This window comes from Azolla caroliniana, unplaced genomic scaffold, assembly GCF_043228905.1.
Source record: "Azolla caroliniana isolate FFs.n. ecotype wild unplaced genomic scaffold, voAzoCaro1.0.p SCAF_12, whole genome shotgun sequence".
NCBI classification, from domain to species: domain Eukaryota; kingdom Viridiplantae; phylum Streptophyta; class Polypodiopsida; order Salviniales; family Salviniaceae; genus Azolla; species Azolla caroliniana.
The window spans coordinates 19,459,995-19,532,083 of record NW_028230447.1 but is presented as its reverse complement, the minus strand read 5'-3'; the positions used below and the strand labels follow the sequence as shown (position 1 = coordinate 19,532,083).

At 42.9% G+C, this 72,089-nt stretch overlaps 11 non-coding genes across 11 annotated transcripts; all 11 read left to right on the top strand.

Annotated features, from left to right (window-relative positions):
* The first annotated feature begins 31,970 nt into the window (after positions 1–31,970).
* On the top strand, positions 31,971–32,042 carry TRNAP-UGG (transfer RNA proline (anticodon UGG)). The gene has a single exon. It is a non-coding gene; the product is annotated as a tRNA-Pro (tRNA).
* Positions 32,043–32,918: 876 nt separating this feature from the next.
* On the top strand, positions 32,919–32,990 carry TRNAP-AGG (transfer RNA proline (anticodon AGG)). The gene has a single exon. It is a non-coding gene; the product is annotated as a tRNA-Pro (tRNA).
* A 373-nt stretch (positions 32,991–33,363) lies between these two features.
* On the top strand, positions 33,364–33,435 carry TRNAP-AGG (transfer RNA proline (anticodon AGG)). Its single transcript has one exon. It is a non-coding gene; the product is annotated as a tRNA-Pro (tRNA).
* Positions 33,436–34,340: 905 nt separating this feature from the next.
* Positions 34,341–34,412, top strand: TRNAP-AGG (transfer RNA proline (anticodon AGG)). Its single transcript has one exon. It is a non-coding gene; the product is annotated as a tRNA-Pro (tRNA).
* A 150-nt stretch (positions 34,413–34,562) lies between these two features.
* TRNAP-AGG (transfer RNA proline (anticodon AGG)) lies at positions 34,563–34,634 on the top strand. Its single transcript has one exon. It is a non-coding gene; the product is annotated as a tRNA-Pro (tRNA).
* Positions 34,635–35,938: 1,304 nt separating this feature from the next.
* TRNAP-UGG (transfer RNA proline (anticodon UGG)) lies at positions 35,939–36,010 on the top strand. Its single transcript has one exon. It is a non-coding gene; the product is annotated as a tRNA-Pro (tRNA).
* Positions 36,011–37,798: 1,788 nt separating this feature from the next.
* Positions 37,799–37,870, top strand: TRNAP-AGG (transfer RNA proline (anticodon AGG)). The gene has a single exon. It is a non-coding gene; the product is annotated as a tRNA-Pro (tRNA).
* A 371-nt stretch (positions 37,871–38,241) lies between these two features.
* TRNAP-AGG (transfer RNA proline (anticodon AGG)) lies at positions 38,242–38,313 on the top strand. The gene has a single exon. It is a non-coding gene; the product is annotated as a tRNA-Pro (tRNA).
* A 2,577-nt stretch (positions 38,314–40,890) lies between these two features.
* TRNAP-AGG (transfer RNA proline (anticodon AGG)) lies at positions 40,891–40,962 on the top strand. The gene has a single exon. It is a non-coding gene; the product is annotated as a tRNA-Pro (tRNA).
* A 634-nt stretch (positions 40,963–41,596) lies between these two features.
* On the top strand, positions 41,597–41,668 carry TRNAP-AGG (transfer RNA proline (anticodon AGG)). The gene has a single exon. It is a non-coding gene; the product is annotated as a tRNA-Pro (tRNA).
* A 935-nt stretch (positions 41,669–42,603) lies between these two features.
* Positions 42,604–42,675, top strand: TRNAP-AGG (transfer RNA proline (anticodon AGG)). Its single transcript has one exon. It is a non-coding gene; the product is annotated as a tRNA-Pro (tRNA).
* The last annotated feature ends 29,414 nt before the right edge of the window (positions 42,676–72,089 follow it).

Genomic DNA, 72,089 nt, shown 5'->3' with positions numbered 1-72,089 from the left:
ATTTTCCTTGTGGTTTGGAAAAAATCCAAATTATGAAAATCTAAGAATCTTTGGATGTCCATCATATGCACTCGTACCCTTAGAAACTCGATCAAAATTAGATAATCACGCAGTTCGCACAATATTTGTTGGGTATGGCGAACCTCATGGCTATAAGGGTTATCGATTATATGACCCAAAATCCAAAAGATTTATATTTAGTCGACGAGTGATATTTGATGAAGATAAGCTAATATCTAATCCTCACCCACATCATGGCCATGAAAAGATACAAGATGAGACTACCATGTCTAACATTGAATCTAATAAAGAAATAATATCATCACCTACTAATTCTTGGCGGGCTCCACAAATGTCCTCGGAAATTCAACAAGTCACACTTGACCATATGCCAATTAACCCTCCTCCACTAATGCATTCATCTCTAGAGGTTCGCCCAGAAGTCCCAGTTTCAACCAATGACTCCAACTTAATGCCCCTAATAACCAAACAATCACAACAAACTGATGTACATACTCCAATTTTAAATACTAACTCTACGCAAACTAAACAAAGGCTTAATAAACAATTTAGCACTCATAAGGAAAAGCCTTTAGATAGAACACAATTAACTCACATTGATTATTCAGGTTCCCATCCTATTCAAAATCTCTTGATCCCACTACGAAGATCCTCACGCCTTAATGATAAGGGGAAAACCAATGGTCACAATGATGCAAAAGTAATTAAAATAGGATGTAGAAATACCTCATATCCCACTAATAGTCAACATGTAGAAGATAAAAATTGTTGTGACAATGCGAAATCACCTAGTTCACTTAGCCCTACATCGACTCCAAAGAAAGTTCGTACTATTCAAGATCTTTATGATCACACACAAAAAATTGATGCCCTTGTTGCGGACCATCGATTTGAACCTGAGTTTGCTTTTTCGGCTCTTGGTTCCCCGACAACCACATCAGACGTCTCTGATGATCCCTTAACTATCAATGAGGCATTGCAAAGTCCAGATCGTGTAGAATGGCAAGCCGCCATGGCAAAAGAACTTGAATCTCTTGAGGCCAATAAAACATGGACTCTAGTACCACTCCCAATGGGACGCTCACCTATTTCATGCAAATGGGTGTTGAAGAAAAAACTAAACCCTGATGGTACTGTTGCACGTTACAAAGCTCGACTTGTAGCTCGTGGTTTTTCTCAAGTTGAAGGACTTGACTATTCTGAGACTTTTTCACCCGTCCTCCGTATGGCATCTTTTCGGCTCCTAATGGCTCTAGCCACCATTCTTGATCTCAAAGTACATCATTTGGATGTACAAACGGCATTTCTACATGGTGATTTACCTGAGGAAATCTACATGTCCCAACCTCCTGGGTTTGAGTCACAATCTCAACCAAACTATGTGTGTCGATTACATCGATCACTTTATGGACTCAAACAATCTCCTAGGTTATGGTTTCAAAAATTTAACAATTTTATGCTCTCACATGGCTATTCTAGATTGTTATCAGAACCAAATATATACATTAGACATAATCATTCATCTAATCGGTTGTTAGTGGTAGCATTATATGTTGATGACATTCCTATAGTCGGAACACCATCTGAAATTACTCAAGCAAAGCTAGAGCTTTCCAAAGCATTTTCAATAACAGATTTAGGTCCCCTATCTTATTTCCTAGGCATGCAAGTTACGCGTAATCGTAGTATGGGCACCTTGATCATTCATCAAAATAAATTCATTAATGAAATTTTGAAATCCTTCGGAATGCTAAACATTAAACCTTGCACTACTCCCTTATCATTAACATGTAACTTAAGCATATCTGATAGTCCAACCACAAAAAGAGATATTAATTTTATGCAACAATTTCCTTTTAAACAATTAATAGGAAAACTTCGATATTTAGTCACAGGGACTCGTCCTGACCTTTGTTTTGCAATTAACTATCTTTCACGCTTTATGCATAACCCTGGTCTTATGCATTGGAAATCACTTCAATGAGTTATGCGATATTTAAAACACACATCTAACTATGGATTAACATATAAACGATCCCAATCCGAAAGACCAATCAAATCACTTGTTGGTTGGTCTGATTCGGATTGGGGGGGGGACATTGATTCTCGTAGATCTACTGCTGGTTTTTCTTTTATAATGGCAGGAGCAGCAGTGACGTGGCAATCGAAAAAACAAGAATCTGTGACACTCTCATCTGCTGAAGCTGAGTTCGTAGCAGTGGCATTGGCTGCTAAAGAAGGATTATGGTTGCAAACAGTGATAAAAGAACTCCAACTATGTGGACCACTCCAATTGAAAATCTTCTGCGACAATATATCATGCATCTACTTAACGAAGAATCCAAAGCACTCAGAGAAAACAAAACATGTGGATTTAAAATATCACTTTATACGAGAGTTAGCCGAAGAAAACAAGCTTACATTAGAGTTTACATCAACAAATCATATGTGGGCTGATTTTCTAACAAAGGCTCTCCCTCCGGACAAATTTGAAACTTGTTGTGAAAATTTAGGATTACAACGGTTCACAACTAATTAGTTTATGGGGGGGTGTTGTAATAAACTAATTAGTGTAAATAAGTAAATAAGAAAGTAAATACAAAACGTAACCTTATGATATGAAAAGGTGCACCCCAAAAATAGGGTGCACCTATAACCACCACATTCTCTCTCTGTGGTCGGTTGGTTGGTTGTAGAGAGAGAGACAAACACACATTATCATAAAACATTCTTTCTCCCTCTCTTTCTCTCTCTCCCTTTCTCCCTCTCTTTCTATTTCTCGTTTACCATACATACACCTTGAAGTTGGCTTTTCCTCGTGTGAAGGAGAAGAAGACATGGGCAGAGATGTTCTCTCCCACTCACCATTGTCGTCCATCTGAGAGCTTAAGACCTTCCACCGCTACCTGGTTCCTTCTCCTTTTGTCTGCGATGAGGAGAGCCCTCAAGTGACACCCATTTCTCAGATCATATCATCATCATGGAGGGGTATAGATAGATATATTTACGATCAGAGAAACTCATTTTTTCTCTTTCTCTCCGGAGAAACGAGAAAAGCATCCACAAGATCAAAGGAACTCATCTTTTCTCTCTTTCTCTCCATAGAAACGAGAAAAGCATCCACAACATATTCTCAAAACCACACTAAAATCGAGACATACAATCACGTCACACAAAGGGGCATAAAGAGAGACTTCATGTCAAGGGAATAATGTTGATTTCTCCATCATAGGCTGGCTACCACACAAAGAGTCCATGCACAACACAATACTCTCTAGACAAACATTAACAGACACGTACAGAGAGGGAGAGATAAAGATCAGTGATGGAGAGGGAGAGTGAGGGAGGGAAAGAGTGACCTCTTCTCAAGGGAGGTCGGCCGTTCGGGCGTGCCAAAAGTGTTGTTAGGGTGGGGGGTGAAACCTAGAATGGCTTCATCCCCCTCCCGATGGGGTTACGATAGAGAGAGAGGAGAGAGTGAAAATAAGAAATGACACCAAATGAGAGGGAAAAAGTTGTATTCCATAATGCCCCGTGGGTGGGTTTTATATAGTACAAGAGGTAACAGTTACAAATAAAGAATGAGACAAGTAGCGAGTTACATTACTTACCCACTTTCTCACCTTTGTACACATGCACACAAATGTGCGTGTGTTTATACACATACTCATCCTCACACACTCATTCACATTATACATACACATCAACCATATCATTACACATACCCTTATGCCTCCCCGTATATTCTTACGGGTAACAAGTGGCCCTTTTGAGCACTGAGGCTAAATACCGGGGCGCTACCGTTGCCACCTGTGAAGCCATTTGGCTTCGGCGACTGCTGCAAGACCTACGGATCGAGGTGCCGACCCCGATCCTGCTCTACTGCGACAACATAAGAAGCATGCAGCTCGCCAAGAACCTCGTATTCCATGCTCGCACAAAGCACATAGAAGTGCACTACCACTTCGTGCGTGAGCGTGTCCTGAGCGGTGAAGTCGAACTTCGGTATGTTCATACAGATCGGAAAGTTGCCGACATCTTCACCAAACCGCTTGGATCGGACAAGTTGCAACACTTCACCGAAATGCTTGGTGTTCAACATCTCGACGTGCCACACTTGAGGGGGAGAACTGGCAAAGACACCGGAACGGGCAAATGCAAAGAAATTGTCGGTTGCGTCGATAAGGGAAGAACCAAAAAGGGGACAGACAAGAAGAAGAAAGGAGCCGAGTCGACAAAGGAAGTTGACACATCCGAACAAGTCGGAACAAGTGGCAGCGACGGTAGAGTCAAGAAGGACAGAGCCGACCGGAAGAAGAAGGCCAAGACCCGGACATGGTCTGATGTGGTGAAGGGCCTGGAACCGGAAAATGAATCGGGAGCGACCGATTCGGACAAGAGCTGGAACGAATCAGAGACAACCGATTCGGTTCAACAGAAGGATTCAGAAGAACTGGATCAATTCAAGGCCAAGATGACGAGAAGGCAGCGAAAGTCGACGCCAACATGAAGGAATCGGCAAATCAACTAGCACCGAAGTCACAACAATGAGGGAGCTGAATTGGGCCTATTGAACAGACAAGCCGACCGAGGAGGTCGAGGTGCACAGAAACAGAAGGGTCGCGGAAAACGGAACCGAGGCGGAGTGACACTAGATGGAGGCGGATGGAAGGACCGGCTGCCATGGAGACTGACACTACAATCCAACCTCAAGTTGAGCTTGAGGGGGAGTGTTGAGCGGCAAGCTCAATCGGATCTGGATCGGCTGAATAAGCCTGAGCCGGATCGGCATCCGGAAGGATGAACCAGACTGGTGAGCCGGTGAGCAAGTACGCCGGTGAGCTGGGGAGCCGATTAGCCGGATCCATCAGTAACCGGAAGCCTAGTAGCAGCCTACACTACTAGGTAGTTAATGTCTTGTAGTTAGTGTTAGACGCTCATGTGAGCATTGAAGTACACCATACTTCTGTTAGTCCGTATGGACTTGTATAAAAGTGTTCCCTGAACACATACAATGTACAGATTGAGTATTATTTTTTAATAGAGTTTCTGTGTGTTCTCTCTCTCTCTCTCTCTCTCCCGCGTACTATGTATATTCTAAGCTCTCCAATAAACCTGCGTTTCTATGTTCGGTTTTCTATTGCTTCCGCATGCTGTTCTTTTACACACTTTGACTGTCACAATAGAGCCTGAATTATTTCTGTCGGATCCCTAACTCTCCGATCAAGTCCTTCATCTAGATTACCTCTTTACCAGCTTCCATGGCCACCATGTACTCTGCTTCCGTTGTTGATAGTGCAACGGACTTCTACAGCCTCGACTACAACAATATGACACCCCCTACATATGTCATAACATATCTGCAAGTTGACCAACTAGTATCCGCATCAGCCGACATATCCCAATCTGTAAAGCCTTCTAGTAAAGGTTTACCTGAGCCGAATCGGAGGCACATGCTCGAGGTGCCTTTCAGGTATCGGAGTATCCACTTTACCGCAATCCAGTGTTCTCTTCTCGGATTTCTCTTAAACCATTGCGTACATCAGGTGTATGGTATCTTCATCATTTCTAACTTCTCCGCCTTTGTCTTTCGACTTTGCTTTCCAGATAGCTTGCAATTTACCGAGAGTGTCGACCTGACCGGCTTGGCATCCGACGTGTTGAACCGTTGAAGCACCTTTGTCATGTACTTCTCCTGTGACAACCACAATAGCTTCTTCATCCAGTCCCGGACTATGTGCATCCCCAATATTTGTCGCCCGGACCCAAATCTTTCATTGAGAAGGTCGGGTTCAAGGCCTTCTTCAGATTCCCGATTTTGGTTTGGTCCAGACTAACGATAAGCATGTCATTCACATATAACAGGAGTATCAGGAAGTCTCCTCTATCAAACTTCTTCATGAATACGCAGTGGTCGGCCTACGTCTTGTGATATCTGTGATAGGTCATGAAGGAGTTGAACTTCCGGTACCATTGTCAGGGAGCTTGCTTCAGTCCGTATAAGCTCTTCTTCAACTGGCATACCAAGTGCTCCTTCCCTTTCTTGATGAATCCTTCCGGCTATTGCATGTAGATCTCTTCTTCGAGGCTGCCATGTAGGAATGCCGTCTTGACGTCTAGTTGCTCTACCTCGAGGTCCATGCTTGCCACTATGCTCAGCACAGTTCGGATGGACGTCATCTTGACCACCGGGGCAAAGATCTCATCGAAATCCACTCCTTTCTTCTGTTGAAACCCCTTCACCATGATCCGGGCTTTGTACCTTGGTGGATTTCCGATGTCTCCCAATTTCAGCTTGTACACCCACTTGTTCCGGAGCGCTCTATTTCCTTTTGGCAACTCCGTCTGTTCATACGTGTGGTTCTCATGCAGGGAATCCATCTCGTCCTGCATGGCACTTAACCACTTGCGGCCGTGGGTGTCATTCTTTGTTTCTTTGAATCTTTCCGGCTCCTCCTCGTCAGTCAGCAACACATGCTTTGTATCCGGAAATCTCCCAGGGGGGGATATCTATGTCCTTGATTTTCAAACACCGGTTCCTCCAATTGTTCCCCATCTGAATCTGATTCGGGGTCTTGACCGGTTCCGATGTCCGATTCTTCTTCTTCGATCGGTTCGGTCTCTTGTCCGAATCCACCCGGTTCTTCGAGTGTCTGACTTCTAGCCGGATGGATCCTTGCATCTCTTTCTCTCGACTTGGAGTTCACTATATTCTTCTCCGACTCCCAGTCATTGTCCTGTCTTCCATGAAGACTATGTCTCAACTCCGGAAGACCTTCTTGTCTCGACCAAGTCCCACACCCGGTAGCCGAACTCATCGTCGCCATATCCAACGAATATGCATGGGTGGGACTTCACTTCTAGTTTCACTCTCTTGTACTTTGCTACATGCACATAGGCGAGACACCCGAACACCTTCATGTAAGGAATAGGCCCTTCTATCCACCTTCTTATCTCGGCCACAACCGATTAATCGCGGATCAATGGAGCAGAAAATAGGAAACACACGTAGAAACAAAACGAAGAAACGCGAGTACACAAGGATTAACGTGGAAAACCCTAAACGGGGAAAAACCACGGGAGTACAAGACTCCAAACAACACTATACAGAGAAGTATACAATGACGAGCTCCAAGGCGACGACCTTGAGCTCGCTGTCCTCGCCACAGGCGGCGGAAATACACAGAGGCGTCTACCTCTTTCTCTCTCGCGCTCTCTCTCTTTCTCTCTCTCACGGCTGCTCTCTCTTCACTCCTCTAAAGTGGAAAAACAAAAAAAATGAGAAGCAACACAAAAACTGTTTGCCCTAAGTCATATTTATACTTATATGACTTTGGGCTATTTACAACTATAGCCTCAGGGGGCTCGTAGCGAACATATTCACGGATATGTCCCTGCATCCGGATCGCTCTCCGGGTACATTCGTCATCCGGCACCGAAGCCGGGGTCTTCGTCATCCGGATCCGAAACCGAAACCGGGCTTGTCGGCATTCATCTCCGATATCCGACCATCCCATCCGAAAGGGACCGAAATCCCAACAAACTCCCCCTTCACTTCGGCATGGGATGTCTTTCCAATCCGATCCTCTTCCGGCATGCTTCCAGCTTGTCGGGTGTGAGCACCTTGGTCAGCATATCCGACCCGTTCTCGTCGGTGTGGATCTTCGTCAGCACGAACTCCTTGTCTTCTATCCTTTCCCGGATCCAGTGATATCTTCGCTGGATGTGCTTCGTCCGGGAGTGATAGGCTGCGTTCTTCGCAAGGTGGATGGCACTCTGACTGTCGCAGTAGAGTCGGTACTCCTCTTGCCGGATACCGAGCTCTCTAATGAAGTCCTTCATCCATATTATTTCCTTGCCGGCTTCAACAGCTGCCATGTACTCCGCCTCCGTGGTTGACAACGCAACCGTCTTCTGCAGCCTCGACTGCCACGAAACAGCTCCCCCTGCATACGTCATCACATACCCTGATGTGGACCGGCTGGTATCTGCATCAGCCGACATATCCGAATCGGTGAAGCCGTCGAGTTCGGGCTTACCGGAGCCGAATCGGAGGCACACGTTTGCCGTGCCCTTCAGGTATCAGAGTATCCACTTGGCCGCGTTCCAATGCTCTTTGCCGGGATTGCTCATGTACCGGCTCACCACTCCGACTGCATATCCTATGTCCGGTCTCGTACACACCATGGCGTACATCAAGCTCCCGACGGCTGAGGCATACGGCACTTCCATCATATCCTCCTTTTCAGCCTTTGTCTTGGGACTTTGCTTGCTGGTCAGCTTGCAGTTTGCCGGGAGGGTCGATCCGACCGGTCTTGCTTCCGACATGTTGAACCGTTGAAGCACCTTTGTCACGTACTTCTCCTGTGACAGCCACAACTGCTTCTTCTTCCGGTCCCGGATGATGTGCATCCCTAGTATTTGCCTCGCCGGACCCAGGTCCTTCATTGAGAAGGTTCGGTGAAGAGCCTTCTTCAGCATCCGTATCTTGACATGGTCCCGTCCGACGATCAACATGTCGTCCACGTACAGGAGGAGTATTAGGAAGTCTCCTCCTTCAAACTTCTTCACAAACACGCAGTGGTCGGACTGCGTTTTGAGGTACCCTTCGTCGGTCATGAAGGAGTCGAACTTCCGGTACCATTGCCGGGGAGCCTGCTTCAGTCCGTAAAGGCTCTTCTTCAACCGGCATACCAGGTGCTCCTTCCCTTTCTTCTCGAATCCTTCCGGTTGCTGCATGTAGATTTCTTCTTCGAGGTCACCGTGAAGGAATGCTGTCTTCACGTCCATCTGTTCTACCTCGAGGTCCATGCTTGCCGCTATGCTCAGCACCGTCCGGATGGAGGTCATCTTCACTACCGGGGCAAATATCTCGTCGAAGTCGACGCCCTTCTTTTGCTGGAACCCCTTCACCACGATCCTGGCTTTGTATCTCGTGGGGTTTCCGGCCTCTCCCGGTTTCAGCTTGAACACCCACTTGTTTCGAAGTGCCCGCTTTCCTTTCGGCAACTCCACAAGTTCATATGTGTGGTTCTCATGCAGGGAATCCATCTCGTCCTGCATGGCACTCAACCACCTGCGGCTCTGGGTGTCATGCTTTGCTTCTTCAAAGCTCTCCGGCTCCCCTTCGTCGGTTAGCAGCACGTGCTCTGGTTCCGGAAATCTCCGGGGGGCTCTCCTCTCTCTTAGAGGATATCTCCGTTCGGGAGCTTCGGTAACCGGTTCTTCCGATTCTTCTTCTTCATCCGAATCCATTTCGGGATCGGGGCCGGTTCCGGTATCATTTTCATCTTCTTCGGCCGGTTCTGTTTCTTCACCGTCTTCGGCCGGATCCTCGAGTGTTAACCGGTCCCTTGCCGGTCGGGACTGCTCCTCGTAGAGTTGATCCTCACCGATCGACTTGGAGCTCTTCATCTTCTTCTCCGACTCCCAGTCGGCGAGTGTCTTGTCCTCCATGAAGATGATGTCTCGACTCCTGAATATCTTCTTGTCGACCGGGTCCCATACTCGGTAGCCGAACTCGTCGTCGCCGTAACCGAGGAATATGCATGGCCGGGTCTTAGGATCTAGCTTTCCTCTCCGGTCCTTTGCCACATGCACGTATGCGAGACACCCGAACACCTTCAGATGCCGGTAGGACACTTCCTTACCGGTCCACACTCTCTGCGGCGTGTCTCCGTCCAAAGGAACTGAGGGTGATCTGTTTATCACATATGTCGCCGTCGACATTGCCTCAGCCCAAAACCCCTTGGGTAATTTCGCATGCGCCAGCATACTCCGGACCCGCTCCATTATGGTCCGGTTCATCCTCTCGGCCAGCCCGTTCAGTTCCGGCGTCTTCGGCACAGTAAACTCGAGCCGGATTCCCTTCGAGCGACAGTACTCCTGGAACTGCCCCCGGTATTCCCCTCCGTTATCCGCTCGTATCGCTTTCAGCTTCTTGCCGGATTCTCTTTCCACTCTCGCGTGGAGTTCTTTGAAAACGGACAACACTTGGTCCTTTGTCTTCAACGGTGCCGTCCACAGCTTCCGGCTGTGATCATCAATGAATGTCACGAAGTACTGGGCTCCGCCATGTGACTTCGTTTCTACCTGACACACATCAGTGTGCACCAACTCCAATGGTGCGCTACGTCTCGTCGGTGGCCTTGAGTGGAAGGAGGTTCGGTTTTGCTTACCGGCCAGGCAGTCGGTGCACTTCTCCAGGTGCACATGCTTCACTGGAATAAGGTTGTCTTCTGCAAGCCTCTTCATCCCCTTCTCACTCATGTGGCACAGTCGCTTGTGCCACAGCTCACCGGCAGCGACGGCTGCCACGTTCAGCTCTTCCGGACATAACCGGGCATTCATCAGGTACAGTGTGTTGACCTTCCGGGCCCGAACCACTATCAAGCTCCCCTTGCTGAACTTCATGACACCGTTCCGGATGCTACCCGTGTAGCCTTCATCATCTAGCCTCCCGGCCGAAATCAGGTTCAATCGGACCTCCGGAACGTGTCGGACATCTTTCAGCAGCATTTTGCATCCGGTCGGGGTTGTCAACCACACGTCTCCTATGCCGGCAATCCGGCACGTACCTTCATTTCCCATCTGAACACAGCCATGCTCGCCGGCTGTGTAGGATGAGAAGTATCTTCTCTCCGGGGTCAGGTGGAACGATGCTCCGGAATCGACCACCCAGGTCGTCTCATCGCCGGCAACGTTTAGCTCACCTTCTTCGGTGATGAGCATGATTTCTTCCTCACTTGCCGCGAGTGCCGTTGTTCCTTTCCGGTCTTGCCCTCGCCGATCCGAACCTCTCCGGTCCGTGGCTCCCCGGTATGCACCGTTTCTCTCCGGTGACTTCTTCGAGTCGGTGTCGTCGGCTCCGTTGTCTTTTCGGTAATGCCGACAATTCTTTCGGAAGTGCCCCGGCTTCCCACAGTGGAAGCATGTGGGCCTTCCTCTTGACTGCGACCGGGTCCCCGACTTCTCCCGTCTTTGCGGACTCCGGTTCCATTGTCTTCCCCGATCCGATTCGGTAAACAGCATCTTCGGGTCGGAGGCCGGTTCCTTATCTCTCCGACGCGCTTCTTCATTCAGAATACTTGTCTTTACAGTTTGTAAGGACAAGTTATCTTCGGTGCACGAGGTGCTGAGAGTCACCACCAAGTTCTCCCAGCTTTCCGGCAATGTACACATCAGGATGATGGCTTGCATTGCATCCTCCAACGGGAACTTGATCGCCGCAAGCTGGTTCACGAATCCCATGAACGTGCTTACGTGTTCCACCATACTCTCGCCGTCCCGATACTTGAGATTCACAATCTTCCTCATCAGGGAGGTCCGGTTCAACGCATTCTTCCTCTCATAGAGGCCAGACAACTTCTTCCACATCTCGTATGCGTTGGTGTCGTTCGCCACATGTTGCAGGACGCTTACGTCGACATATTGTCGGATCGTCGCTACGGCTTTCCGGTTCAGGAGCTTCCACTCTGACTCAAGTACCCCCTTCGGTATTTCCGACCTGTCAATCGGTTCGTACAGGTCCCGAACAATCAGAAGATCCTCCATCTTGATCTTCCAGTCGGCGTAATTCTGTGCATTCAGCACCATCATCATCGGCTGCCCGCTGCCGCCGCCTTCCATTTTCTGCAACAGTCGCTCTGATACCAGTTTGTAAGGAATAGGCCCTTCTATCCACCTTCTTATCTCGGCCACAACCGATTAATCGCGGATCAATGGAGCAGAAAATAGGAAACACACGTAGAAACAAAACGAAGAAACGCGAGTACACAAGGATTAACGTGGAAAACCCTAAACGGGGAAAAACCACGGGAGTACAAGACTCCAAACAACACTATACAGAGAAGTATACAATGACGAGCTCCAAGGCGACGACCTTGAGCTCGCTGTCCTCGCCACAGGCGGCGGAAATACACAGAGGCGTCTACCTCTTTCTCTCTCGCGCTCTCTCTCTTTCTCTCTCTCACGGCTGCTCTCTCTTCACTCCTCTAAAGTGGAAAAACAAAAAAAATGAGAAGCAACACAAAAACTGTTTGCCCTAAGTCATATTTATACTTATATGACTTTGGGCTATTTACAACTATAGCCTCAGGGGGCTCGTAGCGAACATATTCACGGATATGTCCCTGCATCCGGATCGCTCTCCGGGTACATTCGTCATCCGGCACCGAAGCCGGGGTCTTCGTCATCCGGATCCGAAACCGAAACCGGGCTTGTCGGCATTCATCTCCGATATCCGACCATCCCATCCGAAAGGGACCGAAATCCCAACACTTCAGATGCCGGTAAGATACATCTTTACCGGTCCATGCTCTCTGCGGTGTGTCTCCGTCCAAGGGTGCTGAGGGTGATCTGTTATCACATAGGTCACCGTCATCAGTGCCTAAGCCCAAAACGTCTTGGGTAACTTAGCATGTGCAAGCATGGTTCGGGCTCTCTCAATTATGGTCTAGTTCATCCTTTCGGCCAACATGTTCAGTTCCGGCGTCTTCGGCACAGTGAATTCAAGCTGGATTCCCTTCGACCGGTAGTACTCCTCGAACTGGCCCCGGTATTCGCCGTCGTTATCTGCTCGGACCGCCTTTAGCTTCCGGCATGTTTCCCTTTCCACTCTCGCGTGGAAATCCTTGAAGACGGAGAGTACTTGGTCGTTCATTTTCAATGGTGAGACCCACAACTTCCGGCTATGGTCGTCTATGAATGTCACGAAGTACTACGATCCGGCATGTGACTTTGTGTCCACTTGACACACATCGGAAGAAGGTTCTATTTTGCTTGCCAGCCAAGCAATTGGTGTACTTCTCAAGATGCATGTCTTTCACCTCCAAAAGGAGGTTATCTTTGGCTAGTCTTCTCATCCCCTTCTAGCTCATATGGCACAATCTCTTGTGCCACAACTCATTGGCAGTGTCATACGTTACATTCACTTCTTCCCGGCATAACCAGACATGCATCAGGTACAATGTGTTGATCTTCCGAGCTCGAGCCACAATGAAGCTCCCTCTGCTGAACTTCATGACTCCGTTCTGGATGCTACCCGTGTAGCCTTCATCATCCATCTGAACGGCTGATATTAGGTTCAATTGAACCTCTGGAACATGTCAGACATCCTTCAGCAGCAACTTGCATCTGGTTGATGTCATCAACAACACAACTCCTATGCCGACAATTCGGCATGTGCCTTCATTCCCCATCCAGACATAGTCGTGATCTCCAGTTGTGTAGGATGAGAAGCATTTCCAGTCTGGTGTCAGGTGGAACGATGCTCTGGAATCGGCAACCTGTTGAATACGGGCTTCTAATGGACATATTCACACCATCTCCTCTTGTACACACTAGGCTTAGGCTATTTATGAAAATAGTGAGAAGGGCAGTTGCCCTAAGTTAGTCAGTATATAAACTGACTAACTTAACCTAGTGAAGGGTTGTTGCTTTAAGTTGTAAAAAGTGGTTGTTGTAAAAGTCATAATATATTCTTTACATTGTGCTCACTGTCTCTCTCTCTTTGGCATACTAGTTGTATTGTTTTTCTTTGCTGCTATAGATGCTACGATCATTTATCCATTGACGATATTATAGGAGCTTATAGAAGAAGAGTGTCGATCTTGTTCCGCATAAGAAGATGACGATTCCAACATCTGGTATTAGAGCTTGGTATTGTTTGATTCTGCTGCCGCCATCTATCTAACCTCCATTGGCAACTCTTCTCTTGTACACCTTGAAGATCTCGATTGGCAACTCCTCCTGAAATTACATTTGACAAAGAGAGACAATTGAAGGTCTGCATTTCACTGTTCGAAATCACCCTTGAAGTAAGTCAGTCGACTGTACTTTGACCCCGTGGTTGTCGTCGCTCGTAGTGAGGCCCTTCTCTTTATTAGGCCACATCTGTGCCTCACTCGGTTAGGCAGAAATCGAGGAGGTCATCTGACGCTATCTCCTCACTTGTCGTAACCACTCGAAGCAAACACGACTCCAGGAGCAAACCCAATCTGTGTTTCATTCGGTTGAATGACATTCGGGAGGACCAATAGGCTTCATCCCTCTCATCGTTGCAATTACCCGAAATAGGATCGGCTTAGAAAATCGCACATAACTCGTGTTGGGAAATCTCGGAAAATCAACACTTGAAATCGGACAATCAAATTCGGGTTCAACTCGACTAAGTCAGTCGACAGTAGTCACTCCGAACAGGATTCATCGATATTCGTAATCAATACGACTTGTGCCCAACTTTGGCTAGAAAGCATCGAGTGAGCCAAGCTGCTGCACTCCATCACAATTCGTAGCTAACTCCAGACAAAGTCTATTATACCAACACAAATGGCTTCAACATTCGGCTTGTCAGAGATGAGTCTAAGGAAGTTCGATGGATCGAACTTCAACTTCTGGAAGGAGCAGATACATGACTATTTAATAGTCAACGGACAAATTGACCCCATTGAAAATGAAGACCCTCCAGAAGGATACAAGTCGCTTGAATGGGAAAAGCTTGAGAGAATCATCTTTGCCACCATTTGAATGCACCTATTGGAGTCTGTGTACTACACGGTGCAATCGTGCTTGACTGCCTTCTAACTATGGAAGACACTTTCGGACACTTATGAAAAGAAGGTCGTTGCCACTAAGATATACCTGATTCGGTGCCTTTATAACCTTTGGATGAAAGAGTGTGACTCGGTCTAGGCACACCTGAACAAGTACGAAAGCTTAAGCTCCCAAAATTTGGCCCAAGGGACAATTATAGAGGATGAACTAAAAGCAATGTTGCTCATGAGTAGTCTCCCTCCTTCGTGGGAAACTTTCGTTACAACCGTGTGCAATGCATCGACAGGTGCCGTCAAGTACTCCTTAGTCACGAGTGCAATTTTGACGGAAGTGGTTCGGAGAGAATCGTTTGCTAACTACGTAAAAGGTTTGACCGACCAATTGAACAACCGTGGAATAGATTCTTCACGACAGCTGAACAATCAACGAAGTCGGAGCAAGTCATAGGATAATCAAGTCTACAACTACTGCAAGAAACCCGGACACATCAAAGCCGATTGCCGTGCACTCAAGGCCAAAAAGAATGGCCGACACGAGGAGATCAACTACAATGGCTCTTCAGCCGAAGTATTGATAAACAACCCGAATATACTATCAATTGAGAACCCAATCGAATAAGAAGTTCTACTCACAACTAAAGTGTCTTTTCATGTGACTCCTCATCAATCCCAATTTCGGTAATACATGGCTCAACATTTCGACTCAGTTCGGGTAGGAAATTCTCAACATTGCGACATAATTGGAATCGGCACGGTAGAGCTCAACCTTGCAGGTGACTTTACATTAGTACTACGTAATGTCTGACACGTACCTAAGCTCTCACGACCACTGATCTCAGTCGGACAGTTGGACAAAGATGGCATCCATGCCGGCTTCTCATCAGGAAGGTGGACACTCCACAGGGGGAACTTCCTACTTGCGCGAGGACTGAAAGTACACTTGATGTACCCGTTATACATCTCATAGAGAGGGTGACTTGGTCTTGGTGACATTCCCCTATCATCACTCTGGCACAGACGACTTGGACACCTCAGCAAAGCCGGCATCACGCACTTATCTAGAGTCGGATACATTCCGAAACTCTCCTTCTCAGATCACCAGTTCTGCGAGCATTGCCAATATGGCAACCAGATATAGCCGTAACACACCCTTCATCAGCCCCGAGAGAATCGAGTCCGCTCGATCTGGTCCACTCAGACGTATGTGGTTCCATGCCACATCAATCCCTCGACGGAACTCTGTATTTCGTCAACTTCATTGATGACTCGACTCGGAAGGTGTGGGCTTATGCAATCAAAACCAAAGATCGTGTCTTCTCGATCTTTTCCAATTGGCTCACCATGGTTGAGAATCATTCTGGCCGAAAACTGAAATGTTTTTAGTTGGATAACGGGGGAGAGTTCAAATTAGAGGAATTCGTCAAATTTTGCTAAAAATGCGGCATACAACGTGTGTTTACAGCACCTTATAGTTCGAAGTAGAATGGAATAGCCGAGTGAATGAATCGAACAATTCAAGAACAGATAGTTTCCATGCTCCAACACTCCGGACTGTCGAATGGCTTCTTGGTAGAGGCCCTACTTATGGTAGTACACATAATCAATATGTCACCGAGTAGGCCTCTAGCACTTCAGATACCTCAGGAATTACGGACCAGCAGTAAGCCGAATTACGACAAGTTGAGGATTTTCGGATCTGAGGCGTATGCCCTCATCCCGAAAGATGATCGTTGCAAACTTGCACCACGGTCCCAGAAATGTACTTTCCTCGGTTATGGACTAGATGGTGAAATGGGATATCGACTCTAGGACCCCGAACACAAATAGATCATCTGAAGTTCGGACGTCGTGTTCAATGAGTCGGCCATGCATGAATCGGTCAAAAATCCGATTGAAGTATGAAGGGTAATTTTTTCTGATGTGCTGACCCTTCACGAAGGCCTAGTGCACAACACATAGTCAGCTTCACGGGTAGCTGAACCTTCAAACACCGACACGGAGAATCCCGACTCGGCACAACCGAACGATTCGGCTTTACACCATCCGACCACGACACCCGATGCGACTAGTCCAGTCATACCTCGAAGATCTAAGAGACTATCGCAACTTCTGGAGAGATACTCTCTTGGTATCTTCTTTACAGACACCGGAGAACTGACGTCATACAAAGAAGCATCAGCGTCCGCCGATTCGGCCACCTAGCACCTGGCAATGGAGTCCAAAATGAACACCATTCACGCAAACAAGACTTGGGACATGGTCGAATTACCAAAAAATCGACATGCTCTTCCGTGTTAGTGGATCTATCGAATTAAGGAGACGTTTGATTCGGCCAACCCAAAATTCAAAGCCAGATTAGTAGCAAAGGGTTTTCGACAGGAACATGGCGTCGATTTCTACGAAATTGTTTCACCAATGGTGAAAATGACCACCCTTCGCTTTATTCTTGGCGTAGTGGCAACCGAGAATTTGGAGTTGATTCAGCTAGATGTCAAAACAGCTTTCCTCCACGGTGATCTTGAGGAGGAAATTGATATGGATCAGCCGAAAGGCTTTGTGGCACCCAGCCAAGAACATCTAGTTTGCCGACTCAGGAAGAGTCTTTACGGCCTGAAACAGGTGCCACGACAGTGGTACAAGAAGTTCGACGACTTCATCCAATCGATCGGCTTCTCAAAGAGTGATGAGGACCATTGTCTCTTCACGAAAACAACTCAAGATGGAACACCAATCTTCCTCATCATCTACATAGATGACATGCTAATCTCAGGACGCCATGTTGGCGAACTAGCCGAACTCATTTGACAACTGCGGTCGAAGTTTGCCATGAAGGATCTCAGTCTAGCACGACACATTCTTCGTATGCAGATAAGTCGGAATTGTAATCAACGACAATTGTTTCTGTCCCAAACCGACTACATTGGACGTGTCCTCGAACGCTTCAATATGCAATCGACGAAATTTGCCTCTACCCCGTTCCCTACTCATACTCGGCTATCTCAGTGAGACTACCCGACATCCGATCCAGAGTGGGAAATTATGAAGTCAGTACCGTATGCACTGGTGGTTGGCTCCCTAATGTACGTGATGGTTGCGACACGGCCTAATAACGCTCACGTCGTTGGAGCCGTCAACAGATTCATGCATAATCCCAGCCGATCGCACTGGAACGCAGTCAAGCATGTGTTCAAATACCTGGTGGGCACAAAAGACCTTGGTATCCTATTCAGCCCGAACGACATCTTAGGCGTAGTCGGATGTACCGACTCTGACTTTGAGGGCTGCATAGACAGCCGTAAATCGACAACCGGATATTGTTTCAAATTCGGTAATGGAGCCATCTCATGGAAATCGAAACTTCAAGAGTGCACCGCCACATCAATGACCGAGGCCGAATACGTAACCGCATTCGATGCAACGAAAGAGGCCTTATGGCCCGGTCGGCTAGCATGCACGTTTCGAGAAGCCAAAATCGGCTCGGCTCCAATTGTGTACAGTGATAGTCAGGGTGTTGTTGCTCTATCAAAAAATTCGGTTCATCACAACGCCTCCAAGCAATTCGACGTTCGATATCATTTCGTTCGGGATTGCGTCATTACAGGGAAAATCGGTCCAGAGAAAATATCGACAACCGATAATGTCGCGGACACACTAACCAAGTGCCTCTCAGCGGATCGATTTCTATTCCTTCGGCATCGAATGGGCGTAATGAAGAATCAGTCCAATTAAATCAGACACTCAGAACGTTTCTCGGACAATAAACCTGGATAGTTCGAACTTTGGCTTCAGTCTCTCCAAACTCGGCCAATTCGGCCTTCTGATCCTCGGAGTTCACCGACTCGAACGAATTCTCGATTGTTCGTAAACCTTGTATCAACTTGTATTGTACATTCATTTCAGTCTACAGATTTCAGATGTATACACCCATTACGGGGGAGTGTTGAATATAGGCTTTTAATGGACGTATTCACACCATCTCCTCTTGTACACACTAGTCTTAGGCTATTTATGAAAATAGTGAGAAGGTCAGTTTCCCTAAGTCAATCAATATATAAACTGACTGATTTAACCTAGTTAAGGATTGTTGCTTTAAGTTGTAGAAAGTGGCTATTGTAAAACTCGTAATATATTCTTTACATTGTGCTCAACTATCTCTCTGTCTTTGGCGTACTAGTTGTATTGTTTGTCTTTGCTACTATAGATGTTACGATCATTTATCCACTGACGATCTTATAGGAGCTTATAGAAGAAGAGTGACGATCTTGTTCCGCATAAGAAGATGGTGATTCCAACACAACCCACGTTGTCTCATCACCAACAAGGTTTAACTCATTCTCCTCGGTGATGAGCAACAATTCTTCTTCACTTGTCGCGAGCACCGACATTCCTTTCCGATTCGAACCTCTCTGGTCCGTACCATTTATGTCTGAACTCTTCTTCGAACCGGTGGTGTCGTCCCCTTTCTCTTTCTGAAAGTGCCGACAATTCTTTTGGAAGTGCCCCGGCTTCCCATAGTAGACGCAAGTAGGCCTCCCCCTTGACTTTGACCTTGTCCCCGACTTGTCCCGGTTTTGGGGACTCTGATTTCAGCCTCTTCCTCGGTTACGGTCATCTTTTGTAACCAAGGCCTTCCGATCGGCTCCGGACTCCCGGTCCTTCCAGCAAGCTTGATTTTACTCTTGGTAGGGGCAACTGCTTTCCTTCCGACCCAACGTTGCCCAAAGTGACAAATAGCGTCGCAAGTACTTTGTCAGCTAGAGGTACTTCCAGCGAGGTTGTTTGATTTATGAGCCCCTGGAATGCATTCATGTCCTCCGCCATGCTGGATCCATCTTGGTATCGGAGTCTCACTGACTTCCGGAATACGGAAACCCAATTTACGGCACTTTTGCACTCCAACATTGTACCGATTTTCTTCCAGAGAACATGCGCCTTACTTTCTTCATTAAAGTTGTTGTACAGGCTCATGCTTAATGAGGTTCGTACACTTACACCGAAGAGATGACACAAAATGTTTTCGTGCAAAAACCTAATAGGGTTAAACCACGGGAGCCCATAGTCTCCAACTATCACTACAAGAAGAGGGGGTACAATATGAGACTCGGAGGCAACAACCTCGAGCTTTGTATCTTCGCCATCTGGCGATTACAACAGAAACTGATTCAGCTTCTCTTCCCTCTCTCTCGCTCGCTGTTACGGGCATGACCATTTAATATCCCATGGTGAGAATTTACCGTAGTATTCTATACACGTGGATAAGTGTGAGGGTTAAACGAGAGTGTAAAGAAGGGGAGGATTACTTTTAATCCTTGGGATTGAGACAACCCATTAGGTCAAGTGTGAACTTGCCTGGGGGCCCTGGGTATCGCTATAAATAAGAGGCCTAGCTACCCTCATTTGATCAACTTTTGACTACATCGAGACTCTGCTCTTGTGGTGGGTCAACTCTTGTAGCGAGTGCGCCAACACCAGGTACGACTCGACGCCACGGCGGTGGTATGGGACGCCGATGGAGGCTCGAGTCCGTCTCGATCCCTTCGCTCGGGGGTGGTCGGGTGGATCGGCACCCTTCTTTCTCTTTCTCCTTTCTATCTATCACTAGTTTATCCTTATCTTAAGCTTACTTTAGTACCTAGATCTCTAATATTTGGTTTCAAAGCTATGTACTAATGTTTCTTTGTTTGTCTTTTGTCTTTTGATTGATCGTGATCGATCGATGTGCGGTCGGCCTTGATCCAGACAACAAACGATCAACAAAGAACTTCAGTAACTCTTTCTGTAATTATTTTTTTCTATTCTCTCTTCTCCCATGTAATCATGTGTTTAGTTTATATGTCATTTTTTTCATTAAGTCAATGATGTTGTAGTAGTCTTTAATTGATTATCTAAAATGTTTACATATGTGCACGAGGTCAATACCTTGTTTGACATATAAATAATATGTGATGAGTGTCATATGTGTACGAGGTTAATACCTCAATTACGTATTACGTTCACGAACATATGTTATGTTTGCGTATGAGTTTAATACTTTGATTTGTTGTAAAGGATATACGTTTGGTCTCGTATGCGTAAGAGGTCAATATCTCAATTGCGTATTACGATGATCTCTTATTTGTGGATGTTTCGTGTGCGTAGAGGTATATACCTCGATTACGTATCTCGATCACATCATTTGTGGCTATTTAATATAACGATATGTTAATATAGGCCTATGTGGTCACGTATATACGTATTTGATCGTTTATATGTAATAAGTAAACATATGTGTATATTCGTTATTACGTGATTATATCGAAAGTTGTCCTTGTTGGGAAAAGGATGTTGGTGGCCGTCCTCACATTTTTGTGAGAATGGCGTTGTCACCATCCCTTTTTCAACAATTTTTTATTGTTGACAACCCCGTTGATGACCTTGATTTCGTTACGTTGTCGTGAAGAAAATCAGCCATAGGTGGATTCAGAGAGAAAGGCGCGTGAACCGGCTCTTGCACGGATGAACGCGTAACTTGATATTTTATACCCGATTCATAAACGGATCGGTGGGTGAAATACGAGGCGGCACGCATTTATCAGGGGATTGTGCGTAGCTCTGTTAGGGGGATGGGACGACAGGGAATAGAAAGGGGACTTGACAAGAGAAGAGGGGGCATCGCGCACGAGGGGAAGGAGGGAGGTTGCTGCAGAACGGAAGATAGAGCTCTCTCTACGACTCGAATCGTCGCTCCCTGCGGGTGTCGGGAGGTCGCTGCCTCTGCTTCGTGGACAGCCCGTGCGCTTCCAGCAGAGTCGCTCCCCTTCCCCTTTGTTTCCTTGAGTCGGTGACTGTCGTCGGTGTGCGTGAGTAGGGTCCCCGTGTCAGGCCCGTCGCCGCTTTGTCGGTTGTAACCGTCGGAGTTTGTAATCTCTGTCATTATAATTAAGTGTTGCGTTCTGTTTCTCTCTTTCTCGCTCCTACGTGTCGGAGAATCTCTCTCTCTCTCTCGCTCCTCGGTCCAAGACCCCCGTGGTCCCGCCCCTTTCTACACGTACGCGCGTAACAACGCGACAACGTAAAGAAACGCCTATAGCCATAATGATGTTGAGTATGTAGGGCTTGACCCACTTCAAGTGAGGTCGCTCCAATGACACACGTATCCAACATCCCTCCCTCGTTACATGGATACGATGCCACCATGAGCTCGTTCTTACGAGAGGCATTTGTAATGACGTGACCATGTGATGGGCCACGTGGGCCTACTACGAAACAAAGGCTCATTTGGCTTGACCATTAGGTTGCAATTTGGCGTATGCCATCGTAATTACAAGACTTGAGGTTAGGTAACGTACCAACATAGTTTTGGTAAATGAGGGCGAAATAAGGACCTTTGAAATATATGTTCTTTTAAAAAAAACATATATGATCAAATGCCTCGCATATCTTTTATACGCATCAAACATTAAGCATTGGAGAAGAGCAACTTACTTGGTTGGCTCAAGTGTTTAATGTATTTGTTCTCGAGGTCTCGAGTTCAAATATGACCAAGACCATACAACATCCTTGATACATATGACTATAAGACATGTTTAGACTTAAGGTCTAAGTGCACCTCGGGGTCCTCATAATAGGACTTAAAGAGCCGAAACCACATATGTGGGCACCGAAACATAGTTTATTGTTAACATTTTTTTCGTGTATAAACTATTCATGACGCGAACATACATGGTTGAGCCTCGGGGAGCCACCATGAAAAAATTGATATAGAGATCAGGGAAAGACATTTATTTGTCACCCCCATGGTTTTTAAAACACCTTTGTGTTACCATAGTAACCTGATCTTGAACCTCATCTCATACGTCTAGAGGGGTATTGACGTGAGATAATGATATCGATTAATGCTCGCCCATGATATGTTTACATCACGACATGATTTTATGACTATATCTCTGACCTTATCCTATTTCTTTTCCAGAAATAATCTTTAATGGCTCAAATTAACGACCCAATGTCATCCGCTCAAGCGGAAGGAACTCAAGGGAATCCTCCTGGACAAATGTCCACTGAGATGTATTTGGCACAAATAACCCAATACCTTAGTTTCACCGCTCAACAGATGACCGAACTCCGGCAATCTCAGAGTGCTCTTGAGGCACGTGTCATTAGTCTACAATGTGAGACTAATAGACCTGATGAGCGACAAGGTGAACAATCATTTGTCGTTAAGCCATTTACGGGAGACAAAAAGGAAAGAACCGAAGAAGCAATCTGCACATGGCTGGGACGATGGGAGTCTCATTTTGAGCTCTATCCCACGCTAGATATTACGAAGATTGCATATGTCGGCCGAGAACTCGGAGGTAAGGTCGTCGCCTAGTGGTGTGGGCTCCGTACTATGGGGAAATTGCCCGATACCTAGACAGATTTTGTCACGGTTTTTAAGGGCCAATTTCTGCAACCTCCCTCTCGAACCAAGGCAGCACAAGCTTTAATGAACCTCTCTAGCAGGAAATTGATCCTTCTCGCATTGAGAAAATCAAGCTTTGGTCCACTCTTCGGAATATTCGAGAAGTTCGATCATTCCTTGGTTTTGTCGGGTTTTTGCGAAAGTCTCTTCGTAATTACTCCCAATTGACGACGCCATTTACTGATCTTTTAAAAGTTCAAACGTGTAAGTCTACAAAACCTATTGTGTGGAATCCTACACTAGACCTTGCCTTTAAGGAACTCAAGGACCTGGTTTGCAAGGCTCCTTCACTTCTTTTACTTGATCCTTCAAAACCTTTTGAGGTTGAAACCGATGCAAGCAATTATGCTCTAGGTGTTGTCTTGTATCAAGATGGTAAACCAATAGCATTCGAGAGTAAGAAACTTGATTCTACTCAATGTCGGTATACCGTTCAAGAAAAGGAATTATTTGCAGTTATACATGCGCTCAAAACATGGCGCCATTATCTTTATGGAAATCACTTTGTGGTAACTACGGACCACGAGTCTTTGAAATATTTTTGTGACCAACAAGACCTGAAAGGGCGTAAGGCACGATGGACTGATCTCATCCAGAACTTTGATTTTCCATACATCAGATCTTTATGATCACCTTCGAGGAAAGTATCCTGATGACAGTTATTTTGCAAAATACTGGGCAAGAGTTGAGTCTGGAACAGACATCACCACATCCTCGAAGGAATACTTCCACATTGCTAACGGTTTGCTCTACCATAATGGGAAGGTTTGTGTTCCAGATTTACCCAAGGTCAAAAAGAGGATTCACTTTTAATGCCATGATGCACCCTCAACAGGGCACCCTGGAATACATCGTACACTCGTTCTCATCTCCACTCAATTTTATTGGCCTAAGATGCGTCCTGACATACATAGCTATGTGACTAAATGTCACCAGTGTTAGGTTAACAAAGCCGCAAGACTTTTACATCCCTTGGACATTCCCAATAATAAGTGGGAAAGTATATCCATGGATTTTATTGTTAGCCTTCCTCACACCCAAAAAGGTCATGATGCCATCTGGGTTGTCGTTGATCTACTAACTAAAATGGCTAGATTTATTGCTACTAAAACCACGGTAACAGCTCCTGAATTGGCTTACCAATTCGTTGACGAATTATTTCGTTTTTATGGGTTACCGATGGATATCGTGAGTGATCGAGATCCAAAGTTTACTAGTGACTTCTGGACGCAAGTCTTTAAGAAGTTAGAAACTACGTTGAGCATGAGCTCCACGGATCATCCTCAATCCGATGGACAGACAGAACGAGTAAATCAAATTATTGAGGACATGCTTCGAGCATACGTTGGTGCAAAACTAACAAAATGGGAACGTTATCTCCCAATTTTGGAGTTTGCTTATAATAGCTCCAAGCATACATCGACGGGATATAGTCCTTTTATGTTGATGTATGGTTTTCAGCCACGAGCCCCGATTGATGTTAATATACATCTTGATGAGTTGCGAAGTACGCAAAACTTTCTTCGGGATATGCAAGATATGTTGCATATTGCACGAGATAATTTAAAAATAGCTCAAGATAGAGTGTGTTTTTATGCCGACCATCATAGGTAACCTCGTGTATTCAACCCTGGACAGAAGGTATTTTTACATGTACCTCACAATTCTAAGACATTGTCTACGGGTAAGTGCGCTAAGTTAGCCCCACGGTTTTGTGGACCTTTTACAATCCTCAAACGCATTGGGTCATCAGCCTATCGTCTCGCTCTTCCCGATGGTGTTGGAATTCATCCAGTCTTCCATGTGAGTCATCTAAAAGAACTTCTAGGTTCTGGCGACAATACAGTTACAATTGAAACTCTGGTTACTTCTGAAGAATTATCTTCTAAACCACATGTACCAGAAAGAATTCTCGATGTTAAAACAAAAAAATTACGTACTAAAGAAATCCGAGAATTTAAAATAAAATGGATGGATAAATCAATAAAAGATGCCACATGGGAACACGAAAATACTCTCAGAACTAATTTCCCTAACTTTCCATTGCAAGAGTGCAATGTTTTAAAGAGGGGGAGAATGTTACGGGCATGACCATTTAATATCCTATGGTGAGAATTTACCGTAGTATTCTATACATGTGGATAAGTGTGAGGGTTAAACGAGAGTGTAAAGAAGGGGAGGATTACTTTTAATCCTTGGGATTGAGACAACCCATTAGGTCAAGTGTGAACTTGCCTGGGGGCCTTGGGTATCGCTATAAATAAGAGGCCTAGCTACCCTCATTTAATCAACTTTTGACTACATCGAGACTTTGCTCTTGTGGTGGGTCAACTCTTGTAGCGAGCGCGCCAGCACTAGGTACAACTCGACGCCACGGTGGTGGTATGGGACGCCGATGGAGGCTCGAGTCCATCTCGATACCTTCGCTTAGGGGTGGTCGGGTGGATCGGCACCCTTCTTTCTCTTTCTCGTTTCTATCTATCACTAGTTTATCCTTATCTTAAGCTTACTTTAGTACCTAGATCTCTAATACTCGCTATCTTTGTATCTCTATACCTCAATAGGACAATAATACAACTAACAACAACATATTCATACTTTTAGGTGATTGCCCTAGGTCATATTTATACTTATATGACTTCAAGACTATTTACAAATATAACCTTTACAGGCACACCCATGGTTGTTTAAGTACCCGTATTTAACATTTAAATACATATAGTACCTCATCATTTGTAAAGTACATACTATACTTCAATGTTGTTCAGTCAAATATCATGTACATTTGTCCAAAACGGTATTTAATGTATTTATAACAAAACAGGTATAATACATATTTATAAAGAAAATGTAAGCAAAACCCCAACAAAAACCAAAAGAAAAAAAAGCTTTTTGTGAAAAAAAAGCCAAAGGAAGGAAGAAAGAAGAATAGAAGAGATGACAATGAAGAAGATGAAGAAGATGAAGAAGAAGAAGAAGAAGAAGAAGAATAGAGAAAAGAAGACATAAACCTGTCCTAACTCTAAGTGTGATAATCGCAGAAGATAGAAGAAGAAGAAGAAGAAAACGAAGAAAAGAGAAACCTATCATGAGTGTGATAATCGTAGAAGATTCCTCAATCTATGAAGGCATAATTGTAAATAATTACAATTTGAAGTAGAACATCGTGATACACACTGATTTATAGAATAAGGGAATGTCGACATCCATATTACTACAAGTATTTTAGGATGTGAAATGTTCAAATTCTTATATGCATTTTAGGATGTAGAACTATATTGTACATCACAAAATTGTGTAAACATAGATGTTTTTACAATATTATAGATATTTTTTATAAAGGTAAATAATGTTTTCAAATTCTAGAAGTATTTAACGTACTATACGTAAAATACGTATTTTATAAGTATTTAACATATTAAGAAAACGTATTTCACGTATTTTTAAATTGGGAGGTACTATACGTGTATTAATACGTTATATACGTATGGTATCCGTACCGTACCTAATGTTGCCGCGAAATACGACAATGACACGTGAACTTGAGGTAGGACCCCGGGGCCTCCGACCAGAGGATATCAGATTCCCAATTGCCAGCTCCGTCCGGTAGCCGGTTCCAATTCCATCACCGGTTCCATGACCATCGTCGGTTGTCGGTTGCTAGTCCCCATCACCGTCCGGTTCTGGTTTTGGTCCCGATTCCGGCAACTTAGCCACATCCATCCATCTAGACAAAGTGGCCCAAGTTCAACCATTCCTTTTGTGCTCTTAACACATAGATAAAAACTAATGGTTCTCAATCTCGTTATATAGCTGGATCCTAAAGTTTCCTATCTATGTGGGATATCTTAAAGTTCTAGTATTCCATCATCCTCTTAAGTTTAATAGTTACATAACTTAATATGTAGTTATCCATTTTATATGTAGTAAAATGCCTTTGGAAACTCTTGAAGGCGTTCATCTTTCTATAACAAGTTTCCTAAGCTAATATAAAATAATTATTTCATTATTATTATTATTATTTTACATAGTGTGTGAAGAATCACATGACAATGTACCTAACAACCTTGGGCCGCACACCTGAAACATATTTACAAATATGTCCCTGGATCCGGTTAACACCGGATCCATCTGGATACCTTACTACATCTGGTCCGGTTCCTTCATCTGGCACGTCCGATCCAGATCATCTAGTTCTCATCCGGAGGAACCAAATTCCCAACAATGGGCGAGGTCGTGAGTTCAATTCTATGCCGCCATAGAGGATGCCCCCACAATAATAGCTTCAAGTAGAGGTCTTCCAGTTAAGTTGTTATAACCTTGAAAACTCACAAGGGCATTTGGTCTAGTGGGATGATTCTCGCTTAGGGTGCGAGAGGTCCCGAGTTCAATTCTAGGAATACCCCCACAATATTAACTTCGAGGAAAAACATCGGGACATTTGAAACAGGTAATATGTCGCATTTTGAGAACTATTCATCAAAAAATGACACAAATCAGGGTGGTTCACAAAAAGGATTTTAAAAATGACACAAACATATATTGATTTCTAGCATGTACAAAAATTTAGGTGTTAAAAAAAAAGCCTAAATAATGGACATGCCAAACTTACAAATGAATGTCCAAAATGATTAACACCAATATTTATAGAAATTCATGAATCCAATTCTTGATGTACAATACAATATTTACACTTAACGTATCAGGACAATCGTTTTCCAAGTTTATGCCATCATCGTCATACCCATTAGATGAACTAATAAGAGTTTATGAGGTCTCATCCTCATCATCAATGGCAACTAATGCATTGTCTTCGTCCAATTGCAATCCAACCTCATCGAGGTTATGAGCCATGCTTCTTGTTTGTCTTTGCGTTGTGTCTGAAGCCACATTCGAGATCTTGTTTTAGTATCTTCGTTGTGGTCTGTCGCAGATAACTTGTTTTGGTCAAAGATAAGTCATACACTAGTATATAAACATTATCCAATGTAAGAGTAGATGTGCATGATGCATTCTTTCTCCTTCACTTTTTGGTTAAGATATTTAATTATGTACTTTCTATTTACGATATTTGATTATGTGAGAGAAACCATCTACCAAAATCATGAGAATCTAAAAAATGCCGTAAAGATGTTTTTTCGTTTCTCGTAGATTCTCCTAGTAAGCCTTTGATGTCAAACATAAATCAAATTCATTCCATCAAGATTTGATGCACTATGTCAAATTTTATTCAATACATCTATAATTGGATGTAGTCCATAAGATTCCTATTATAAGTCTTAGGATTTTTTAAAACTTTTCCATTAAAAGAATACTCTTGCATTTTCAACTGAGATATAATGCATTGCATCGAATTCTAGCTATATAGACTAAAATATAATATATTGCATTGGATTTCAGTTGAAAATCCACTTTCAAAATATCTTCAAAACATGAAAAAAAAAATTAAATGGATTTTCAACAGAAATGGATTTTAGTTGAAAGTCCACTTTTTCTTATTTGTTCCGAATTTTCTTATTTTCAGTAATTTTTTAAATGTTTTAATTTTTTGCATAAATAAATAAATAAAAATTGAAAAAATGGATTTTCAATGGAAATCTGATGCAGTGCATCGGATTTCAGTTGAAAATCCAGTTTTTCTTATTTTTTTACAAATGTTTTTATTTTTTGAATTTTTTTTAAATTTTATTATTTTTCCCATAAATAAATAAATACAAATTGAAAAAACGGATTTTCAACGGAAATCCAATGCACTGGAGCTGATTTCGGTTGAAAGTCCACTTTTTCTTATTTGTTTCCGAATTTTCTTATTTTTTGATTTTTGTTTTGTAACTTTTTTATTTTTCCCATAAATAAATAAATAAAAATTCAAAAACTAGATTTTCAATGGAAATCTGATGCATTGCATTCGATTTCAGTTGAATGTTCACTTTTTCTTATTTGTTTCCAAATTTTCTTAGTTTTTGAAATTTTTGTAAGTTTCCCATAAATAAATAAATAAAAATTCAGAAAAATGGATTTTCAATAGAAATCTAATGCATTCCATTGGATTTTGGTTGAAAGTCCACTTTCTATTATTTGTTTCCAAATTTTCTTATTTTTTGAATTTTTTTTGTATTTTTTTTGAGTTTTTTTCTTTTTCCCATAAATAAATAAATAAATATTAAAAAAATAGATTTTCAATGGAAATCTGATGTACTTCATCGTATTTCAGTTTAAAGTCCCCTTTTTCTTATTTGTTTCCAAATTTTCTTATTTTCTTATTTTTTTTTGTCTTCTTTTTTAACTTTTACCTTTTTCCCATAAATAAATAAATAAAAATTTAAATTTTGGATTCTCAACAGAAATCTGATGCAGTGCATTGGATTTCATATGAAAATCTACTTTTTTTATTTGTTTTGAAAATTTCTTATTGGCTTTATGTTTTCCATAAAAAAATGTTTAAAATAAAAAAATCATGGATTTTGGCCATTTAAAGTGATGTATTTTCAACGGAAATATTATGCAATGTATCATGGATTTTCATCTAAAATCCGATGCAATGTATCATATTTCCGTTGAAAATGTAATATATGTTTTATTATTTCATTGTTTTATGAAAAAACTAAAAGAAATTTGGATTTCCAATTGAAATCCGATGCAATGCATCATGTTTCAGTTGGAAATCCCTTTTCTTAAATATTTTTATTTATTTGTCGAAAAAAATGAAAAACAATTGAAAAGAAAAAGGATTGTCACCTAAAATCTGATGTCTAGTTGTATAGACTACAATCCGATGGAGTGCATCAGATTTCAGTTGGAAAGTCATTTATTATTATTTTTATATCGAAAAAAAATAAATAAATAAATAAACATTGAGAAAAGAAAAAAGAAAAAAGGATTTTCGACTTTAATCCAATGCATTGCATTGGATTCTAGCTGTATAGACTAAAATACAATGTAGTGGATCGTATTTTAGCTAAAAATCCATTTATTATTTTTTTATGGAAAATTTTTTTTAAATTACAAAATCAAAAAAAAAATTTGGATTTTCAACTGGAATCCTATGCATTGCATTGGATTTAGTTGAAAATCCAAGATTTTTTAGTTTTCAAATTTTCAATGGGTTTTAGATTTGTTTTCCGGCAGAGGTATATAAAACTTGTCACATCAATTTAGAGTAACATTATAGTCTATTCTTTAGTTTGATGTTACATGTGCAATTTCATTCTACTATCATGTACTACTACAACATGCACCTTAAAGATGTTCAGGAACTCTGTTGCATTAGAGAAGGACCCTGAGCAAGTTATTTTCATCAAAATGAGGATCCAAGGTATGTGGGATTGTCCTGATCAAGACCAAGAAGTTGGAGCAAAGTATATCAATGAAACTAAGATGTTCTAGAGAACTTATAGAGAACCTATGGAACCTATAGATGAAGAAGTAGGGGGACCTTGTTGAATTAGAAGACGTGTTAGAGTCTGAACATACTAACGATTCAACTTAGCATACCGATGAAACCAATGAGGACAATCCTGATGAAAGAGCTAATCTTTAAGAGAAGGCTTTACCAGACTTATTATTCGATTAAATGGATATGGCTTATTGTAAATTTTGAACAATATGAATTGTTAAATTTTGATGTAATATATAAGTTGAGCTTATTTATAATTTCCGTGTAACACTCATTGAACTTAGAGATTAAGTATATAATTTGTATGCGTACATGTTGTCTAAAGTCTTCTTTATCGTTTGGGGTATATGGGAGATAAAATTATACTCTATCATTTACTCGTATGATTGGAATGTTATTGTAGATTAGTTTATTTATACATTGATGGTGTCATGTATCACGTGTCAATGGAAATTTTCTCTTGACATAGTAGTATCTCTTAATTGCAAGATTCACAATTTGCTTTAAGATATATTATATATAAATATACACACATAATTAGAAGAACTCACTTATTCAGTAGGGTATGCCTTTTAGAATATGCACAAGGACTCGTGTTACTAATATACTTGCGTTGACGAATATACACATGTCTAAGATTTGGACAAAAACATGGTAGATAGAATATGCGTCAGATGATTTTATTGACATGATATTAGTTGGTTCTATTTTTCACTATGTTTTCATAAACCACATATGCATGCATCGTGCCTTTTTGAAATTCTAGTTAAATAAGGCATTTTTTAACATCTAACTACGATATGAAAAAGAGAATGTCACATATTACCTGTTCCAAATGACCCGGTGTTGAGAGAGAAAAGTTCTTCTAGTTAAGTTGTCATACTTTGAAAACTATTGACAAGTATTCATCCATTCCATCCTAAAACTTCTTTTTAAATGCAGAAGAGCATTTGGTGTAATAGCATCATTCTTGATTTTAAATTCACAAGAGTATTTGTTCTAGTGCCATGATTCTCACTTTGGTAGGAAAGGTCCCGAGTTCAATTCTCGGAATGCCCTGTCAATACTAGCTTAGGGGAGCTGTCTTATCTTCCTCCTAAGGTGTTATAACTAAAAAAACTCACAAGGGTATTAGGAATAGTGGCATGATTCTCGTTTAGGGTGTGAGAAGTCCCGACATAAATTCTCAGAATGCCCCCACAGTACTAGGTTCAAGTAGAGGTCTTCCAAATTAAGAGTTGCCTTTCTTCATTTTACTTCATAATTTGCCTTTACTTTAAATTCACGAGGGCATTTGATCTAGTGGCATAATGTGCCATTACTTCAAAATGTCCTAATGTGCTTTTACTGCATTTTAAACTCATCGGGGCTATAGGTCTAGTGGCATGTTTCACGCATTGGGTGCAAGAGGTCCCAAAATTCAAGCAGAGAGAAAAGGTCTTCTAGTTAAGTTTCAATATTTCGAAAACTCTGAAGACAAGGATTCATCCTAAGACTTATTTTTAAATTCCGAAAGGTGTTTGGTGTAGTGGAATGATTTTTTTTTTGAAAGTCACAAGGGCATTTGGTCTAGTGGCATGATTCTCGCTTTGGGTGCGAGAGGTCCCGAGTTCAATTCTCGGAATGCCCCGACAAAACTACCTTCGAGGATAGGTCTTATCTTCGTCCTATAGTGTTATAACTAAGAAAACTCACAAGGGTTTTACGTCTCGTGGCATGATTCTCACTTAAGGTGCAAGAGGTCCTCTGTTCAATTCTAGGAATGCCCCCACAGATATCTTCCAATTTAAGAGTTGCCTTTCTTCATTGTACTTCAGAATGTGCCTTTATTTTAAATTCACGACGACATTTGATCTAGTGGCATAATGTGCAAATACTTCATAATTTCATAATAATAGTTTACATCATTTTATATTCACGAGGGCATCAGGTATAATACCATGATTCTCACTCTCGGTGCGAGAGGTCCCGAGCTCAATTATTACAATGCGCCCACTATACTATCTTCGAGGAGAGGTTTTTTAGTTATGTTCCCATAATGTCGCGTGATTCTCGATTATGGTGGTAAGGGTCCCAAGTTCAAGTGTTGGAATGCCCCACAAGGCTAGCTTCTAGAAGATGTGTTCCCTGCCTATAACGTTTAGAGGTATTTGGTCTAGTGGCATGATTCTCGCTTAGGATGATAGAGGTCCTGAATTCAATTCTAGGAATGCCCCCACTATACTAACTTCAACGAGATATCTTCTTTTCCACCTAAGTTCTCATAATTTTGAAAACTCACAAGGGCATTTGGTCTAGTGACATGATTCTCACTTAGGGTGCGAGAGGTGTCGAGTTCAATTCTCACAATGCCCCCGCATTACTAACTTTGAGGAGAGAGAAAAGGTCTTCTAGTTAAGTTTCCATATTTCGGAAACTCTCAAGACAAATATTTATCCGAAAACTTCATTTTAAATTCAGAAGGGCGTTTGGTGTAGTGGAATGATTTTTTATTTAAAATTCATAAGGGCATTTGGTCTAGTGGCATGATTCTCGCTTAGGGTGCGAGAGGTCCTGAGTTCAATTCTCGGAATGCCCCCGCAATATTAAGTTCAAGGAGAGAGAAAAGGTCTTATAGTTAAGTTTCCATATTTCGAAAACTCTAAAGACAAGCATTCATCCTAAAACTTCATTTTAAATTCAGAAGGGCGTTTGGTGTAGTGGAATATTTTTTATTTAAAATTCATAAGGGCATTTGGTCTAGTGGCATGATTCTCACTTAGGGTGCGAGAGGTCCTGAGTTCAATTCTCGGAATGCCCCCGCAATATTAAGTTCAAGGAGAGAGAAAAGGTCTTCTAGTTAAGTTTCCATATTTCGAAAACTCTAAAGACAAGCATTCATCCTAAAACTTCATTTTAAATTCAGAAGGGCGTTTGGTGTAGTGTAGTGATTTTTAATTTAAAATTTATAAGGGCATTTGGTCTAGTGGCATGATTCTCGCTTAGGGTGCGAGAGGTCCTGAGTTCAATTCTCGGAATGCCCCCGCAATATTAAGTTCAAGGAGAGAGAAAAGGTCTTCTAGTTAAGTTTCCATATTTCGAAAACTCTAAACACAAGTATTCATCCTAAAACTTCTTTTTCAATTCAGAAAGCTGTTTGGTGTAGTAGAATGATTTTTTATTTAAAAGTCAAACGGGCATGTGGTCTACTGGCATGATTCTCGCTTAGGGTGCGAGAGGTCCCGAGTTCAATTCTCGGAATGCCCCGACAAAACTATCTTCGAGGATAGTTTAGGTCCTATCTTCGAGGATAGTTTAGGTCTTATCTTCGTCCTAAGGTGTTATAACTAAGAAAACTCAGAAGGGTTTTACGTCTCGTGGCATGATTCTCACATAGGGTGCAAGAGGTCCTGTGTTCAATTCTAGGAATGCCCCCACAGATGTCTTCCAATTTAAGAGTTGCCTTTCTTCATTGTACTTCAGAATGTGCCTTTATTTTAAATTCACGACGACATTTGATCTAGTGGCATAATGTGCAATTACTTCATAATTTCTTAATAACAGTTTACATCATTTTATATTCACGAGGGCATCATGTATAATGCCATGATTCATACTCTCGGTGCGAGATGTGCCGAGCTCAATTATTACAATGCGCCCACTATACTATCTTCGAGGAGAGGTTATTTAGTTATGTTGCCATAATGTTGCTTGATTCTCGATTATGGTGGTAGGAGTGCCAAGTTCAAGTGTTGGAATGCCCCACAAGGTTAGCTTCGAGAAGATGTGTTCCCTTCCTATTATGTTTAGGGGTATATGGTCTAGTGGCATGATTCTCGCTTAGGGTGATAGAGGTCCTGAATTCAATTCTAGGAATGCCCCCACTATACTAACTTCAATGAGATATCTTCTCTTCCACCTAAGTTCTCATAATTTTGAAAACTCACAAGGGCATTTGGTCTAGTGGCATGATTCTCGCTTAGGGTGCGAGAGGTCCCGAGTTCAATTCTCGGAATGCCCCCGCAATACTAACTTCGAGGAGAGAGAAAGGTCTTCTAGTTAAGTTCCCATATTTCGAAAACTCTCAAGATAAGCATTCATCCTAAAACTTCATTTTAAATTCAGAACGGCGTTTGGTGTAGTGGAATGATTTTTTTTCTAAAATTCATAAGGGCATTTGGTCTAGTGGCATGATTCTCGCTTAGGGTGCGAGAGGTTCTGAGTTCAATTCTCGGAATGCCCCCGCAATATTAAGTTCAAGGAGAGAGAAAAGGTCTTCTAGTTAAGTTTCCATATTTCAAAAACTCTGAAGACAAGTATTCATCCTAAACCTTCTTTTTAAATTCAAAAAGGTATTTGGTGTAGTAGAATGATTTTTTATTTAAAAGTCAAACGGGCATGTGGTCTATTGGCATGATTCTCACTTTGGGTGCGAGAGGTCCCGAGTTCATTTCTCGGAATGCCCCGACAAAACTATCTTCGAGCATAGGTCTTATCTTCGTCCTAAGGTGTTATAACTAAGAAAACTCACAAGCGTTTTACGTCTCGCGGCATGATTCTCACATAAGGTGCAAGAGGTTCCGTGTTCAATTCTAGGAATGCCCCCACAGATGTCTTCCAATTTAAGAGTTTCCTTTCTTCATTTTACTTCAGAATGTGCCTTTATTTTAAATTCACGACGACATTTGATCTCGTGGCATAATGTGCAATTACTTCATAATTTCATAATAACAGTTTACATCATTTTATATTCACGAGGGCATCAGGTATAATGCCATGATTCATACTCTCGGTGCGAGAGGTGCCGAGCTCAATTATTACAATGCGCCCACTATACTCGCTTCGAGGAGAGGTTTTTTAGTTATGTTGCAATAATGTCGCTTGATTCTCGATTATGGTGGTAGGGGTCCCAAGTTCAAGTCTTGGAATGCCCCACAAGGCTAGCTTCGAGAAGATGTGTTCCCTTCCTATAATGTTTAGGGGTATTTGGTTTAGTGGCATGATTTTCGCTTTGAATTCAATTCTAGGAATGCCCGCACTATACTAAGTTCAATGAGATATCTTATCTTCCACCTAAGTTCTCATAATTTTGAAAACTCACAAGGGCATTTGGTCTAGTGGCATGATTCTCGCTTAGGGTGCGAGAGATCCTGAGTTGAATTCTCGAAATGCCCCCGCAATACTAACTTCAAGGAGAGAGAAAGGTCTTCTAGTTAAGTTCCCATATTTCGAAAACTCTCAAGACAAGTATTCATCGTAAAACTTCATTTTAAATTCAGAAGGGCGTTTGGTGTAGTGGAATGGTTTTTTATTTAAAATTCACAAGGTCATTTGGTCTAGTGGCATGATTCTCGCTTAGGGTGCGAGAGGTCCTGAGTTCAATTCTCGGAATACCCCCACAATATTAACTTCAAGGAGAGAGAAAAGGTCTTCTAGTTAAGTTTCCATATTTCGAAAACTCTGAAGACAAGTATTTATCCTAAAACTTCTTTTGAAATTCAGAAAGGTGTTTGGTGTAGTGGAATGTTTTTTATTTAAAAGTCACAAGGGCATTTGGTCTAGTGGCATGATTCTCGCTTTGGGTGCGAGAGGTCCCGAGTTCAATTCTCGGAATGCCCCGACAAAAATTATCTTTGAGGATAGCTCTTATATTCACCCTCAGTTGTTCTAACTAAGAAAACTCACAAGGGTATTACGTCTCGTGGCATGATTCTCACTTAAGGTAGGAGAGGTCCCGAGTTCAATTGTTGGAATGCACCCAGTTGTTCTAACTAAGAAAACTCACAAGGGTATTACGTCTCGTGGCATGATTCTCACTTAAGGTAGGAGAGGTCCCGAGTTCAATTGTTGGAATGCACCCACAGAACTAGCTTCAAGTAGATGTCTTTCTATTTAAGAGTTTCCATACTTCATAATGTGCTGTTATTTTAAATTCAGAAGGACATTTGGTCTAGTGCCATAATGTACGATTACTTCATAATGTGATAATAAGGCTTTACTTTATTTTAAATTCACAAGGGCATTAGGTATAATTGCAAGATTATCATTGTCAGTGTGAGAGGTCACGTATTCAATTCTAGGAATGCCCCACTAAGAGCTCTTCCAAATTATGAGTTTCCTTTCTTCATTGTACTTCATAATGATCCTTTATTTTAAATTCACGAGGACATTTGGTCTAGTTGCATAATGTGCAATTACTTCAGAGTTTCATAATAAGCCTTTACTTCATTTTATATTCACGAGGGCATCAGGTATAATGTCATCATGGTTGTTTACGTACCCGTATTTAACGTTTAAATACCTATAGTACCTCATCATTTGTATATTACGTACTATACCTCAATGTTGTCCAATACGGTATTTATAAAAAAACAGGTATAATACGTATTTATAATGAAAATGTAAGTAAAACCCTAACAAAAAGCAAAAGAAAAAAAAAGATTTTAGGGAAAAATAAGAGAAAGGAAGGAAGAAAAAAGAATAGAAGAGACGACAATGAAGAAGATGAAGAAGGAGAAGGAGAAGAGATAAAAGAAGACATAAACCTGTCTTGAGTGGGATAATCGCAGAAGATAGAAGAAGAAGAAAAAGAAAACGAAGCAAAGAGAAACCTATCATGAGTTTGATAATCGTGGACGATTCCTCAATCTATGAAGGCATAATTGTAAATAATTACAATTTGACGTATAACATCGTGATACACACTTACACTGATTTATAGAATAAGGGAATGTCGACATCCATATTACTACAAATATTTTAGGATGTGAAATGTTCAAATTTCTTATATGCATTTCAAGATATAGATGTATATTGTACATCACAAAATTGTGTAAGCATAGATGTTTTTTACAGTATTATAGATATTTTTTAGAAAGGTCAATATTTTTCAAATTCTAGAAGTATTTAACATACTATAAGTAAAATACCTATTTTATTAGTATTTAACATATTAAGAAAACGTATTTAACGTATTTTAAAATTGGGAGGTACTATACGGGTATTAATATGTTAAATACATATGGTATCCGTACCGTACCTAACGTACCTAACAACCTTGAATGGCATGATTCTCACTCTCGGTGTGAGAGGTTACTAGTTCAATTATTGCAATGCCCCCACTATACTATCTTCGAGGAGAGGTTTTTTAGTTATGTTTTCATAATGTCGCATGATTCTCGATTGTGGTGGCAGGGGTCCCAAGTTCAATTCTATGAATACCCCACAAGGCTAGCTTCAAGAAGATATTATCTTCCTATAATGTTTAAACGTATTTGATCTAGTGGCATGATTCTCACTTGGGTGATAGAGGTCCCGAATTCAATTCTAGGAATGCCCCCACTATACTAACTTCAACGACATATCTTCTCTTCCACATAAGTTCTCATCATTTTGAAAAACTCACAAGGGCATTTGGTCTAGTGGCATGATTCTCGCTTAGGGTGCGAGAGGTCCTGAGTTCAATTCTCGGAATGCCCCTGCAATACTAACTTTGAGGAGAGAGAAAAGGTCTTCTAGTTAAGTTTCCATATTTCGGAAACTCTCAAGACAAATATTTATCCGAAAACTTCTTTTTAAATTCAGACGGGCGTTTGGTGTAGTGGAATGATTTTTTATTTAAAATTCCCAAGGGCATTTGGTCTAGTGGCATGATTCTCGCTTAGGGTGCGAGAAGTCCCAAGTTTCTCGAAATGCCCCCCGCAATACTAACTTCGAGGAGAGAGAAAAGGTCTTCTAGTTAAGTTTCCATATTTTGAAAACTCTCAAGACGAGTATTCATCCTAAAACTTCTTTTTAAATTCAGAAGGGCGTTTGGTGTAGTGGAATGATTTTTTATTTAAAATTCACAAGGGCATTTGGTCTAGTGGCATGATTCTCACTTAGGGTGCGAGAGGTCCCGAGTTCAATTCTCGGAATGCCCCCGCAATATTAACTTCAAGGAGAGAGAAAAGGTCTTCTAGTTAAGTTTCTATATTTCGAAAACTCTGAAGACAAGTATTCATCCTAAAACTTCTTTTTAAATTTGGAATGCCCCCGACAAAACTATCCTCGAGGATAGGTCTTACCTTCGTCCTAAGGTGTTCTAACTAAGAAAACTCACAAAGGTATTACATCTTGTAGCATGATTCTCACTTAAGGTGGGAGACGTCCCGAGTTCAATTGTTCGAATGCCCCCATAGAACTAGCTTCATATTATGTCTTCAAATTTAACAGTTTCCATACTTCATAATGTGCTTTTATTTTAAATTCACGAGGACATTTGGTCTAGTGGCCTCTGTACCATTACTTCATTAAATCATAATAAGCCTTTATTTCATTTAAAATTCACAAGGGCATTAGGTATAAATGCATGATTCTCACTGTCGGTGCGAGAGGTCCCAAGTTCAATTCTAGGAATGCCCCGAAAAACTAGCTTCGAGAAGATGTGTTCTCTTCCTATAATGTTTAAAGGTATTTGGTCTAGTGGCATGATTCTCTCTTAGGGTGATAGAGGTCCCGAATTCAATTCTAGGAATGCCCCGACTATACTAACTTCAACGAGATATCTTATCTTCCACCTAAGTCATCATAATTTTAAAAATTCACAAGGGCATTTGGTCTAGTGCCATCCTTCTCGCTTAGGGTGAGTGGTTCCCGAGTTCAATTCTCGGAATGCCCCCGCAATACTAACTTCGAGTAGAGAGAAAAGGTCTTCTAGTTAAATTTCCATATTTCGAAAACTCTTGACAAAAATTCATCCTTAAACTTCTTTTTAAATTCAGAATTGTGTTTGGTGTAGTGGAATGATTTTTTATTTAAAATTCACAAGGGCATTCGGTCTAGTGGCATGATTCTCGCTTTGGGTGCGAGAGGTCCCGAGCTCAATTCTTGGAATGGCCCGACAGAACTATCTTTGAGGATAGGTCTGATCTTCATCCTAAGGTGTTCTAACTAAGTAAACTCACAAGGGTATTATATCTAGTGGCATGATTCTCACTTAAGGTGCGAGAGGTCTCATATTCAATTCTAGGAATTCCCCCAGAGACGTCTTCCAAAGTAGGAATTTCCTTTCTTCATTGTATTTCGTAATGTGCCTTTATTTTAAATTCACGAGGACATTTGGTTTAGTGGCATAATGTGCAATTACTTCATAATTTCATAATAAGCCTTTACTCCATTTTATATTCACGAGGGCATCAGGTATAATGGCATGATTCTCCTTGTCGGTGCGATAGGTCCCGAGTTCAATTATTTCAATGCCCCTCCTATACTAGCGTCGAGGAGAGCGTTTTTAGTTATGTTGTCATAATCTCGCATAATTCTTGATTATGGCGGTAGGGGTCCCAAGTTCAATTTTAGGAATGCCCCACAAGGCTAGCTTCAAGAAGATGTGTTCTCTTTGTATAAGGTTTAAGGGTATTTGGTCTAGTGGCATGATTCTCGCTTACGGTGATAGAGGTTGCGAATTCAATTCTAGGATTGCCCCCACTATAACTAACTTCAACGACGTATCTTCTCTTCCACCTAAGTTCTCATAATTTTGAAAACTCTCAAGGGCATTTGGTCTACTGGTATGATTCTCGCTTAGGGTGCGAGAGGTCCCAAGATCAATTCTCGGAATGCACCCGCAATACTAACTTTAAGGAGAGAGAAAAGGTCTTCTAGTTAAGTTTCCATATTTCTAAAACACTTGACAAGTATTTATCCTAAAATTTCTTTGTAAATTCAAAAGATCGTTTGGTGTAGTGGAGTGATTTTGAATTACTTGAAATTCACAAGGGCATTTGGTCTAGTGGCATGATTCTCGCTTTGAGTGCGAGATGTCCCGAGTTCCATTCTCAAAATGCCCCGACAAAACTATCTTCGAGGATAGGTCTTATCTTCGTCCTAAGGTGTTCTAACTAAGAAAATTCCCAGAGGTATTATGTCTTGTAGCATGATTCCCACTTAAGGTGGGAGAGGTCCCGAGTTCAATTGTTTGAATGCCCCCATAGAACTAGATTCAGGTAGACCTCTTCCAATGTAAGAGTTCTCATACTTCATAGTACTTCATAATGTGCTTTTATTTTAATTTCACGAGGACATTTGGTCTAGTGGCATAATGTGGCATTACTTCATGATGTCATAACAAGCCTTTACTTCATTTTAAATTAACGAGGGCATTAGGTATAATTGCATCATTCCTATTGTCGGTATGAGGGGTCCCGAGTTCAAATATTGCAATGCCCTCACAATACCAGCTTCGAGAAGAGGTTTCTTAGTTATGTAGTCATATTGTCACATGATTCTCAATTACGATGGTAGGGGTCCAGACTTCAATTCTAGGAATGCCCCGCAAGATTATCTTCGAGGAAATGTCATCCCTTCCTATAATGTTTAAGGCTATTTGGTTTATTGGCATGATTCTGGCTTAGGGTGATAGAGGTCCCGAATTCAATTCTAGGAATGTCCCCACTATACTAACTTTAATGAGATATCTACTCTTCCTCCTAAATTCTCATAATTTTGCACACTCACATGGGCATTTGGTCTAGTGGCATGATTCTCGCTTAGGGTGCGAGAGGTCCCGAGTTCAATTCTCGGAATGCCCCCACAATAATTACTTGGAGGAGAGAAAAAAGGTCTTCTATTTAAGTTGGTATATTTTGACAACTCTTGACAAGTATTCATCCTAAAATTTCTTTTTAAATTCAGAAGCACATTTGGTGTAGTCGCCCCAAAACTTCTTTTTAAATGTAGAAGGGCGTTTTGTGTAGTGGCATAATTCTTGATTTAAAATTCACAAGGGTATTCGGTCTAGTGGTATAATGTGCCATTACTTCACAATGTCATAATAAGCCTTTACTTCATTTTAAATTCACGTGGGCATTAGGTATAACGGCATGATTCTCACTCTCGGTGCGAGAGGTCCCAAGTTTAATTATTGCAATGCCCCCACAATACTAGCTTCGCTGAGAGGTATTTTAGTTATGTTGTCGTAATGTGGAATGCTTCTGGATTATGGTTGTAGGGGTCCCGAGTTCAATTCTAGGAATGCCCCACAAGGCTAGCTTCGAGAAGATATGTTCTCTTCCTATAATGTTTAGGGGTATTTGGTCTAGTGGCATCGTTCTCTCTTAGGGTGATAGAGGTTACGAATTCAATTCTAGGAATGCCCCCACTATACTAACTTCAACGAGATATCTTCTCTTCCATGTAAGTTCTAATAATTTTGAAAAATCACAAGGGCATTTGGTCTAGTGGCATGATTCTCGCTTAGGGTGCGAGAGGTCCCGAGTTCAATTCTCGGAATGCCCCCGCAATACTAACTTTGAGGATAGAGAAAATGTATTTTAGTTAAGTTTCTATATTTTGAAAACTCTTGACAATATTCATCCGAAAACTTGTTTCTAAATTTAGAAGGGTGTTTTGGGTGCCCCGACGATACTATCTTCGAGGATAGGTCTTATCTTCGTCCTAAGGTGTTCTAACTAGGAAAACTCACAAGGGTATTATGTCTAGTGGCATGATTCTCCCTTAAGGTGGGAGAGGTCCTGACTTCAACTCTCGCAATGCTCTGACAATACTATCTTCAAGGATAAGTCTTATCTTCATCCTAAGGTATTATAACTAAGAAAAATCACACATGTATTATGTCTAGTAGCATGATTCTCACTTAAGGTGCAAGAGGTCCTAAGTTCAATTCTTGGAATACCCCCACAATACTAAGTTCGGGTAGAGGTCTTCCAAATTAAGAGTTGCCTTTCTTCATTGTACTTTATAATGTGCCTTCATTTTAAATTCATGAGGACATTTGGTCTAGTAGCATAATGTGCAATTTCTTCATAATGTCATAATAACCTTTACTTCATTTCATATTTACGAGGGCATCAGGTATAATGGCATGATTCTCACTGTCGGTGCAAGAGGTCCCGAGTTCAATTATTGCAATGCACCCGCTATACTAGCTTCGAGGAGAGTTTTTTTAGTTATGTTGTCATAATGTCCCATGATTCTCTATTATGGTGGTAGGGGTGCCGAGTTCAATTCTAGGAATGCTCCACAAGACTAGCTTCGAGAAGATGTGTTCTCTTCATATAATGTTTAACAGTATTTTTTCTAGTGGCATGATTCTCACTTGGGTGACAGAGGTCCCGAATTCAATTCTAGGAATGCCCCCACTATAACTAACTTCAACGAGATATCTTCTCTTCCACCTAAGTTCTCATAAAAAATAATTTGAAAACTCACAAGGGCATTTGGTCTAGTGGCATGATTCTCGCTTAGGGTGCGAGAGGTCCCGAGTTCAATTCTCGGAATGCCCCCGCAATATTAACTTCGAGGAGAGAGAAAAGGTCTTCTAGTTAAGTTTCCATATTTCAAAAACTCTTGACAAGTATTCATCCTAAAACTTCATTTTAAATTCAAAAGATCATTTGGTGTAGTGGAATGATTTTTTATTTAAAATTCACAAGGGCATTTGGTCTAGTGGCATGATTCTCGCTTTGGGTGCAAGAGGTCCCGAGTTCTATTATCAAAATGCCCCAACAAAACTATCTTCGAAGATAGGTATTATCTTAATCCTAAGGCGTTATAACTAGCTAAACTCACAAGGGTATTACGTCTAGTGGCATGATTCTCACTTAAGGTGGGAGAGGTCCCGAGTTCAATTGTTGGAATGCCCCCACAGACCTAGCTTCAGGTAGACATCTTCCAATTTAAGAGTTTACATCTTCATTCTACTTCATAATGTGCTTTTATTTTAAATTCACGAGGACATTTGGTCTAGTGGAATAATGTGCCATTACTTCATGATGTCATAATAAGCCTTTACTTCATTTTAAATTCACGAGGGTTTTAGGTATAATTGCATCATTCTCACTATCGGTTCAAGAGGTCCCGAGTTCAATTATTGCAATTCCCCCACAATACCAGCTTCGAGGAGAGGTTTTTTAGTTATGTTGTCATACTGTCGCATGATTCTCGATTACCATTTTCGGGGTGCCGAGTTCAATTCTAGGAATGCCCCACAAGACTTTCTTCGAGAAAATGTGATCTCTTCTTATAATGTTTAATGGTATTTGGTCTAGTGGCATGATTATCGCTTAAGATGACAGAGGTCCTGAATTCAATTCTAGGAGTGCCCCCACTATACTAACTTCAATGAGATATCTTCTCTTCCACCTAAGTTCTCATAATTTTGAAAACTCACAAGGGCATTTGGTCTAGTGGCATGATTCTCGCTTAGGGTGCGAGAGGTCCCGAGTTCAATTCTCGGTATGCCCCCGCAATACTAACTTCGGGGAGAGAGAAAAGGTCTTCTAGTTAGGTTCCCATATTTCGAAAAATCTTGATGAGTATTCATCCTAGAACTTCTTTTTATATTCAGAAGGGCGTTTGGTGGAGTAGAATGATTTTTTATTTAAAATTCACAAGGGCATTTGGTCTAGTGGCATGATTCTCACTTTGGGTGCGAGAGGTCCCCAGTTCAATTCTCAGAATGCCCCAACAAAACTATCTTCGAGGATAGGTCTTACCTTCGTCGTAAGGTGTTATAACTAAGAAAACTCACAAGGGTATTACGTCTAGTGGCATCATTGTAACTTAAGGTGGGAGGGGTCCCGAGTTCAAGTTAAGAGTTTACATACTTCTATGTACTTCATAATGTGCTTTAATTTTAAATTCACGAGGACATTTGGTCTAGTGGCATAATGTGCCATTACTTCATTTTATATTCATGAGGGCATTAGGTATAATGGCATGATTCTCACTGTCGGTGCGTGCCGAGAGGTCCTAAGTTCAATTATTGCAATGCCCCACAACACCAGCTTCGAGGAGAGATTTTTTAGTTATGTTGTCATATTGTCGCATGATTCTCAATTACGATGGTAGGGGTGCGGAGTTCAATTCTAGGAATGCCCCACAAGACTATCTTCGAGAAAATGTGATCTCTTCCTATATTGTTTAAGGGTATTTGGTTTAGTGGCATGATTCTCACTTAGGGTGACAGAGGTTCGGAATTCAATTCTCGGAATGCCCGCATTATACTAACTTCCACGAGATATCTTCCTTTCCTCCTAAGTTCTCATAATTTGAAAATTCACAAGGGTATTTGCTCTAGTGGCATGATTCTCGCTTAGGGTGCGAGAGGTCCCGAGCTCAATTCTACGCCCCTAGAGAGGATGCGCCCACAATGATAGCTTCAAGTAAAGTTCTTCCAGTTATAACAACGAAACAATCTTTTCATTAAAGTCCAATATGATAGAAAAAAAATTAGATACTCTTCATTCAGTCTAGGTCTCTAGCAATGCAGGAGTATCCAAAGGTCGAATCAGTAAGAGGAAGATCTATCTCTTCTTTTTACTGATAGAACAACATTATGATCTAAAATGATTGAAAATTTTAGATCATTCCCTATATAAGTCTTTCCGTTATACAAAACGAGTATAAAGAATAAGAAAATTGTCAATTTATTCGTTCTGTAGTGGGTGTGGCAAGCGACCCATCCCACAGGGAAGTTTTGGGTATCCTACTCAGACCCAGGGAGGGATGATTTTGGGTTAGGGTGTGAGAGGTGCCAAGTTCAATTCTAGGAATGCCCCCGCATTACTAACTTTGAGGAGAGAGAAAAGGTCTTCTAGTTAAGTTGTCATATTTTGAAAACTCTTCACAAGTATTCATCTCTTCCATCCTAAAGCTTCTTTTCAAATGCAGAAGGGCATTTGGTGTAGTGGCATGATTCTTGATTATAAATTTACAAGGGCATTTGGTCTAGTGGGTGCGAGAGGTCCGGAGTTCAATTCTTGGAATGCCCTTATAATACTAGCTTTGAGGAGAGGTCTTATCTCCCGGCTACGTTGGTATAATGATGAAAACTCAGACGAGTATTTGGTCTAGTGGCATGATTCTTGCTTAGGGTGCGAGAGGTCCTAAGTTCAATTCTCGAAATGCCCTGACAATACTAACTTTGAGGAGAGGTCTTATCTTCCTCCTAAGTTGTTATAACTACGAAAACTCAGACGAGTATTTGGTCTAGTGGCATGATTCTCGCTTAGGGTGCAAGAGGTCCTAAGTTCAATTCTCGAAATGCCCCGACAATACTAACTTTGAGGAGAGGTCTTATCTTCCTCCTAAGTTGTTATAACTACGAAAACTCGGACGAGTATTTGGTCTAGTGGCATGATTCTCGCTTAGGGTGCGAGAGTTCCCAAGTTCAATTCTAGGAATGCCCCCATAATACTGGCTTGAGGTAGAGGTCTTTCAATTTAAGATGTGCATTTCCTCATTTTACATCATAATGTGCCTTTATTTTAAACTCATGAGGCATTTGATCTTGTGGCATAATGTGCGATTAATATCATAAGGTTCCTTTACTTTATTTTAAATTTAGTAGGGCATTTTGTCTAGTGGCATGATTCTCTCTTAGGGTGCGAGAGGTCCTAAGTTCAATTCTCGGAATGCCCCCACAATACTAGCTTCGAGGAGAGGTTTTTCAGTAACTAAGTTGTCATAACGTGGCATGATGTGGCATGATTCTCTCTTAGGGTGCAAGGGGTCCCGAGTTCAATTCTAGGAATGACCCCACAATACTAGTTTCGAGGAGAGATCTTCCACCAGTAAAGTTGTCATAATGCCGCAGGATTCTTGCTTAGGGTGGTAGGGGTGCCTAGTTCAATTCTAGGAATGCCGCTACAATACTAGCTTGAAGGGTAGGTCTTTCATTTAAGTTGTCACAATGCGAAAAACACACAAGGGCATTTGGTCTAGTGGGATGATTATCACTTTGGGTGTGAGGGGTCCTGAGTCCAATTCTCATAATGCCCCTACAATATTACCTTTGAGGAGAAAAGAGAGGTCTTTTAGTTAAGTTGTCGTATTTGAAAACTCTAGACAAATATTTATATCTTCTATTTCAGAAGCTCTTTTTAAATTTGATTGCGCATTTGTTCTAGTAGCATGATTCTCACTTGGGTGCGAGAGGTCTGAGTTCAATTCTTTTTAAATTTGATAGTCCATTTGTTCTAGTAGCATGATTGTCGCTTGGGTGCGAGAGGTCTGAGTTCAATTCTCGGAATTCTTTTTAAATTCAAAACCGCATTTGTTCTAGTGGCATGATTCTTGCTAGGGTGCGAGAGGTCCCAAAAAGTTTAATTCTTGGAATGGCCCCACAATACTAGCTTCGAGGAGAGGTCTTTTAGTTAAGTTGTCATAATGTGCCTTTGAAAACTATTCACAAGAATGCATATCTTCTACAGTGAAACTTGTTTTTAAGGAGAGGTCTTCTAGTTAAGTTGTCATAATATGTCTTTTTAAATTCATGAGTCTAGTGGCGTGATTCTTGCTTAGGGTGCAGGAGGTCTCAAGTTCAATTTTTGGAAGGCCCGCACAATACTAACTTTGAGGAGAGGTCTTCTAGTTAATGTTGAAAACTCACAAAGATAGTTGTTCTAGTGGCTTGTTTCTCGCTTGGGGTGCGAGAGGTCCTGAGATCAATTCTCAGAATGCCCTTGGGCCAACAATACTAGCTTTGAGGAGTGGTCTTTCAATTGAGTTGTCATAACATGCGTTTAAAAACTTTTGACAAGCATTATATCTTCTATTATACAAATTCTATTTAAATTCATGAGGGCATTTGGTCTAGTGGCATGATTTACACTTAGGGTGCAGAAATCCCAAGTTGAAGTCTTGTAATGCCCCCACAATACTAGCTTCGAGGAGAGGTCTTTCAGTTAAGTTGTCATAATGTGCCTTTGAAAACTCTTGACAAGTATTCATATCTTTTACTCTGAAAGTTCTTTTTGAATTCATGAGGGCATTTGGTCTTGTGGCATGGTTCTCGCTTAGGGTGAGAGAGGTCCCAAGTGCAATTCTCGGAATGTCCCCATAATGCTAACTTTGAGGACAGGGTCTTTGAGTTCAGTTGTCGCAATGTGCCTTTGAAAACGCTCAAGACTATTCATATCTTTTGCGTTAAAGTTCTTTCGAAATTTATGAGGTCATTTGGTCTAGTGGCATGATTCTCACTTAGGGTGCGAGAGGTTCCGAGTTGAATTCTCGGAATGCCGCCACAATGCTAGCTTTGAGAGGTGTTTCAATTCAGTTTTCGTAATGTGCCTTTTAAAACTCTTGACAAGTATTCATATTTTCTACCCCCAAAACTTCTTTTTAAATTAATAAATATTGTTTTTTTCTTAATCTAACACATGGGCATTTAGTCCAGTAGCATGATTCTCACTTGGGTGTGAGAAGTCCCTCATTCAATTCTTAAAATGCCCCTAGTTCATTAACTTCGATGAGAGATGTTTGAGATCAATTTTTAGAATGTGCATGGTTTAGTGCCTTGACTAACTTCCACGAACAATAAAACTCTCTTTTTTTCAACACAAGTAGTGTAAATCGAAATGTCTCTCTCTCTCTCTCTCTCTCTCTCTCTCTCTCTTTAAACTAAGTGTCGATAGCTCTAAAACAAAGATTATGTGTGTAAAAGGCCCAAAAAAGATAAACCATGCATTATGTACAATAATGAGCCACTTGAATGTGTGGAAAACTTCAAATATATTGGCATTATAGTTCCTTCAAATCATAGATGGAATGAATGTGTTACATGCTACTTAAGAGGCAGGAAAAAGAGCATATTATGCATTTGAGAACACATGCAATCATGGAGTGTTGGCTCCTCAAGAAATGCATTTTCGACACTTTGGTGACACCGGTGCTTCTATATGGGGTGGTAGTATCCCTAAATCTACTTGGAAAGAGTTTGAAAATGTCCAAAAACATTTTCTTACAGTTTCGAGAGCCACGAACAAAGTTGTGGTTATTTGATACACTTGGCACACCAACTCTTCTCTATGGAGTAGAAACGTGGGGATCGAGTCTTAACAAGGCAAATCATTGGAAAGATTTAGAGATACCTTTAGGGTCAATGATTACATGCATGATAAGGAGCAAAGCATCAATGCCCCATAATATAACCCAGGATGAGATGGGAGTAACCTTTATAATCATTGAGGCATTGTTCTAATCAGTGACCTATATCCAACGCCGAAAATGGAAACAATCATTGTTGGTGTGCTGAAATGCAACAATGGCTCAAGTCACATGGCATAAGCATAAATGCACTGCCCCCATTCCCATATAGCTTGGACTTTCCCCATGTAAACATGATCAAGTGTAAAAGAATAGAGTGATCCGAATTGATATTATTAACTTGGAAAATAAGATAACATGGATCAACCCCAAAATATCACTTGGTACAAAGATGGCCCAATACAAGACATTTTTTACACATATCGGAGGATGGATTCATCATCAGACCACCTTATATGGACATACATCTATCCTATGCATTGCAAAGTGTGATAGGGCAGCTACAAACTTCACCACATCAGTTAGAGATTGAGGTAGGCAGATATACATGAATATGTCTAGAAGAAAGGATTTGCCAATTGTGTCATCAAGGAGTGGAATCCAATCTAACAATTGGCAATGGTTCGGTTTGAACCAAATGGAACCGCGAAACCGTGGCTCAACGGCTCAACGGTTCAATTTGGTTCAGGTTCAATTTTTTTAAACGGTTCGGTTTGGGGGTTGAATAGTTCGGTTTAACGGATTGAAGACATGGTTTAACGGTTTGATGGTTTTATTTATTTTTTTAAATAACCTATTCATTTTTAAGCCTAATTCTTACATTTCAGGAAAAATCTTTAAAATTTTGAAAAATTAAAATTTGAAATAATGAAAATTTTAAAATTTTGAATTTTGAATTTGACCTAAGTTGAAAACCGAAACCGAACCATGAAACCATAGTTTAATGGTTTTATGGTTTGGATTTTTATCTAACGGTTCAATTCAAACGGTTTCATTGTTCAGTTTGGTTTGGTTTGGTTTGGTTCGGTTCGGTTCAGGTTTCAAAAATTTTAAACGTTTCAGTTTGGACACTCTCGAACCGAACCATTGCCGATTGTTAATCCAATCCTTGTCCAACCAAGGCCTTCATAGTCAAATTTGATGCTTTTGATTTTTCAATTAAGAACTTTTGGCCATTGCGGATTCTTTTGAGTAGTGGCATGACCTCCTTAAGGGTTCTCCTAGTAGTTTAATTAATACCTTTAACAATTACTTGATCATGTAATGCCTATGGGCACAAAAGGGTAAGGCAAATGCTTTGTCTCAATGCTCTTATACTTCCCCAAATTCGGGAGATGCTTCTTTCGACAGTCTAGCAATTGTAGAATTGAGTTTTCAAAATTCCATCCATGCTAATCCACACACATGTTTTTGCTACATACATGTTAGAATATATTCTTTTAGAGCGATAACTATATTAAATAACCAAATAACCGGATATCGAAAGGGAAACAAAGATGGAGACGATGAAGAACAATATAGTGTCTGCCAATACTCAGCCTACAGCAACCATACCAGTTGTCGCTCAGCAAAACACTACATCTACCGCCACTCAGCCCATCTCCGCCCAGAGTGCCGCCACACAACCCATTGCCATCCAGCCTGTTGCCGCTGCTCAACCTACTGTTGTTGATGTGTGTTTAAATCCTATCACGGCAAGTGTAGGGGTTGTTGTGTCCGCCACAATAATTAAAGAAAAATCAACAGTCTTCATCGATACACCTGTGAATCAGGAGCAGGTATTGCGTCGTTGCGAACAGTTTAATCGGGGCTCCAATGTAGCAAATCCAGACATCTCGCCTATAATTTCGAACAACGTAGTAAAGCTCCTATTGTCAGAATAGGATCGAGCACAGGTAGTAAGAGACATACAACATATAGAGAAGAGGAATGTCATTGCACATGTTTTGGGCATTTGTCCTCGACGCGCCGACCTTCGTTTATTGTTGCAAGTGGCATTGAAACAATAGATTGATAACATCATAGATATATAGATGCTTGGACGGAATTGTTATCAGATAGAATTCGAGCAGGAATGAATGGTGTCGATCTTGTTGGAGAAGAAAGTTGTAGCAGTCAAGGGAGGATGGGTCTCCTTCCATAAATGGATTCACAACTTCTCCGCAAATCAGATATTTCATGAGTTAGAGTTATATCATACATGTATGGTGGTATTTCCCAATTTGCGTAAAGAATGGATGCCTTTCGTGCATCTAACTGCTAGTAATATTGGTACGGTTTTGGAAACCTATCATAAGCCTCGTCAGGTCGAAGAAAAGTCAACGGGAGCTGCGTCTACAAAAAATTTGATTTCTAATACCGCAGTTCTACCCTCAACTATATTGTTGCCCAATTTACTTGACCCAAGCCAAGAATCTTTTTCTCAGAAAATCTTGTATAAGGGCTTACCAAATCAATGTTTTCGATGTTTTGGATTTGGACATTTGGCAAAGAATTGCCCAAAAATTATTAAAGATACTGATGAGCATGTCCGTTGTCGTGTGAATCTTCACACACTATGTAAAACAATAATGAAATAATTATTATAGATTAGATTAGTAGCTTACTATAGAAAGATGGATATACTCAAGAGCTTCAAAATGTATTTTACTATATATAAAATAGAGAAATACATATCAAGTTATGAGAAAATAAAGTTTGAGAAGATAGGGAAATTAGAACTATCCCACATAGATAGGAAGGTTAAGGCCCTGGCAATATAAACACCTTGAGCTCCCTCATTTTTCATTTGTGCTAAGATCACTTTGGCCACTTTGTCTTGATGGATGATGGTGGCCAAATTCCCTAAAATTGGAAACCGGTTGGTAAGCAAATCCGGAAACCGGCCGGTATGCAAAATCGGAACCGGTCGGCAAGCAAACCGAAACCGGAAACCGGTCGGTAAGCAAATCTGGAAAACGGGTCCGGTAAGCAAATCCGGAAACCGGCCGGTAAGCAAATCCGGAAAACGGGGCCGGTAAGCAAAACCGGAACCGGTCGGCAAGCAAAATCGGAACCGGCAAGCAAACCGGAATCGGCCGGCAAGCAAAACCGGAACCGGAACCGGCAAGCAAACCGGGACCGGCCGGCAAGCAAAACCGGAACCGGAACCAGCAAGCAAACTGGCACCGGCCGGCAAGCAAAATGGAACCGGAACCGGTCGGCAAGCAAAATAGGAACCGGAACCGACCGGCAAGCAAAATGGAACCGTCTACTAGACGCGGACGGACGAAAGATTGGATCATGCAACAAACTAAAGTAAAGGCCATGTGGACGCAAGCAACTAAAGTTGGAGTGCATGGAAAAAGTAAAGGTCATGTGGACAGTCACATGCAACCAAAAGAAAAAGCTAGGCAACTAAAAGTAGAGGCCATGCAACAAAAAGTGAGAAGGTTATGATCAAGGGAGAACTCCATATTTATTCCATTTTTTTTCCTACACTAGGACTCACTCTCTATATTATCTTAATTTTTTTTTCTTTTCTTTGGGGGAGCTCTCTTATATTACCGAAGCCAATAACCCTAATCTTCCATACGGAAGCTATCTCTCAAGTAAACCATAATTTCCATACGGAAGCAATCTCTCAAAAGCCAAAATTCCTTGTCAAAGCCATATCACTCAAGAATCATAATCTCTTATTTCCTCTAATCTATTATTCTAATCATCTCCATAAGATAAAACTTTTGTAATCCCAATCTTGGGATTGATTGTAATCTTTCTTTCCCTTTTATTAATGAAATTTGTTAATCTTTCTCATTTCGGTTAATTCTTAGTACATAAATACACGAATTTGATATCCTCTAGACAAAGGCCCCGGGGTCTTGCCTCAACGTTCACGTATCCTCGTCGTATTTTCGCGACACCGTATCACAAATATAATGTCATCTCAGGATAGATCTGATGGTTGGACTAAGGTGGGGCATAGGAAGATACCTTCACAAGTATATCATGATAAACCTCACCATGTGGCTAGTAACAGTCTAAAGGAATTTCAGCCCTTACAAAATAGGTATTCTATTGTGTATGTAGAACAAGACCGTCCAAATGAGGTGAATGTTTTAGACCACTCATCATCCCATCTTCCTCAACAGAGGCTTGACCCAGTTTCTTCCTAAAAAAAAACAGATCTACATTCCATCCAGTTGCTTAAGTCCTTTCTGAGGTTAGTAGTAGGTGAACCACCCTTGAAATTTGAGGAGAATCATGTTGGGTATGTGAGGAAGAGTGGGAAACACACAAGAAGCTCAAAGAAAGAAGCACTCACACAAGGAAGGCAATGGCTGGAATAGCTCTCTATTGATGAATATATCTAAAAAATAATAGGAGCTGAAATATATATCCCTAAGTACTAAGTACCACCACATATGAGTGACTCATGTATGTGATAACATGGGGAAAAAACCTCTAGCCAGCACTAGAGTAAAAAGTGCCCATGTATAGGGAAAATGGTTCACATCAAAGCTACTAGAGGAACACGCAAGTGTAACAAACCCCCCTGGAGCGAATGATGTGAACATGTACAAGGAGTGACAGATCAGCCCCCACAAGGCAATAAGCCTAAAGCTTTGCGAAAAGCTTCAAACTTTTCTCGTGGAAGAGCTTTGGTGAATATGTCTGCCACGTTATCTTGTGTAGGCACATATACCAAATCAATATCTCCTGCATGAAAGCGCTCTCTCACATAGTGATAATGCACCTCAATGTGTTTGGTCTGTGCATGAAATACAGGATTTCGTGCAACAGCCAATGCACTCTGACTATCTGTGAGAATACGTGTAGCAACTTCAATCTCCATGCAAAGATCCATCAAAGGCGTCTTAGCCATATACACTCCACTGTAGCTGTGAAAACTGCCCTGTACTCAGCTTCACAACTTGATGTCGCCACTGTAGGTTGCTTTTTACTCAACCAAGATATACATGAGTTTCCAAAGAAAAAGCAATTACCACTAGTGGACACGCGAGTATCATAACAACCAGCCCAATCACTATCTGTAAAAGCATGCAAGCATGGCTGAGTATCTCTGCCATAAAAGAGACCCAAGCTCAAAGTGCCTCTAAGATATCTGAACACACGTTTCACTGCTTGCCAATGCTTAGTGCCAGGGCTATGCATGAATCGACTCAATTGGGAGACTGCATACTGTATATCCGGCCTTGTATTGCATGCATATATAAGACATCCCACAGCTTGTTGATAAAGAGAAGTATCAAACGCATCACTAGAATCCTCAACAGAGAACCTAAATCCTGTCTCCACAGGTGTATAAACCGGCTTGCAATCCTCAAAGTCAAAACGCTGAAGTAGTTTTTCAACATACTTTCCTTGATGCATAAACATTCCCCCCTCAACGGATACAAACTGGATGCCAAGATAGTAGCTCAAAAGACCAAGATAAGTGACTTCAAAAGTATGCTGCAAATCAGCCATAAGAAAATCGAGTTTTGCATCACATGACCCAGTCAAGAGTATGTCATCAACATAAAGAACGAGCACTCGAAGATCAGCCCCATCTTTGCGTACATAAAGTGTGCTTTCAATCGGACTACATGTGAAGCCAAGAGAAATCAAGTGCTTATGGATTTTTTCATACCATGCACGCGGAGCTTGCTTGAGACCATACAAGGCCTTATGCAAGCGACAAACCATATGCTCTTTCTCTTTCGTAGCAAATCCAGGAGGTTGCTTCACATAAACCTCTTCTTGCAAATCACCATTTAAAAAGGCTGTTTTTATGTCCAATTGATGCATTTTCCAACCTCTTTGGGCAGCCAATACAACCACGGTACGAATGGTAGTCATGAGTGAAGTAGGTGCAAAAGTTTCCTCATAATCAATGCCATATTGTTGGGCATATCCTTTGGCAACCAATCTAGCTTTGTAGCGATCAATACTACCATCGGGCTTTCGTTTAATCTTGTAAACCCACCTAGTACCAATCACATTCTTTCCTTTTGGCAATTCACATAACTCCCAAGTACCATTTTTATGAATGGAATCCATTTCTGATTGCATAGCACTCATCCAATGTGGATCATCACATGCATCTTCAAAAGTAAGTGGCTCCTCATTGTTGTATGCGAGGAAGGTCGTCAATGCGGAAGATCGAGAAGCATTCGATCCCTGTTCCTTCCCTGTGAATGATGGAATGTAGGTCGTTGCACAGAGAGAGAGAGAGAGAGAGAGAGAGAGAGAGAGAGTGAGAGAGACACAAAAGACTCTTTATTTCTCAAAGCAACAATACAACAGCCCAACCTCACAAAGAGGTTACAAGGTCACTATATATAGTGACTGACTTAGGGCAACTACCCTTTATGCTAATTACATAAATGGCCAAAACGGGATAGTGTGAATACGTCCATTATACACATGTATTCGACACTCCCCCGTAATGGGCGTATACATGGGTTATCTAAGATTACAGGTATAGACTTGGGTTCTCGGACATATCAGCTTTGTTCGAGTCGGCAGGGTCCGAAAGCAGAAGACCGAACTGGTCGGGTCAGAACAGTTGAGGCCGATCATTAAGGAACTGATGTCGGTTGTCGGGAACCATCCTGCTCTGTGTCCGGCTCTAACCGGACTGGTTTGTCGTTACGCCCATCTGATGCCGAAGAAACCGAAAACGGTCTGCCGAAAGACACTTGGTCATTCCATCTGCGACATTGTCGGTTGTGGATATTTTCTCTAGACCGATTTTCCCTGAAATGACGCAGTCCCGAACGAAGTGATATCGAACGTCGATATGTTTGGAGGCGTTGTGGTGAACCGGATTTTTTGACAGGGCAACAGCACCTTGACTGTCGCTGTAGACAACTGGAGCTGAGTCATGGTCGACTTGTCGAAACGTGTGCGCCAGCCGACCGAGCCACAAAGCTTCTTTTGCTGCGTCGGACGCAGCTACATATTCTGCTTCGGTTGTTGAGGTCGCTGTGCACTCCTGAAGTTTCGACTTCCACGAGATTGCTCCATTGCCGAATTTGAAGCAGTATCCGGTTGTTGATTTTCGACTGTCTATACAGCCGGCGAAATCCGAGTCGGTGTAACCGACTACGCCTGAGGTTCGGTTCGGACCGAAAAGAATGCCATGGTCTTTTGTGCCAGCCAGATATCTGAACACATGCTTGACTGCGTTCCAATGCGATCGGCCAGGATTGTGCATAAATCTGCTAACGACTCCTACGGCATGAGAGATATCAGGCCGTGTCGCGACCATCAGGTACATAAGGGAGCCGACTGCCGGTGCATACGGTACCGACTTCATATCTTCCCCCTCCGGACCGGATGTCGGGAAGTCTCGCTGAGAGAGCCGAAGATTCATAGGGAGCGGGGTTGAAGCAGATTTGGCTGATTGCATGTTGAAGCGTTCCAAGACACGTCCGATGTAGTCGGTCTGAGACAAAAAAAGATGTCGTTTATCGCGATGTCGACTAATCTTCATGCCGAGTATGTGTCGTGCCGGACCGAGGTCCTTCATGGCAAACTTCAACCGCAGTTGCCGAACGAGATCGGCAAGTTCGCCCGAGTGGCGTCCAGAAATTAGCATGTCGTCCACGTAAATGATGAGGAAGATGGGTGATCCATCTTGAGCTGTGTTGGTAAAGAGACAATGGTCCTCATCGCTTTTTGAGAAGCCGATCGATTGGATGAAGTCGTCGAACTTCTTGTACCATTGTCGCGGTGCCTGTTTGAGGCCGTATAGACTCTTCCTGAGTCGGCAGACTAGATGTTCTTGGCCAGGTGCCACGAAGCCTTTTGGCTGCTCCATATAAATTTCCTCCTCGAGATCACCATGGAGGAAGGCTGTTTTGACATCTAGCTGAATCAGCTCCAAGTTGTCGGCTGCCACTACGCCGAGCAGAAAACGAAGGGTTGTCATTTTCACCACTGGTGAAAAAATCTCGTCGAAGTCGACGCCATATTCTTGCCGGAAGCCCTTCGCAACTAATCTGGCCTTGTACTTTGGGGTGGTCGAATCAGACGTCTCTTTTAGTCGATAAACCCACTTGCAAGGAAGAGCACGTCGGTTCCTAGGTAATTCGACCAGATCCCAAGTCTTGTTTGCCCGAATGGAGTGCATTTCCGACTCCATCGCCAGATGCCAGGTGGCGGAATCGACAGATGTCGATGCTTCTTCGTATGACGTCGGTTCGCCGGCGTCGGTGAAGAAAATTCCAGGAGAGTACCTCTCCGGAGGTTGCGACAGTCTCTCGGATCGTCGAGGTATGATTGGACTGGTCGCATCGGGTATCGTGGTCGGATGGTCCGAAAGCGAGTTGTTCTGCTGTGCCGAGTCGGAGTTGTCCGAGTCGGTAGAGTAAGGTTCAGCTACCCGTGAAGCTGACCGTGTGTTGAGAGCGGGGCCTTCTTGAAGGGTCGGCACATCGGAAAATGTTACCCTTCGGACTTCGATTGGTTTTTCGACTGATGGGTTCATAGCCGACTCGTTGAACACAACGTCCGAACTTCGAACGATTTGCCTGCGTTCGGGGTCCCAGAGTCGGTATCCCATTTCGCCGTCGGATCCATATCCAAGGAAAATGCATTTCCTGGACCGAGGTGCAAGTTTTCGGCGATCATCTTTCGGAATGAGGGCGTACGCCTCACATCCGAAGATCCTCAGCTTGTCGTAATTCGGCTTACTGCCGATCCATAGTTCCTGAGGAATTTGAAGTCCTAGAGGTCTACTTGGCGACATATTGATTATGTGTACTGCCGTGAGTAGAGCCTCTGCCCAGAAGCCATCCGACAGTCCGGAGTGTTGGAGCATGGAAACTGTCCGTTCTTGGATTGTCCGATTCATTCGTTCTGCAATCCCGTTTTGCTCCGGACTGTGTGGTGCCGTAAGTTCACGTCGGATGCCGCGTTGTCGGCAGAATTTGACGAATTCTTCGGATTTAAACTCTCCCCCGTTGTCGGTTCGAAAGCATTTCAGCTTTCGGTCGGTTTGATTTTCCACCATAGCGAGCCAATCGGTGAAGATCGAGAAGACACGATCTTTGGTGCGAATTGGATAAGCCCACACCTTTCGAGTCGAATCGTCAATAAAACTGACGAAGTAAGAGGCACCGCCTAGAGACTGATGCGGCATTGGGCCACAGACGTCCGAATGGACTAAATCAAGAGGTCTCGTTTCTCTTGGTGCTGATGTCGGGTGTGATGCGGCTGCTTGTTTGCCATACTGGCAATGCTCGCAGAATTGATGGTCGGAGAAGGAGAGTTTTGGGATGTATCCGGCTCTAGATAGATGCGTGATGCCGGCCTTGCTGAGGTGTCCTAATCTTCTGTGCCATAGTGATGACACAGGAATATCCACCAAAAACAGGTTACCCTCTCTGAGCGTAACATGTAACGGATACAGCGAGTGTATCTTGGGTCCTCTAGCAAGCAGGAGGTTCCCCCTGTGGAGTGTCCACCCTCCCGAAGAAAAGCCGGCACGAATGCCGTCTTCATCTAGTTGTCCGACTGAGATCAATGGCCTTGAGAGCTCGGGTACATGTCGGACATTGTGGAGTACAAGTGTAGAGCCACCTGCAAGGTTGAGCTCTACTGTGCCGATTCCGATGATGTCACAGTGTTGTGAGTTGCCGACTCGAACTGAGTCGGAGTGACGGATCGTATATTGCCGAAATTGGGATCGATGAGGAGTCACGTGAAATGACGCGCCCGAATCCAAGAGCCACGTGCTCGATTCTTCAGTCGTGAGCAGAACTTCTGATCCGACTGGATTTTCGATTGATAGTATATTCGGGTCGTCCGGTAGTACATCAGCTGAGAAGCTGACGTAATTGATCTCCTCATGCCGGCCACTCTTCTTGTTGTTCTTGTTCTTGAGTGCGCGGCAGTCGGCTTTGATGTGTCCGGGTTTCTTGCAGTAGTTGCAGATTCGGTTATCCCGTGACTGGCTCCGTCTTCGCTGATTGTTCGGCGGCCGTGAGTAATCTCTGTAAGGATTTGACGCTATCAAATATTTCGCCTCTCGGCCACAACCGAGGAACAGGATCGATTCTCAGAAAACGGGAAATACAAGAATGCACGAAGAACAACAGAGAGAAGAGCACACAGGATGTTTACGTGGAAAACCCTAAACGGGAAAAACCACGGGAGTGCACGACTCCAACTATCACTATACACTGGAATATACAATGGCGAGCTGCAAGGCGACGACCTTGAGCTCGCTGTCCTCGCCACAGGCGGCGGTATTACACAGAGGCGTCGACCTCTTTGTTTCTCTCTCTCTCTCTCTCTCTCGCGGCTGCTCTCACTTCGCTCCCTCTAAGTGGAAAACAGAAAATGAGCAACAACAACCTTAACTGTTTGCCCTAAGTCATATTTATACACATATGACTTTCGGGCTATTTACAAATATAGCCTCAAGGGCCCTTGGCAAACATATTCACAAATATGTCCCCGCTTCCGGATCTCTCTCCGGGTACATTCGTCATCCGGCTCCGTAGTCGGGGTCTTCAACATCCGGTTCCGGAACCGGGGTCTTCATCATCCGGATCCGTATCCGGGTACTCTACATCATCCGGATCCGCATCCGGGTACACTTCATCCGGCTTCATGCCGGGTACTTTTCATCATCCGGTTCCGTAACCGCAACCGGGCTTGCCGTCATTTATCTCCGGGGACATCCCATCCGGAGGGACCGAAAACCCAACAAACTCCCCCTTCACTTCGGCATGGGATGTCTCTCCAATCCAATCCTCTTCCGGCATGCTTCCAACTTGTCGGGTGTGAGCACTTTGGTCAGCATATCTGACCCGTTCTCTTCCGTGTGGATCTTCGTCAGCATGAACTCCTTGTCTTCTATCCTTTCCCGGATCCAGTGATATCTTCGCTGGATGTGCTTCGTCCGGGAGTGATAGGCCGCGTTCTTCGCAAGGTGGATGGCACTCTGACTGTCGCAGTAGAGTCGGTACTCCTCTTGTCGGATACCGAGCTCTCTAATGAAGTCCTTCATCCATATTATTTCCTTGCCGGCTTCAACAGCCGCCATGTACTCCGCCTCCGTGGTTGACAACGCGACCGTCTTCTGCAGCCTCGACTGCCACGAAACAGCTCCCCCTGCATACGTCATCACATACCCTGATGTGGACCGGCTGGTATCTGCATCAGCCGACATATCCGAATCAGTAAAGCCGTCGAGTTCGGGCTTTCCGGAGCCGAATCGGAGGCACACGTTTGCCGTGCCCTTCAGGTATCGGAGTATCCACTTGACCGCGTTCCAGTGCTCCTTGCCGGGATTGCTCATGTACCGGCTCACCACTCCGACTGCGTATCCTATGTCCGGTCTTGTACACACCATTGCGTACATCAAGCTTCCGACGGCAGAGGCATATGGTACTTTCATCATGTCCTCCTTCTCAGCCTTTGTCTTGGGGCTCTGCTTGCTGGACAACTTGCAGTTTGCCGGGAGGGTCGATCCGACCGGTCTTGCCTCCGACATGTTGAACCGGTGAAGCACCTTCGTCACGTACTTCTCCTGTGACAGCCACAACTGCTTCTTCTTCCGGTTCCGGATGATGTGCATCCCTAGTATTTGCCTCGCCGGACCCAGGTCCTTCATTGAGTAAGTTCGGTGAAGAGCCTTCTTCAGCATCCGTATCTTGACCTGGTCCCGTCCGACGATCAACATGTCGTCCACGTACAGGAGGAGTATTAGAGAGTCTCCTCCTTCGAACTTCTTCACAAACACGCAGTGGTCGGACTGCGTTTTGAGGTACCCTTCGTCTGTCATGAAGGAGTCGAACTTCCGGTACCATTGCCGGGGAGCCTGCTTCAGTCCGTAAAGGCTCTTCTTCAACCGGCATACCAGGTGCTCCTTCCCTTTCTTCTCGAATCCTTCCGATTGCTGCATGTAGATCTCTTCATCGAGGTCACCGTGAAGGAATGCCGTCTTCACGTCCATCTGTTCTACCTCAAGGTCCATGCTTGCCGCTATGCTCAGCACCGTCCGGATGGAGGTCATCTTCACTACCGGGGCAAATATCTCGTCGAAGTCGACGCCCTTCTTCTGCTGAAACCCCTTCACCACGATCCTGGCTTTGTATCTCGGGGGGTTTCCGGCATCTCCCGGTTTCAGCTTGAACACCCACTTGTTTCGAAGTGCCCGCTTTCCTTTCGGCAACTCCACAAGTTCATATGTGTGGTTCTCATGCAGGGAATCCATCTCGTCCTGCATGGCACTCAACCACCTGCGGCTCTGGGTGTCATGCTTTGCTTCTTCAAAGCTCTCCGGCTCCCCCTCGTCGGTTAGCAGCACGTGCTCTGGTTCTGGAAATCTCCGGGGGGGCCTTCTCTCTCTTAGAGGATATCTCCGTTCCGGAGCTTCGGTAACCGGTTCTTCCGATTCTTCTTCATCCGAATCCATTTCGGGATCGGGGCCGGTTCCGGTATCATTTTCATCTTCTTCGGCCGGTTCTGTTTCTTCACCGTCTTCGGCCGGATCCTCGAGTGCTAACCGGTCCCTTGCCGGTCGGGACTGCTCCTCGTAGAGTTGATCCTCACCGGTCGACTTGGAGCTCTTCATCTTCTTCTCCGACTCCCAGTCGGCGAGTGTCTTGTCCTCCATGAAGATGATATCTCGACTCCTGAATATCTTCTTGTCGACCGGGTCCCATACTCGGTAGCCGAACTCGTCGTCGCCGTAACCGAGGAATATGCATGGCCGGGTCTTTGGATCTAACTTTCCTCTCCGGTCCTTTGCCACATGCACGTATGCGAGACACCCGAACACCTTCAGATGCCGGTAAGATACTTCCCTACCGGTCCACACTCTCTGCGGCGTGTCTCCGTCCAAAGGTACTGAGGGTGATCGGTTTATCACATATGTCGCCGTCGACATTGCCTCAGCCCAAAACCCCTTGGGTAATTTCGCGTGCGCCAGCATACTCCGGACCCTCTCCATTATGGTCCGGTTCATCCTCTCGGCCAGCCCGTTCAGTTCCGGCGTCTTCGGCACAGTAAACTCGAGTCGGATTCCCTTCGAGCGACAGTACTCCTGGAACTGCCCCCAGTATTCCCCTCCGTTATCCGCTCGTATCGCTTTCAGCTTCTTGCCGGATTCCCTTTCCACTCTCGCGTGGAGTTCTTTGAAGACGCACAACACTTGGTCCTTTGTCTTCAACGGTGCCGTCCACAGCTTCCGGCTGTGATCATCAATGAATGTTACGAAGTACTGGGCTCCGCCATGTGACTTCGTTTCTACCTGACACACATCAGTGTGCACCAACTCCAGTGGTGCGCCACGTCTCGTCGGTGGCCTTGAGTGGAAGGAGGTTCGGTTCTGCTTACCGGCCAGGCAATCGGTGCACTTTTCCAGGTGCACATGCTTCACTGGGATAAGGTTGTCTTCTGCAAGCCTTTTCATCCCCTTCTCACTCATGTGGCACAGTCTCTTGTGCCACAGCTCACCGGCAGTGTCGGCTGCCACATTCAGCTCTTCCGGACATAACCGGGCGTTCATCAGGTACAGTGTGTTGACCTTCCGAGCCCGAGCCACTATCAGGCTCCCCTTGCTGAACTTCATGACACCGTTCCGGATGCTACCCGTGTAGCCTTCATCATCTAGCCTCCCGGCCGAGATCAGGTTCAATCGGACCTCCGGAACGTGTCGCACATCCTTCAGCAGCATCTTGCATCCGGTTGATGTCATCAGCCACACGTCTCCTATGCCGGCAATCCGGCATGTGCCTTCATTTCCCATCCGGACACAGCCATGCTCACCGGCTGTGTAGGATGAGAAGTATTTCTTCTCCGGGGTCAGGTGGAACGACGCTCCGGAATCGACCACCCAGGTCATCTCTACACCGGCAAGGTTCAGCTCCCTCTCTTCGGTAATGAGCATTATCTCTTCTTCACTTGCCGCGAGTGCCGTTGTTCCTTTCCGGTCCTGCCCTCGCCGATCCGAACCTCTCCGGTCCGTGGCTCCCCGGTATGCACCGTTTCTCTCCGGTGACTTCTTCGAATCGGTATCGTCGGCTCCGTTGTCTTTTCGGTAATGCCGACAATTCTTTCGGAAGTGCCCCGGCTTCCCGCAGTGGAAGCATGTGGGCCTTCCTCTTGACTGCGACCGGGTCCCCGACTTCTCCCGTCTTTGCGGACTCCGGTTCCAGTGTCTTCCCCGTTCCGATTCGGTAAGCAGCGCCTTCGAGTCGGAGGCCGGTTCTTTATCTCTCCGACGCGCTTCTTCATTCAGAATACTTGTCTTTACCGTTTGTAAGGACAAGTTATCTTCGGTGCACGAGGTGCTGAGAGTCACCACCAAGTTCTCCCAGCTTTCCGGCAATGTACACATCAGGATGATGGCTTGCATTGCATCCTCCAACGGGAACTTGATCGCCGCAAGCTGATTCACGAATCCCATGAACGTGCTTACGTGTTCCACCATACTCTCGCCGTCCCGGTACTTGAGATTCACTATCTTCCTCATCAGGGAGGTCCGGTTCAACGCATTCTTCCTCTCGTAGAGGCCCGACAGCTTCTTCCACATCTCATATGCGTTGGTGTCGTTTGCCACATGTTGTAGGACGCTCACGTCGACGTATTGTCGGATCGTCGCTACGGCTTTCCGGTTCAGGAGCTTCCACTCCGACTCAAGTACCCCTTTCGGTATTTCCGACCTGTCAATCGGTTCGTACAGGTCCCGAACAATCAGAAGGTCCTCCATCTTGATCTTCCAGTCGGCGTAATTCTGTGCATTCAGCACCATCATCATCGGCTGCCCGCTGCCGCCGCCTTCCATTTTCTGCAACAGTCGCTCTGATACCACTTTGTAAGGATTTGACGCTATCAAATCTTTCGCCTCTCGGCCACAACCGAGGAACAGGATCGATTCTCAGAAAACGGGAAATACAAGAATGCACGAAGAACAACAGAGAGAAGAGCACACAGGATGTTTACGTGGAAAACCCTAAACGGGAAAAACCACGGGAGTGCACGACTCCAACTATCACTATACACTGGAATATACAATGGCGAGCTGCAAGGCGACGACCTTGAGCTCGCTGTCCTCGCCACAGGCGGCGGTATTACACAGAGGCGTCGACCTCTTTGTTTCTCTCTCTCTCTCTCTCTCTCGCGGCTGCTCTCACTTCGCTCCCTCTAAGTGGAAAACAGAAAATGAGCAACAACAACCTTAACTGTTTGCCCTAAGTCATATTTATACACATATGACTTTCGGGCTATTTACAAATATAGCCTCAAGGGCCCTTGGCAAACATATTCACAAATATGTCCCCGCTTCCGGATCTCTCTCCGGGTACATTCGTCATCCGGCTCCGTAGTCGGGGTCTTCAACATCCGGTTCCGGAACCGGGGTCTTCATCATCCGGATCCGTATCCGGGTACTCTACATCATCCGGATCCGCATCCGGGTACACTTCATCCGGCTTCATGCCGGGTACTTTTCATCATCCGGTTCCGTAACCGCAACCGGGCTTGCCGTCATTTATCTCCGGGGACATCCCATCCGGAGGGACCGAAAACCCAACAATCTCTTCCTCGTATGTTCGATCGGTCTGTCGAACCTTGTACTACGTAAGCGTCGTCTGTTGAGTCTTTGGCGAAAGACTTTCTCCGAGCTGCTTCGGTCAAGATTGCGCTCGTGACTTCGGAGTATTTAACAGCCGTGGTTGACGCGTTGCACACGGTTGTGACGAAAGTTTCCCATGATGAGGGAAGGCTACTCATGAGTATCATTGCTCTGAGTTCATCCTCGATTGCCGTCCCCTGTGACGAGATTTGGGAGCTTATGCTTTCGTACTCATTGAGATGTGCTTGGACCGAATCGGATTCTTTCATCCGCAAGTTGTAGAGGCGCCGGATCAGAAACATCTTTGTTGCGGCGACCTTCTTTTCGTAAGTGTCCGACAGCGTTTTCCACAGTTCGAATGCTGTCGTACACGATTGCACCGTAAAGTATACCGATTCCGATAGGTGCATCCGAATCGTGGCGCGGACGATTCTGTCCAGCTTCTGCCACTCAATTGGTTTGTATCCTTCTGGAGGTTCTTCATTTTCGATGGGATCGATTTGCCCTTTGACTATGAGATAGTCCTGCATTTGTTCCTTCCAGAAGTTGAAGTTCGATCCATCGAACTTGCGTAGACTCATTTCTGACGAGCCGGATGTTGATGCCATCAAATTCGGTTTCAGTTGACGAAGCTCGGTTCGAAGTTGACTACGAACCTTGTTGGAGTGCAGCCGGTTGGCTCACCCGATATCGTTCTAGTCGGATTTGAACCCGAGTCGGTTCGGCTTCGGATATATATATTGATGAACTTGCTCGAGTTGACTCCGGTAGCTTGAGGGGCAGAACCGACTGGTCTTCCCGAATGTTGCCGAGTCGAAGTGAGCCCGGTTCGCTTCGGATATATATGCCGAATACCGATTATTGAAACCGATTATCTGGACTGATTCGGCTTTGGTTGACTGCAGCGATGAGAGAGACGGATCCGACTGATCCTCCCGAATGTCGATCAGCCAGATGAAGCACGAATTTGGGTTGTTGTCAGAGTTGCACAAGGGGATTTCACCTCGAGCGGTTACGATCACAGGGGACAGAGTACAACCTGCTGGCTGACTCCAAGCAAGGGGATCTAACGCGATGAGGTGCAAACCTCGTTTTTGTTCTTCTTCTCTCTTTCTTCGAATGACGCGAATACTGTGCAGGCCGTGTTGAGGTGAAGAACCGAATGCTGTGCAGGCGGTGATGACGGCCGAACCTGGCTCTGATACCAGATGTTGTATGCGAGGAAGGTCGTCAATGCGGAAGATCGAGAAGCATTCGATCCCTGTTCCTTCCCTGTGAATGATGGAATGTAGGTCGTTGCACAGAGAGAGAGAGAGAGAGAGAGAGAGAGAGAGTGAGAGAGACACAAAAGACTCTTTATTTCTCAAAGCAACAATACAACAGCCCAACCTCACAAAGAGGTTACAAGGTCACTATATATAGTGACTGACTTAGGGCAACTACCCTTTATGCTAATTACATAAATGGCCAAAACGGGATAGTGTGAATACGTCCATTATACACATGTATTCGACACTCATTACATGCTATTGCAACAATAGAATAATCCACAAAATTACCTGATGCATGGCGAGAGCTTGATCTTGTTTTACCAAGTAAAGGTGCACTCAATTTGCTATCTTGCAAAGTTTGTTTCAGCCACCTCGGCATAGTTTGTGACCTCTCGATAGCCATACGTTCATTATGTAATACATCTTCAATATGTACATCATGCGTGGGCTGAATTTCATGCTCATTTTCAGCCACATTTGGTTGGACATTTCGTGCATTTTCAACACTTATTTGCTGGAAATTTTTATCCCTTTGAGACTCACTTGGCTGGTCTACATGTCCATGGTCAAGCGCAGCACTTTGGAACAAAGGCATGAGTGTATCAAACACATCTTGTGAGCTAACTGTTGGTTGTTTTTTGCATTCAAGAAAAGGGAAAGCTGAATTTTCAGCAAATACCACATCTCGACTCACAATAATTGTGTCCGTCAATGGATGATACAAACGATATCCCTTACTTTCCGCACTATAACCAACAAATATGCATTTCTTTGCCTTGTCATCAAGTTTGTGACGTTGTTGTGATGGCACAAGAGCATATGCCAAACAACCGAACACACGCATATGACTAACCATAGGTTTATGTCCATTCCAAGCCTCATATGGCGTAATGACTCTCAACGCTTTTGTAGGGCAACGATTCAACACATAATTTGCACACATAACCGCTTCCATCCAAAACTTGTTAGGAAGATGCTTTCCTTTAACCATACATCGTGCCATCTCTAAGAGTGTTCTATTTTTGCGTTCTGCAACACCATTTTGTTGAGGTGTATATGGCACCGTACATTGATGTAAAATACCTCTTTCACAAAGAAAAGCATTAAACTCATGTGACATATATTCGCCACCACGATCCGTGCGTAGAGTCAAGAGCTTATTTGCGGAAAAATTTTCAGCCATAGCTAAAAATGATTTGAAGCAAGAAAAGACTTCATTCTTTGCTTTCATAGGATACACCCATGTATGACGAGTAGCATCATCAATGAAGGTAACAAAATATACATGCTTTCCAAAAGATGGAGTCTTTACAGGACCACATACATCACTATGAACAAGTTGTAATTTTCTTGTAGTGTGTGTATGACTATCTTTTGGAAAAGAAGCACGATGCATTTTTCCAAGAATGCAACCTTCACATGCATGTTTTTCAATGGACTCAAGTGTAGGAAACCCAATAACCATATCCTTCTTTTGCAAGTGAAGCAAACTATTGAAGTTCAAGTGACCAAAACGAGCATGCCAAAGCTCCATTTCAGCCATGGAAGAAGTATGTACAGCCAAGGCATTTAGAGAAGCCCTCTTGTATGTATCTAAACGGTACAAGCCATTGCATAATGTACCGGACATCACGATAACATCACCATTGCTATAATCGTGAACCATGCACTTATCATCAACAAAATGTACATGAAGTCCGGCTTTGGCAATCAAAAGAACCGAAATTAAGTTCTTCTTGATACCGAGCACATACAATACATTCTTTAAGATGACAACACCTCCATTTGCAGCCGAAAGCTCAATTTCTCCTACTCCAATGATAGGATAAGAGGCATTGTTTGCACACACCACATGTCCACCTTTGGGTGCATCTTTCAAGGATGCAAAAAAACTTTTGCATGAAGTAATGTGCTTTGAAGCACCACTATCAAAGAACCAATCCGAATCAATCTCACTTACAACCATACATTTAGAGTGCAATGATGCATCATAATGATATGTAACAACACATGCCCAATAATCTTGAGCCATGTTGGCCTCATCACTCTTTGCACTTGAAACATTTTCAGAAATGGTCATGCCGGATTCCTTCTTCTTCTCATTGCGCTTAACAAGCTTTCTACATTCTTCAATCGTATGGCCAACCTTTCGACAATATTTGCATCTTTTCTTCTTTTGCAAATCACCATCATTAGAGGAATAAGTGAAAGAGGGAGGTTGAGGCTTTGGTTTTGAAGAACCAAAAGCTGAACCATGCTTGCCTTTTCCTTTTTGTGAGATAGCAAGTGCTTGTGTTCCCTCTATCAAACCACTTCTATTCACTCTAGATTGTTCTTCTTGCAAAAGAAGAGACACAACCTCATCAAATGCGTACATATCCGTATTCCCTTTTGCAACCAAACGAATAGTAGTAGCAAAGCTTTGAAAAGATTCGGGTAATCCTTTCAACAACGTAGAGACAAGTGATGTATTCGAAATGATCTCATCAATGTTTGCCAATTGCTCTTTCAAATCTTTAATGCGTGTCACATACACATCTACCGACTCATTTTCAGCCATATATACATCCTCAAGTTGCTTTCTCAAATATGCAACACGTGCTTCGTTACGCACGGCATACAACGAAGCAAGAGTGTCCCATGCTTGTTTGGACGTAGAGCATGACCGAATATGTGGAACTATATGACGCTTCACAGAAAGTGCAATCAATGCATGAGCTTGAGCATCGTTTCCATCCCATCTAAGTTGCTCTTGTGTTGGTGGAGTAGATGAAGTCACTGTGCTCGAAGATGAACCTGTATCTGTGATAGTAGACTGTGAAGTAGTAGGACCGGCGGGGCGTCGATCTACATCTACCACTATGTTCCATAGTTGTTTGGCAACAAGAACGTGTTTCATCATGTAGGACCACATTGGATAGTTTGTCCCATCAAGCTTATCTTCAGCTTGAAGCATGCCAAACAAATCACCATTGTTTGCCATTTTACCAAAGAACAAGAAAGTGGTAAAATATTACCTCAACAAATTGGAAATGAGTGCTGAAAATGCAGCTCACAAACTATCACTCGGATGACGATTTCGACTACACGAACGGCTTCGAAATGGGGGTAAAACAGCAGGGTACCTGCTGAAAATGCGCTCCAAGTGCTGAAATACACTTCTCTATATTCGGAAGTTGATTTGCACAATGAAAAGTGCGCGCGCGCCGCGACACCGCGATGCGGACAACCGAAGATGGAGAGGATGAAGAACTTGGCTCTGATACCACTGTTGGGTATGTGAGGAAGAGTGGGAAACACACAAGAAGCTCAAAGAAAGAAGCACTCACACAAGGAAGGCAATGGCTGGAATAGTTCTCTATTGATGAATATATCTAAAAAATAATAGGAGCTGAAATATATATCCCTAAGTACTAAGTACCACCACATATGAGTGACTCATGTATGTGGTAACATGGGGAAAAAACCTCTAGCCAGCACTAGAGTAAAAAGTGCCCATGTATAGGGAAAATGGTTCACATCAAAGCTACTAGAGGAACACGCAAGTGTAACAAATCAACAGTTGTCGTTGCCTACATCTATTAAGTTGGTTTCTTTTGAAAAATCAAAGTAAAAGGTTGTTTACACTCAACATATGTTGGGTGTGGAAATGCCTCAAAGTGTCACGAGAAGTGGAGTGAACCAACAGCTCCAAGTCTCTGGTAATTCGAATATTGTCGATAATCTCTCAAGACAACTTGTTTTTGGTCAACCAAACAGTATGGGTCTTGAAAAGGCTAAGGGTGTAGACAAATTACCTTGTGCTGGATTTCAATTTACAGTTTCACAAGATTCTTTAACAACTCAAACCACTCAAAAGCAGGTTAAGGAACATAGGGTGCATAAGTATGCAGGGAATTACTTGATTTTAAAAAGACAAGCAAGAGCTCGTGAGGGTGCTTAGAAAGACCGTCAAGAGGCTTTGCTTGAGAAAAAGACAACACCAAAACCTAAGTAATATGGACACCCTCCATTTTCTTTCCTGGAATGTACAAGGCCTAGGTGGATAGGCCTTTCGTAGAGTTAAAGGACTCTTACGATCAGATTTAGGCAATTCTACTATTGGTATTATTGATATTTTGTTTCTACAAGAGCACCACCTGTGCATGGATAGGATTCGGAAATATGGTTCATTTTACCAGGACGGTGGACTCATTTCTGGGTTCCTGCATTTGGCCCTAATGGCCATCAAGTTGGATTATGCATTGCTATTAGACAACAATTGGAGTCTAACATTGTGTCAGCAGCTACTACTATGAATAAAGGGGCACAATTCCTTATTTTAAAAAGAGGATCCCAAAAGGTTGGCCTTATGAATCTTTATGCCTCTAATTCTACGTCAGAAAGAGCAGATTTATGGTTATCTCTTTCTGATTATGTGGATTTAGCGGATTGTTGGTTAGTGGGAGGGGACTTCAATATGACTGAGGATGCCACTGATAGATTGGGAGGTGTAGGTACTACTATTTCGGGATGGGAGGCTAAATGTTGGGATTATTTTTGTTTTGCCTTTGGGTTGCTTGATTTATGGAAGGTGCACTCGTTTTCACTCATACAAGGATCCCTTTAGTTCTCTCGATCAGATGGGAGTGTGGCTGTTACAAATTTGTCTCGACTAAATAGATTTTATGCTAGTAGTGTATTTTGGGAGGTTGGTGGTTCCCTAGGAATTATTCTGGGCTCAGTTATCTCTGACCATGATCCTCTGAAGCTACATGTTACATTTACCAAGAGGTGATACTCCAAGCAATTGTGTATCCCTCCTTCATTGCAATCTAATGATAATCACAGGATGTCAATAACTCAGATATGGTTCAGTTACAACTTTTCAAACGATTGTTTGCTTAACAATATGGTTCATGCCATACTCGATACAAAGACTCTATTCACGAAAATAATTGCAACATCAGTTAATCGTTGTAACTCAGAGATTGCCAACCTACGTCGTGCTCTTCTAGCAATACAACAACTATTGGAAAGGTATCCAACTTCATCTATGTTACGTTGTGACTTGCAACAAGTGAAAAGCGTTTTAAAAGATAAAATGGAGGAATGCTCAATGTTCTTCTACTACCGTAATGTTGCTCGTTGGTCACAAAGGCAGGATCGGGTCAACAAAGAATTTTTTAATCAATTTAAACAGAAAAATAAACCTCTTTCTATTACCTCTTTGAAGCATCTTGATGGATCCTACACATCAGATGAATCTGAGATGCGAGATATAGTCTCAGATTACTACCATCAATTGTTGTTTGTGGAATCTTTTTCAGCAGATAGTCTTTACAAGAGACAAGTTGTTCTTGCAACTATTCAACAAAAGGTTACAAATGTAATGGCATCTCATTTATTGTAACCATTCACACCGCAGGAGTTCTCTTCTGCAGCTAAATCCTTAGGAAAGGATGTTTGTCCGGGAAAAGATGGAATAGGAGTTGGTTTCTATTTGCATTATTGGGATTTTCTGGGTTCCCTACTTACTAGAGTGGTTAATTTAATATTTTCAGGCGGTAGTATGCCTACAAAATGGACGGAAGGAATCATATATATGATCCCTAAGTCGGATGCCCCAGGTGATGAAGTCGCCAAGTGGAGGCCAATAACATTGCTTAATGATGTGTACTGCAAAATGGACGAAAGGAATCATATATATGATCCCTAAGTACTGCTTAATGATGTGTACAAGATTGTGGCAAAAACCATTGCTCTCAGACTAAGATTAATGTTGTCGTCTATTATTCATGACAGTCAATCTGGCTTTTTGCAAGATAGAATCATTTTTTATAACATCTTTTTGTTTTGGGAAATGGTGGCTTTAGCTCAACAAAATAAACAACAGCTTGCAGTATTTTTGCTTGACTTTGAGAAGGCTTATGATAAAGTGGATTGGGACTTTCTTGAAGCAGTGCTGTCAAGATTAGGCTTTCCTGCTGCATGGATAAAAGGTGTCTCTGCCCTATATAAGCATGCTTCTAGTTCCGTCTTGTTTGCTAGTGGATATGGGCCATTATTTCCTATCTCCAGGTCAAATCAGCAAGGATGCCATCTCGCCCCGTTTCTTTTCATCTTGTTTGGGGAAGCCCTGTCCTCCTACCTAAGATCATCTTCGGCAGGTATAAGAGGCATAGCATTACCTTTTACACAATCTAGTGTATTGGATGTTGAATTTGCAGATGACACGGCCCTTTATGTTGATGGGGAGATTGGAAATCTTGGTCGAGTACAAGATGCTTTGCAAGTTTTTTCAGATGCTACAGGTGCATCACTTAATTGGAACAAGTCAGTTGGAATTTGGGTAGGTGAAGAAACTCACCTTGCATGGTATCCATGTCCTTCTTTCCGATGGCTTCATCATGGTGAACCAGTTCGTTATCTGGGATGTATGGTTGGCATAGATTTGCGGCCAAAAGTAATGTTATCGCCACTACTATTATCAATAAAACGTAAACTAATACATTGGGATGCCCAACAATTGTCCTTTGTAGGTCAAGTTGTTGTAGCCAACTCTGTATTGTTGGCTTCAATGTGGTTTATAGCATCCGTTTGGCTATTTTCTTGATCTGCAATAACGAAAGTGCAAAGTTTGATCCGGAATTTCCTTTGGGGGGGAAAACAAGGATCTCCAACAGTAGCCAAAGTTGCTTGGAATGTGTTAATACAACCTAAAAGCAATGGAGGTTTGGGTTTGATAGACCCTTTAATGCAGTCAAGAGCCCTTTTCACTAAGTTTGTGATTAGAGGATTGTTGCCAAGATCAGAATCTTGGAAAGAGGTATTTCTAAGTCAGTTGATGCAGTTAAGTCCTAAGACGAGCGATGTTTGGTCACCCTCTTTAAAATGGTTATTCCTAAATGATGTACAAACACCAAGGCGGGATCTTGCATCCAATAGATTTTTACTAGGAATCATAAGGGCATGGGATGTGATTAAGCCATTCTTGCTTAAGGACAAGCCTTCTATGTGGGTTGTGCTACTTGATCAACCT